The following is a 54,394-nucleotide window of genomic DNA, read 5'->3' as shown; positions in this document are numbered from 1 at the left end:
CATAGAACAGGAGAGAAGCACTTCTCATGCCACCACTGAGCTGGCCACAGCAGCAAGCAGAGAAAACCCACAGGGCCATCCCCATTGCATTAGACAAGGGCACTTCTGTAGAAGCCCTGGGGGTTTCTGAGGTGGGAATCTGTGTGGGCTCAGACTTTCGTGCCTCTGTTTCTGAGGTGGTCTGTTTCCATCATGATCATCAGAACAATTGTTAAACAGCTATTACAGAAAAGGCCACAAGGGGGAGGTAGAGAGGACTCCTTCCTTGGGACTCACAAGACACGAAGCCAACTCTAAGTCAACAGTAAGCGGTAGAAAGTACATTAAGGCAACAGGTGATCATTTGTCCTGCCGCTGCCCCATGTCACCTTGGCAGTCCCTCTAAGGAAGGAAGGAAAGGAAGATAGAAGAAAGGGAGGGAAGTCAGTCTTGTACTGAAGAAGTGGCCAATGATGACCCTAAAAGCCACTCAGATCCCAACATCCCCCAGCTCCACTGGGACTGAGCTATTGGCAAATATCCCCTCCCTTGAGCAACTCACATGCAAATGTGTCTAAACACAGATACACACCTGTCCCAGGGTCACCTCTCCAACTCATGCTCAAAAATGGAAAGGGTATCGAGGGGGAAGGCTGCCATCATAGATTCCCTGAGTCTCGGGTGTGGCACATCCCTCCTCCAGCTCTACTGAAAACCTCCCCGCGGCCTCCGGTTTCCGAGCACATTCGGAAAGGACTGGGTTTTTCTTTGAGGACCATCTTAAGAGCCACAGCCCAGGGATTCCTTTCCTGTCTCCCTGTGGGGAGTAAAGGATGCTCTGTAGAAGTGTTCTCTGGTGGAACCCAGTGGGCACTACCCAATGAATGGCACTGGGACAAGGGAACCTCTGTTCAGAGCAATCAAGATCTCTCAAGGTACTTAAAAGCAGACACAGAAAGTGGCCCCCCTCACCCTGGAGGGTTCGAATCCCTGCTGTTTCATTATGGTTGGCAGTTTCTCCATTTGTCTTCTGGTATGTGTTCTTCACTAGACTGAGTCTCGTGAGGGATTGTTTGGAAAGGGTATCCCTTGCACTTAGACTCATTCATGTTGAATGATGGGTGGATGAATGAATGGAAGATGGCTCTTCTGAGGCTACAGAAATAGGGGCCAAGTGGAAGCATCCACATTAGAAAGGGCAGGGAGAAAAAGAGAGACCCTCTAGTGTAGTCGGGGAGGAGACTGACCAGCCCGCCTTCCAGGCATAGGCTGGTGGCCTGGGGGTGGAGCACAAGTGTCCCAGATATAAGCAGCTGTGGAAGCCAAGATGTGGCTGGCAGTGGGGCCCCCTCATTGTGATGAGACTGGTGACATTCGCAAGGTGCCTTTGCTCCCCCAGCTCTAGGGCTGACCCCTGGCTTTAGTGCATTTAGCATATTGCAGGGAGCTCATGAGAAATTCGGACACCCAGGCCCACCACCCCCTTGATAAAGGATTCTGAGGGTCTTGGAAGTAGACTTGTGAGCCTACATGTAATAGATGCCCTGAGGAACTACCTATGGACCTTCAGTGCCTAAACATGACAACTGGGTTAAGGGGTCACTATCCTTAAGGCAAACATGAGCAAACCTCAACAAATTTGTGTGATGACCTAATTCACGGCAGGGGGGTTGGGAAACTCTGGGTTCCTTACAGACAAACCAGGGCTAGTCTTTGCCCACTTCTTACATGAACTTAGGTTTAATATCTGAGCATAGATATCCCAAATTTGGACCTTATCATCCCACTGTGGCTGTCAGAATGGAGTGGGCAGGGGAAGGGGGCAGGGCAGACACCTACAAAGAGTCTGCTCCCAAAGACTGGCTTTCCCCACCGTTGGCCACACCCACAGCGCAGAGCCACCCGTGAGAGGCATCCTGTAGATTTCTACATTGCTGATCTTGCTGGGCCTTGCTGAGACTTTCGGTAGGCAAGCATTCTGAATGCCAGCCTCCATGGTCTGCTCTGTGATCCCAAGAACGCAGAAACTCCTCTTCTCTGCCTCTGTCTTCTCTTCTTCTTCTATAAAAGCTTTTAAAGGAAACAATGTTTGCTAGAAAAACCACAAAAAAATGATTATATACAAAATGGTTATGTGACTGGACGCCATAGTGTGGGAGAGTGGCCGGGCTTCCGACACCTATTTGCGCTTCCTCAGGATCATGTACATGAGGCCGCTGATGAAAGTGAAGGCAAAAGCCACCCAGGCCAGGATGAAGGAGTAGCCGTAGCTGCCTTCTTGCAGTAGGTAATAGAGCTGGCTGTTCTGATGGTGAAGGTCTTGCCGCCGGTCTGTATAGATGGAAGCCCCGATCATGACACACAGACCTGACAGGAACAAAGCCGGGGTTCAGAAATATTGCAGACTGTGCTATAATCTGGACCTAGCCTAGCATTGGTTAATGGCTTCCCACCAGCTTAGGATACAGACCTCAAGTCCCTTCCATGGCTTACGAGTCATGGTCTAGTCCTCCTCAATGCGGCTCTCACAGCTCTGGCTTCTTCATCCCAGCACTCCTGCCTGCCATATTGTTTCTTCTACTCCACACCCAGACACCACATGGTACACTGCAGTTGCTATCCTCACAGACCCAAGCTCAGGCTTCAAGCTTTGGGGACACCTTCCCTTTCCCCCTAAATCCAAACCCCTCCATAATGAGTGTTCTCCGGCTTCTCCTTCCTGGGTGTTCCCCCACTCCCCTCTCCCAGTGATTTTGGTGGGGTACGATGCAGAGGCTCTGCAAGCTACAGGAGGAGAGCTTCATTTTGCCAGAAAGCGGCCGTGTGTGCACCCAATGGTCTGTTTGTTCTGAGTTAACCTTACATTTACATGTCATCCAAAGTGGTGACTGAGAAGGAACACAAGACCTTAGTTCGTGACCTTAGTGTGTGCAAGAGAGATGAGCAGGAATAGTGGATCCAAGAGACCAGCACTACCCGGCCAGGCCTGAACTTGGGATTTATTGTTTGCCCTAGCTCTCCACTAGAGGGAGCCCAGGAAAAGGATGAGGACAGCAGGCTTTGATCGGGCAGACTGTTGAATAGTGTATGCTCTAAAGAGTCACTTCCTGGCCTGTGTGGGGGCGGGGTGGGGCGCAGGGGGTGGTCTCATGTGTGTACAGGCTGTCTCATGTGTGTACAGGCTGTCTCATGTGTGTACAGGCTGTCTCATGTGTGTACAGGCTGCACAGGCTGTCTCATGTGTGTACAGGCTGTCTCATGTGTGTACAGGCTGTCTCATGTGTGTACAGGCTGTCTCATGTGTGTATAGGCTGTCTCATGTGTGTACAGGCTGTCTCATGTGTGTACAGGCTGCACAGGCTGTCTCATGTGTGTACAGGCTGTCTCATGTGTGTACAGGCTGCACAGGCAGTCTCATGTGTGTACAGGCTGTCCATGTGTGTACAGGCAGCACAGGTGGTCTCATATGTGTACAGGCAGCACAGGCTGTCTCATGTGTGTGTACAGGGTTATCTCATGTGTGTACAGAGTACATGCTGTCTCATGTGTGTACAGGCTGTCTCATGTGTGTAGAGGCAGCACAGGCTGTCTTGTGTGTGTAAAGGGTGCACAGGATGTCTCGGGTGTGTACAGGCTGTCTCATGTGTGGAGAGGCAGCACAGGCTGTCTCATGTGTGTACAGGCAGCACAAGATGTCTCGTGTGTGTACAGGCTGTCTCATGTGTGTACAGGCAGCACAGGCAGTCTCATGTATACAGGCAGCACAAGATGTCTCGTGTGTGTACAGGCAACATAGGCGGTCTCATGTGTGTACAGACTGTCTCATGTGTGTACAGGCTGTCTCATGTGTGTACAGGCTGTCTCATGTGTGTACAGGCTGTCTCATGTGTGTACAGGCTGTCTCATGTGTGTACAGGCTGCACAGGCTGTCTCATGTGTGTACAGGCTGTCTCATGTGTGTACAGGCTGCACAGGCAGTCTCATGTGTGTACAGGCTGTCTCATGTGTGTACAGGCAGCACAGGTGGTCTCATATGTGTACAGGCAGCACAGGCTGTCTCATGTGTGTACAGGGTTATCTCATGTGTGTACACGCAGTACATGCTGTCTCATGTGTGTACAGGCTGTCTCATGTGTGTAGAGGCAGCACAGGCTGTCTCATTTGTGTACAGGCAGCACAAGATGTCTCGTGTGTGTACAGGCTGTCTCATGTGTGTAGAGGCAGCACAGGCTGTCTCATTTGTGTACAGGCAGCACAAGATGTCTCGTGTGTGTACAGGCTGTCTCATGTGTGTAGAGGCAGCACAGGCTGTCTCATTTGTGTACAGGCAGCACAAGATGTCTCGTGTGTGTACAGGCTGTCTCATGTGTGTACAGGCAGCACAGGCAGTCTCATGTGTACATGCAGCACAAGATGTCTCGTGTGTGTACAGGCAACATAGGCAGTCTCATGTGTGTACAGACTGTCTCATGTGTGTACAGGCTGTCTCATGTGTGTACAGGCTGTCTCATGTGTGTACAGGCAGTACATGCCGCTTCTAGGTTCACTTACAGGACATGAGCTGGATGATGGCCGTCAGGACGAACCTCTCTCCCTGCTTGAGGCGGAAGAGCTGGAGCAGAAAGATGAGGAAGGAGATGCAGGAGAGGATGGTGGAGAGGATCATGGTGGCCTGCACCGCCTGCATCACAGAGTAACCTGTGGGCAGAAGATGAAGGCTTCAGACAGAGGGTCATAGGTCTGTCTGCAGCCAAGCGTGTCCATCCATACTGAGGCCTGCACAGCCAAGGTAAGCTCATGTCTTAAGTGACTCCACTGCATGGTGTTTCACCCCATTCCTAGTCACTATGCTCTGTGGGCCACAGACTGGATACACCTGAGCAGTGGGAACGCCGGTGCTGCCTGGCGGTGTTCCTGCCCACCTCCCTCTCCTCCAGCTAGACAGTTGACCAGAGACCAACCTGAACAGAGGATGGTGCTAGAACTCTGGCTTCTCCCTGCTCTGGACTGCAGCTCCTACCCATTTGGCTCGGGAAAAGGAGACAACAGAAAAAGAGCAACAGCCAGGGCTCAACCTCTTAGTTTGCCTGAAACTGGCTGGAGGGAGCTTAGATTGCAAAGGCTCCACGAGGCATTGGCAGCAACGGATCTTACTGTGATTCAGCTGCACGTCGTGTCCCACAGAAAGCACCTGGTCCTGCGTCCTATTTCCTTATGTCAGACACACACACTCTCCAGCACAAACATCGCCTGCCCCTGCCCCTCAATGTCCAAGATCAGGGGGAAATAAGCTAGCAGGAAAAGGGAGTGCTCCCTGGGTAGGAATGGAGGGGAATGGGCCAAAGGAACTAACGTGTGTGGTGTTAGGAATGCTCTCTGCTTTGCTTTCAATGGTGGCCTGCTAGGATTATAAACAATTGTCAAAACCCATTGCACGAGGAGCCCTGAAGAAGCATTCATTTTCATGTTGGTAAATGATAGCTCTATTCTAAAAAAATATTACCAGACTTCCCTGAGACAAAATGAACCGGAACACCAGGCACTGAGAACACTTCTAAAGTCTCCTAGGGAATTTCAAAGTGGGCCTGTGACCCCGTGACTTTGAACATTACTTATTAAATTTTCCAAGGAACCATCTAGGATGGCTTTATTTAAAATGCAGATTCCTCATTCAGCCACCATTACTCTGGGTGGGTGCCAAGAGGATACATTTTTAGCAAGTAGCCCAGGTGATTCATATCCTGTGACGAAGCAAATTGTTTTGTGAGGAAAACTGGCTCTGTGCTTTTAGAAGAGAGTTCCTTGGTGATGAGCTGTGGAGTAGGCCCCTGGTGGCCCATGATTTGGGTGAAGCCCAGCGAGGGCACCTAAAGCAGAAAGTCAGTCAGGGGGAGGGCTGTGACCCTGCTGTGGTTTCAGCGTCCCTGGAGGCCTCAGGAATGGTCTCGCTTGCAGTGTTAGCGCCTCATAATCCCCGCTAAGATAGTCAGGCCTCCATAGCAGCAGCCTCTGTGTTCTTGGACTCAACAACCATTTTTGAGGAGTGTCAGTTGAAGGGAGAGCCCAGAAAGTTCCAGAAATCAAAATCTAAATTTGCCATGTATCGTACCGGATCCACACAGTGAAACACGGCGTGGAGATTGTATTTGGCGTCGTAAGTCATGTAGAAACTACAGTATGGAGGAGGCATGCGAGGTTCCAAGTGCATTTGCCCCATCTCACACATCCTTTTGGACCCTCGTGGGGTTTCAGGACTAGTCCATGCCCAGCTACAGGAACAGCAACTGCACTTGGGTTTTATTTAGAACAAAAGAGGGTAGGGAGAGGGTGGGCTGGAGAGAGCTCACTGGCTAAGGCGTCCGCCACCGCGCTGGACAACCTGAGTTGGAGCCACAGAGAACTGACTCCCACAGGCTTTCTCTGGTGGCCTCGTTAGTGCCATGGCCTCTAACGAACAGAGACAGAGGGAGTCAGTTGGGTCAGACTTCACTGAGGGTCTCTGGCTTTTAGTTAACGTTTCCTCCTGTTTCCAGGGCTCATGACACCTGTTTACCACTGATGATACAGTACAGCTCAGATACATTTGTTTAACATAGGAAATAAGTTTACATGTGGAAGAAGTCAGAGCTGGCACGATTAATTTTTTTCCACGAAAGAGCCAGGCAATAAATTGCTTCAGGTTTCTGGTCACATTACTCCTCCTCCTCCTCCTCCTCCTCCTCCTCCTCCTCCTCCTCCTCCTCCTCCTCCTCCTCCTCCTCCTCTTCTCCTCCTCCTCCTCCTCTTCTTCCTCCTCTCCTTCTTCATTTTTGGGATTTTGTTCTTTTTATATCTCTTTTATTTTTTAAATTTTATTCTTGGATATTTTATGTATTTACATTTCAAATGTATCCCGTTCCCCCAACTCACATCCCCCCTTCCCCTCCCCCTTCATCTATGAGGATGCTCCCATTCCTACCCACCCACTCCAACCTCAATGCCCTGGCATTACCCTGGGGAAAGAAGCCTTCATGGGACCAAGGGCTTTTCCTCCTATTGATGCTCACCAATGCCATCCTCTGCTACATATGCGGCTGGAGCCATGGGTCCCTCCATGTGTACTCATTGGTTGGTGGTTTAGTCCCTGGGAGCTCTGGTGGGGTCTGGTTGGTTTACATCTCATTTAAAATGTCAAAGCCATTCTTACTTAGCCCATGGGCCACACCAAAGCAGGTCTTGGGCTGCATTTGGTCGTTCACTGACCCCTGATTTGAAAAGCAATAATACAGAAATTCCCACACGGAGGCACACCAAGAACAGAGGCTCCAAAACACAGCTTCTGGGCACAGTTTACAACCACAGCTGCTGTTGCTGGGGCTCAGCAGGCCTACAGGGACAGCAGCAAGCGGGTAGGCCAGATCTGCTGCCTTGGGCCTGACTGGGTCTCCTCTGAGTCAGGTGGGGAGGGGAGATGGGGATGGTGAAGCCCCAGCCACCCACACTTACCTGAAAACTCCTCGGTACCGCTCAGGTCATTGATCTCTGTACAGTTTGTGCTGTTGGTGCACACTCTCCAGATGTCAGCTGAGAAGCCGTCTCCTACCCACCAGGCCTGCAAAGCGAATGGAAGCTGCTGGTTAAGGAAACAGATCCCGAGTCCCGCTGGGCCAAGAAGTAAATGTGGGCCCATCTCAGGACTCACTGCTTCCCAAAGGGCAGAGCGTGAGTGAGTCCCCAGGGGACTTTGTTCAAATGCACACTGGTGAGTCAAGAAGCCTCAGATCGGTTCTGGGTCTCTGCTGAGTCCCATGGGATGCCCAGCTGCAGGTCTTCACAGCTGCAGGTCTTCACAGCTGCAGGTCTTCACAGCTGCAGGTCTTCACAGCTGCAGGTCTTCACAGCTGCAGGTCTTCACAGCTGCAGGTCTTCACAGCTGCAGTCTTCAGAAGGATCTGAGGTGGCTCATGTTCTCATGGCCCAGGGGAAAATACACTGAGGATAAATGGAGGCCAGTTCTACCAGAACGGCTGGGAGAATGTGGAGAAGAAAGGGTAACATCAAGGGGCCAGGAGACGAACCAGCCTAGACGGCTGTCTGATGGGTAGATAAGAAAACATGGCACGTGTACACATAAGAAAAAAATAAAATCATAATGTTTGGAGGAAAGTGGGTGAGCACAGCAGGCTCAGGGAGACAAACACTCGAGTTTCTCTTACATGAAGAACTGATTCAGGGCTGTGTGTGTGTGTGTGTGTGTGTGTGTGTGTGTGTGTGTGTGTGTGTGTGTATTTATGTGTATGTGTGTGTACTCATGTGTGTGGTTATAGGCCATGGGACTAGGGCTGGATCAGTACCCAGAAGAGGTGGGAAATAGAATGTAACTGAATTCACGTGATGAACAGAAGTGGAGTGCTAACTGTGAAAGGAGAAGGGAGGGCAGAGGGAGGGGAGGGGAGAAGGAAGGGCAGAGGGGAGGGGAGAAGGAAGGGCAGAGGGAGGGAGAGCCATGAGAACAAAGTCCAACATCACACAGGTATGAAGATGCCACCATTAAACCCACTACTCTGTAAACCTAAAAATTAATTTCAAAAATGTTTCCCTGGGCTGGGGAGGTGTCTGAGGAATGAAGAGAGGTCCTCCACGCTGAGCCCAGTGACCTGAATTTGGTCCCAGGATTCACATGGTGGATGGAAAGAACCAACTTCAGAAAGTTTTCCCTGGCCTCCGCCCATGTGCCACGGCGCGTGCCCCCCTCAAGAGGGATGAAAAATATAAACAAATGCTTAAATGTTAAAGTATTCAAACAAAAAGAATTAAAATGAAAACTAGAAGTGGAACATCCTGTGTCCAGTGGATAGATTCTCTCTGCCTTAGCCCAGCCCTCTCCTTTCCCTCCCTTAAAGGCTGGGCACTGGGTCCACAGGGTCCACAGGGCAAGCACGATTTCAAGACTGAAGTCGGTCGGGCTGTCTCACGGCTGTCACACTTCCGCCCGTCCTCTCAGTTAACATATGTCATGCTAAGATAAACACCTGGGTGTGGGGGCACATTCCTGCCCCAAGACCTGTCCAGCCCTTTCACTAACCCAACCTTGCTGGAATCCCAAAGGACTTGATGCAGGAAACAAACAAAAACAAAAATTCTAGAACAAAAAGTTCAGTACCATTTTCCTTACACTGTGGGCCCTTTCCTTGGCAGCTCCAAGACAACGCATCTACGTGACCACAGCCTGGGCCAGTCAGCAGTTCGGAAAGACCCTCCAACAGACGCACTGTGTTCATATGCCCTGGCAGTGTCCCGAACCAGGAGTCTCTGGGATGGTTTGAGTCCTGGCTCTACCGCCTACTACAGTGTCACAAGGGCCAGGACCGACTGGGGGTTCTCTGGGAACCATCAGAGGCAAGTCCCTACCCCCCAGACACCCCAGGATGATGCACTTCAGTGGGCTGAGTGCTGCCAAGGGTGTCATCGGATGGACAGGTGTAATGATTAATGTTGCTGCTGTTATGATTACATGGGGTGGATATGTGGGCAGCATTGGGAGCCATATGCACCGTGCACTTTAACCCCTGGGATGTATAACTATGGCTGTCCACTTGGTTAAACAAAGAGATACTAGGAGAGTCTAAACACACTTCTATGTAGCTATGGAGGTTTTTCCAAAGAAGGCTGGCATGGGAGGGTAACACAAGAAAATAAGGCTTGCCCTGAATATGGGCAGAGCTATCTACCCAGTGAGCTGGTGGCCTAAATGGGAGGAAGCTGAAGGAAAGCAGTGTGTGTGTGTGTGTGTGTGTGTGTGTGTGTGTGTGTGTGTGTGTGTGTGAGAGAGAGAGAGTGTTTGTGTGTAAGTGTATAAGTGTGTATGAGTGTGTGCATGTGTATGGATGTATGTATGTTTTGTGAGTGTATTTGAGTGTGTGAGTGTATGTGAGTGTGTGTGAGTGAATGTGAGAATGAGAGTTTGTGTATAAGTATGTATGTGTGAGTATGTGCACGTGTAGGATGTGTGTATGTGTGAATGTGTGTGAGTGTGTGAGAGTGTGAGTGTGTGAGAGTGTGTAAGAGTGTGTGTGTGCATGTGTGTGAGTGTGTGCATGTGTATGGATGTGTGTGTGTGTGTGAGTGTGTACATGTGTGTGAGTTTGTACATATATGTATATGTATGTGTATGTGAGTGCATGTGTGGATGAGGGTGTGTGTGTGTGATGGTGTGGGGGTGTGTGTGTGTGTGTGGATGTGTGTGTGTGTGTGTGTGTGTGTGTGTGTGTGTGTGTGTGTGTGTGTGTGTGTGTGTGTGTGCATGTGTATGTGTGTGTGTGTGTGTGTGCAGTGTGTGCATGTGTATGGATGTGTGTGTGTGTGTGAGTGTGTGCATGTGTATAGGTGCACACACATGTGCAAGCCCTTTTCTTCCTGAGTGCTGGTGTCTACCACTGCTACCACCCTTTGCTGACATGGGAATGCTGTGTGTGGCCATCCACCAGGGACTGAATACCAACAGCTCTCCAGGAGTCCTCCGAATTCATTGTCAGACTGGGGCTGCTGAGGCATCCAGCCTTGTGGTCTGAGCGACTATGAGGTCCTTAACCTCTCCAGTGTAAGACAGCTGCTGTTGGCCCACTCAACTCATGTCAGCCAATCTAAATTTCACACACTCAACACTCACGCACACATGTACATACACTCACACACATGACACATACACATACCACACAAATACACATGCATATTTATCGTACACAAACACCACAAACACATACACACACACAAATATCAGACAATCTCACACACACACACACTCCTAGAGATCCCAACTGACTTGGCCTTCTGCAGTTTTCTTCCCTTAAACAGTCTGTGCTGTTTGAAATGGTGAGATGAAGCCCGACCTTTGGGACAGGACCAGGTCTGTGAGAAGCATCACTTCCTGCCAGGGGCCGAGAGGGTATCAAATACTCTCTTGCTATTATAATACAGCTGCCAGGTGGACTCTGAAGGAACAAGATACATGTGAGGGGCCTATGGGGAGTCTAGAAAGTTCCACTCCTGAGATCTACTGGGGAGTCCATAAGGACTGCCTGGGGGATGACCTGTGTAGGTCATACAGGCGAATATTGCTCCCTGTAAGACAGCTATCAACATCTAGAGAAAGCCTTCCTTTAACTCTGAGTGGAAGGGAGCCTGACACCCAGTGACAAAAGCCAGGGGTGTTGCTAGGCCTTCACATGAATACAACGGCAATAAGCACGGTGTGTGGGCATCTCCGTGGTAGGGTCCAGGGCCTTTGGGAATTCACCCTCCTGGGTGTATAGCATAGCTGGGCTCGTGGCAGTTCTATTTTTACCTTACTTAAAAAATAATCAAGACACACAGTATTAGGTTTCACTCGGCCACTTGTCAAAGTAAATCTGTCCTGATGGCTTCTGCTCCTGTCTTCCCTCCTCCCAACCTGCCCTTGACCGTCCCCTACACCGTACCTCCCCCTACATCCACCTCACATGTGTCCTAGCATCCTTCCCCCTTCCCCCACCCCTCCTCAAATCCTTAGGAGGTGTTGTTGTTTTCTATAACTTCTGTGACTGTGACTGCTTCATACATACATGACGCCCTCTCCTCCCTCTCAGCCCTCCTCCCTCCTCCCTACAGAACCCCTCCTCTTTCCATCAAACCATTTCTTCTTACTTTCAGGTCTTGCCTGGTGGTTGTGTGACTGATGGAGTTTAATTGGGCGAGTCTGCATGAGTGTGGGTGGGGTTATTCACTGGAACCCGGGCAACTTACCAGTGGCTACACCACTGAACAGAACGTTGTCATTTGTTTTCCTGAGGAGAGAGAGACATTCTGACAAGGGTGAGGTAGAATCTCACAGTTGTTTTGATTTGCATTACCCTGACGGCTAAGGATGTTGAACACTTTAAAAAAGATTTATTTGCTACATGTATTTATTTTGAGAACTATCTGTTCAGTTTGTTGGTCCACTTATTATCTCTCTCTCTCTCTCTCTCTCTCTCCCTCTGTGTGTGTGTGTGTGTGTGCGTGTGTGTGTGCGTGCGTGTGTGTGTGTGTGCGTGTGCGTGTGTGTAGGCTGAGGACCACAGGAGAGCTGAATTCGCTGAATTCACCCTTGTGTGTAAGTGTATGTGTCTGTGTGGTGTGTACACCTGAGTGTGTGTGTGAGTGTAAGTTTTACAGTTCTGTATGTATTTTAGATATTAGCTCTTCATCTGAAGTATAACAGGCGAAGCTCTGAAGACCTTATTTTGTATTCTAATTTAAAAAGTAAAATAGGAGCTGGAGAGATGGTTCAGAGATGGTCCAGCCAAGAGCACTGGCTGCTCTTGTAGAGGACCCAAGTTCAATTTCCAGCATGGTGGCTCACAAGCACCTGTAACTTCATTTCCAGAGCATCAAGAGCCTTTTTGGAGCTCTCTGAGCACCAAGCAAGCAGAGGTGGTGAACACAAAGTGCACAGGAAAAATGCCCATAAACATAAAATAAAATAAATAAATTTAAAGAATATATAAAAACATTCAATAGAAAAACAGAAGCGTTAACTAAGTACACATGACAATGGTATGGAGACTGAGAACTGCAGGAGAGCTGTGCCCACCCTCAGGGGCTTCTGGGAGCCGAGCACCTCATCAACTACGCCATCAGGACCTCATCCAGACCTGAGCACGGATGCTCAGGGCAAGAAGCCTTGGCAGAGAAGACAGCCCAGATCCCAGTCACTCACTCCCTGATATCCACCCTGACCTATGGACTCCTCAGTGGCAGGCGGGACAGGAACTTACATTGTCAATGGTTGAAATGAACAAGAGTGCCGTAGACACGATGTGGAAGACGATGATGAAGGCAAGAATCACCAACATGTTCACAGGGCAGCGAAGGCAGCAGGAAGTTCAGAGAGGAATGAGGAGACAAAGATGGCGCGACGATTCCAAACCTGTCAACAAGACAAAGCTCAAATCAACAACCATTAACAGGAGCTTTACGACAGCTCTTCCCACCTTCCCGCTTGGAGCCTCTGCAGTGCTGGATCCAGGTGGAGCCCAGGCCTGAAGGGCGATTCAAATCTCTAATTCAGAGATGAGACTTGTAGAGTTCTTGCTTTGCATGCAGGAGGCCCAGGATTTGATTCCCCACCACTGCACAAGCTTGAGGCGCATGCCTATAATCCCGGCATTTGGGAAGTGGGGGAGGGAGGGTTATATTTTCAAATCCTTACAATACGGTGAGTTTGTGGCCAAGAGGCCAACCTAAGTTGCACAAGGCCCTATCTCAAAGGCAACAGAGGCCAGATGCATGGATCTACAAAAACTTGTCACATCAACAATGGAAACCTGACGACCTGAATTCAATCCTGAACCCTACTTCCAAGTGGGCAGAGAGAACCGACTCCACAAAGTTGTCCTCTGACCACCACATGTGTGCTATGGAACATGTACACACATACCACACACCATACATGCACATATATACATTTTGGGGGGACTTTTTGCTTCTTGTTCTTTGAGACAGGCCTTACTATGTAGTCCTGGCTGGTCTAGAACTCACCAAGTAGACCAGGCTATCCTGGAACTCACAAAGATCCACCTACCTGTCTTCCAAGTGTTGGAATTAAAGGTATGTGCCACTAAGTTCAGCTCACATATACATTTGAACAATGTTGGCTCCTGAAATATACTTATAATGCATGGTATGATTTCATTTTCTTCTCTGATCCCATAGGAAAACGACACTTCCCAGAATCCCTTGCACTTAGGGCGGGCCAGTACAGGGAAGTGACATTCAAGCCACACACCTTGGACTGAGATTATGATTGACAAGACTAGATATTCAGCCCCTGAGATTTCTGGGTAATTTTTTTAAACTCTGATAGGACAATCTGAATAATACAGAACAGGAAGCAACCGTGAAGTCAGGACCTATACCATGCTCAGGAAAGATGATCCTGCTCAAGGGCATGGAAGGCACTCAATGTGTGAGGAAAGAAGCAAAAAGGAATGGATGTCTGTGGTCAGCTCTTCTTTTTGTGCAGCGAAGAATCCATCTTAGGGAATGGTGCCACCCAGAGTGGATGTGTCTTCCCACCTCAAGTAACCTAGAGAAGATAATCTCCACAGGCACAGCCACAGATCTGTCTCCCCAGTGATTCTAGATCTCATTGAGTTGATAGCTAAGACTCACCACACCCATGATTCGGTGCAGGCTGTTTCCTTAGCAGGAGTGCTCCCTAAGGAATGTGGCTTCAGTACATCCCACCTGCAGTCAGAGTGTCCGCCTGTCACATGGTTGGTGGGGCCGGCTGGTCAGCTGGTGATGGTCTGCCTATTTACTTACGTTTCCTTTATAATCACAAAGCACTCTGGAGGCTGGATGGAGGTCTAGCTCAGTGGCAGAGGGCTGGCCTAGATATGCCAGATCCTGGAGCCTGAGCCTAGAACTCTGTGTGTGTGTGTGTGTGTGTGTGTGTGTGTGTGTGTGACAGACAGAGAGAAAGAGATATAGAGGGGCAGAAAGAAACTGGAGAGATAAGAAGAAAAGGGAACCATTCCCAGAGTCATCTGTAGGCCAGGAGCTGCACAGCAGGACAACCTGAGTCTAGATCCTCATGAAAAGTGACACGGTGTACCTGTTAACTCTCACCCCCACCCCACACAGAAGAGAGGAGGTGGCCAGAGGCTGGAGTTCCTGGCCAGTCAGTCTAGCAAAAATGATGAACTCTAGGTTCATGAGAAAGCCTGTCTTGAAAAATAAGGTGGAGACTGATGGGGAAAGACAACGGACACTGACCTCTGGCCATGTACAAGTGCACAAGGACCAGTGAGGGGGTCCACACACGGACACACACACACACACACACACACACACACTCACACACCAGTGAGGGCATCCACACACAGACATGCACACATGCATAACACACACAGGAAATGATGTGTCATTATATGTATAACATTTTCAGGGAAAGATGCTTTATTGTGGTAAAATATGAATAAAATAAAATTCGCCCCTTGTGGTACTATGTTCAAATACTATATTCTATTACCACTCCCCAGTTCTAGAACCTGTCACCCTAACACGAAACAAGTAACCACTATGGTGTCATTCCTCCCCACCCAGCTGAGTAGTCCAGAGATTGGTCTACTCAGGCACCCGACAATGGACTGGAACAGTTTGTGAACTTTTGTGTCTGGCTTCTCCACTCAGCTTCATACTTTCCACACAGTCACGGGGACATTCCCAGGTAAAGTAAGGACCCAGCTTGCATGAAGCTCCCACCTCAATAGTTTGAGTGCCCACAGGTATGAAATGGAATTGCCCAAGGCTGAACGTTTCTGGTACCAACCGCCCTGCCACCTCTGACGGACTCGCCCTGGACACAGACTCTACCCCTCTGCCAGATCTCTCTCCTAGATGTGCTTCCTGTCCCTCCATTTTTCCCTCTAGAACTGACTGAGGCTTGGGGGCTCACGCAGGGACTCGTCTCTGAGGCTAGAAATCATCACACGACCCAGGAGATGTGAAGCTACAGAAGATATTCAGGGAGGTCCGGGCAGCCATCCCTGAAGCAGCTGGCTCACCAACTCAGAGATTCCTCCAATTCTCCACTAAGGGACAAGTTCCCCTTTGTTGATGCTGCATTACGCCCAGTGCCACCACACGCTGCCTCCAAATAACTGGACTCCTGACCTTCCAATAAAAGCTTGCCAGCCAGCCAGGCTGAATGCCACAGCACTGCCTAAAGGCCCAGTCACCAGGACAAACGCCAGAGCTGTAACGGTGTTCTTCAGAGTCCTGCTCACACACCACAAACACGCACACGTACAAGACTGCAAACCCCCAGAAGACGAATAGAAGCTTTAACTGCTGTTCCAAAGGATGGTATTCAGACAAAACCCAGTTTCTTTATTATTTTGGATGTGTGTGTGAATTAGTGGGAGGGCACACGTACCACACAATGTATTTAGAAATCAGATGTCAACCCTTGGGAGTTGGTTCTCTTCTTCAGCTGTGGGCTTAGCGGTCATCCCCAGGTCATTAGGCTTGGTAGCTTTTACTCAGTGAACCATCCTGCCAGCCCAAGGCCTGATTTTGGATGTGCACCAACATGGCGTTAGCTAACACTAATTCCTCACGGTGTGGAAGAGCACATTCTAACCCTTCTGAATACCCCATGGAAAATGACATAGCTGGCTGTCAACCTCGTCTCCATTGCTGTCTCCCCATTCCCGCCCGCCCTACTTATAGCTAGAATTTAATAGCATCTTTTAGTTGAAGATGCTTTCTCATTAATACCACTTAGTAGTGATACACAGCATCCTTTCAAACAAACCCATTCAAGTTTTAAAGCAATTAATTGGAGGACATTACTATGTTAAGCTTTGTGTTCAGGTAGATGTGGGAAGACCAGGAGCTCAAAACCAGCTTTGGTGGCATAGATAGTGAGTCTGGGGCCAGTCTGGACTACAGGAAGGCCTGTCCCCCCAAAAAGAAAAGGAGGACTGGGGAAGTAAAGAGACAAGAGAGGAAATGAGGGAGGGGAGTATAGGGAGAGGATAGAGGGAGGGAGGGAGGGAGGGAGGGAAGGAAGAGTTGGGGAGGGAAGGGGAGGGAAAGGGGGAGAGGAGGAAGGGGAGGAGGGGGGGGAGAAGGAAGGAGGGGGAAGGGAGGGGGAGGGGAGGGGAGGAGGGAGGGGAGGGGAGGAGGTAGATGTTGAACACTGTGATTACCATTCCTGACTGCTTTTCACATGAATCCCAGGGATCTGAACTCTGGTCCTCTTGCTTGCAAGGCAAGCACTTTACCACTGAGCTGTCTCCTCAGCCCCTTATTAACTTCCTTTTAAAATGCTTACTACGTTTATTTATGTTATGTGTGACCGTGGGCATGGGCACACCACTGCATGCTTGTGGCGATGAGAGGCTAGCTGCAGAGCTGGTTCTCTCTCTCTTTCCAGAAGTCCAACAAGGGCAGTCCGGCCAGAGGTAGTCACCTTTACCGGCTGAGCCGTCTTGGCCGCCTGTTAACGTCTTTGTTTATTTAGTGCGCTGGGGCGCACTGCGCTGAGGAGGACAACTTTCAGGAGTTTCTCTCCCTCCCTGGGCTGAGGTAGCTCTGCCTCATTGCTGCACTCAAAGTTCCTCCTCTTACACACAACACCCTCCCTCCCTCCTGTTACCGGAGCGTCTCTGTGTAGCTAACCGCCATCCCTGTCTGGTCATCAGGCAAACGTTTTGCCTTCTTTTCTCTCCTGCTACTCCATCCCTCTTTGTCTTCGTTCCTTCTATCTCCACACTTCTTTGTGCTCTCCTGCCACCTTTCCTTTTAATAACCCAAGCCGGTTGTAGCGCCCTAGATACAAGTCCGCCTCTCGCCGAGGGCATTCCCACTCTCCCTGTCCCTCTCCTGGCTCTGCCCTTCCCATGTGCAGCCTCAGCAGCTGCTGCTGCCCCAGGCTGAGCCATCTACACATGGCATTCCTCAGGGATGACCAGCAAATCCCACTGTGGGCAGCTAGAACTCCAAGCCCTGTAGGAGCTAGGATGGACCCAGGAGGGTGCCCAGAGGATCCCCCAGACTCGCCGTGTGAAGGGCAGAGTTGGGTTTATACAGCCTTAGTGTCAAGACCCAAGAAGCTGAGCAAGGGCTCATTAGCCCCACTCCACACACGGCAAACTGAGGCTTCTGAAGGCTTCAGAGCAGACCCTAACCCCTTGTCCTCCTCTCTCCTGCTCCTTCACAGATTCAGAGACTAAGGAAAGCATAGAAAGGCTGCTGACTCACTGGCTCTCCAATACCACACTCTCCAGACACCACTCTCACCTTGCTAAGAATTGTGGGGCACTGTTAGCAGGGTGCTGTTGATGGGAAGGGCTCAGGACGGGCCTACAGGCAGTCCGGGGTCCCCTCCTGTCCTTCCTTCACATAATCTCCAAGGCAGGAGCCTGGGACCTCAACTTTTGCCAAGAGGAAGTAGCTTTGGCACAAGCCACATCTGTATAGAGGAACCAAGCGTCTAGGGAGGATTTACTGTTTGGATGGCTGCTCTGTCCCTCCAGCTCCTTCCGCCACATCTCCCTGTAACTGACCCAAGGCCTGAGCTAAAACAGTCCCAGAAGGACAGACACAAGGGCAGGCTGGGGTTGCGGGGCTTTCCAAGGCAGACTTAAGTTAGTTGGAGAGATCTGGGCAGTCTCTAGTCCAACCCCTCCGCCCACAACCTTGTTCCCTGGGTACTGGCCTAGCACTGGGACGGGTGAGCCAGGGAAATGCTGGGCCATACTGACTGAGGAAATCTGGTACCCACCCTGGAGCTGGTGCCTCCACCCCAGGCGCCTAGAGTCCAGGCTTTCCCACTCCCTTAGCATTGCCAGCCAAAAGTGGCTCTGGCCTCTGATTTCAGGAAGACAGAGGCCAATACAGCCTGCTGGGCTGGTGTCTGGACACCAGCCAGATGGGAATGTCGAGGCTTCTGGGAGGCCTTGGGGACAGTGGAAGCCCACAGGCCCTGGATGGTCCAGCTTCATGCTCACTTCAGGCTTCACTCTGGGGCTCTGGGCTAAAGGCCAGCACTTGGCTCTGTCCGGAAATGGACAAAGGCGGGACACGGAATTTGGCAGAGCCCCAGTGCAGAAGCCACAGAGAATGAATGACTTGTCTACACCCCTGTAGGTCTTCCAACCCAGTGGCATAATAACCATGACATCAGCAATAAAGGCAGCGATGCGTATTGCGGGAGTATACCAGACTCTCCCAAAGGAGCCATTATTCACGACATGAACACTGATTGAGCACCTGCTGTATACCAGGTACCCCAGTGACATGGGGATACCTGAAACAGTGGGTTGTATACACCCTAGGAGCTTTTGGGCCCAGGAAGCCCAAAGGTAAACAGAGGTGGCTTGCCAGTGTGTGTAGTGGTCCTGGGTGAAGTAAATAATACCCAAGCTTGGTTTCCAGGGCGGGCGCCAGAGAGGATGATGCGGAGATGTGCCCATGCGAGGGGAGCACGTGCCCAACAGAAGCTGAACCTCCTGCTGTCAGAAGCGTGACAGACCTGAAGAGCCGTGGGGCAGCCGTGGGGAAAAAGCTCCAGGCCCAGACAGACTCACTGGTTAATGCAGCCAAACATTTAAAGGGAACTCCGGAGAACCAAAGAGAGGTCAACAACCATCCCTACCACTGGTCAGTCTGCGAGGCCAACATGACTGGACAACATTACACGACTGGCCAGCCCTGAAAACACATATAAGTAAAACCGCAGGGGCTGAACAGGAATAAATATGTGTACGCATGCAGTAACAATCAGTGGGAAAAGAGGCCATGGAGAGCAAGGAGAGGTACGTGGGAGCCTCTAGAGGGAGAAAGGGAAGCAAAAAGATTGTAATTCAATTATAATCTCAAAAAAAAAAAAAAAAAGTGACAGACCAGAGTCCCTGATGTGCATGAAGGAAAAAGGTTAACAGTTTCAGCAAATTAGAGCTAGTAACATTGTTGAGATAAGCTGTGGAGGGGAGGGGGTGGGGGGGAGGGTGCAAGGATAACTTTTGAGAGCGAATTCTCTCTTTAAATTGTGTGAGAGGCCTGAGGCTCAAACTCAGGTCATCGGGCTTGGAGGGCTGGGCCTTTGAAGATAAGAGCCTGCCTCCCAGTCCATTAAACCTGAGGAGTCTGGGTCACTCACTCCTACTGCCACACCCTCCCCATCCCCACAGCTTGAAATCCCTCTAACATCAGAAGCCACACAGACCTTTTCCCCCTTCGATTGTTCCTGTCAGGGATGTAAAAGCAACAGTGACGGAATCCCAGCTCAGGGATGTAAAAGCAACAGCGACGGAATCCCAGCTGACCTCGTTACTTGTTTTATCTACAAAAGGTGGCAGAAAGGAAGCTGCCCAGATTCTGAATGACAGCTTCAGAGGTGCCCTCTGTCCTGAGGGCATGGACAGGGCCAGACTGGCTAGCCACATGGTTCACAGACAGGCTACTGTGGAAAAGACATCCCCACCCTAGCTGAACAGAGAGACTCAGACCCCACCCCTGACTTTTCTCTCCTTCTCAGAGCCCAACTGAACACAGCCCAGAGTGCCCACCTGGAGAGTCATAAACCAAAGCCGTGTTTTCTGTTGAAGCTGTCACCTTCTAGGAAGACTTGTATATAGCGTGAGCTGACTAATACCCGGAGATAACACTGCTAAATCGTAGAGTTCCTCAGGGACAGAAACCACTCCACATCTCCCCGAGTGGCAAAGCTGCTCAGCAAATACTTGTTGAGCTCACGTGGAGTTTCTAGCCGGGAGCAGGGCTACTCTAAACCCTTGAGTGTGGAGGTCAGCCCTCCTCTAGCATAGAAAAATACCCTTTCTAATGCTCATGGCACGGAGCATGAGGGGCCCTCAACAATCCAGAATGACAAGTATCACAGCCAGATGACCTCACATGCAACACTTGTTGAATGTTGAGTAATTACTGTTATTCTACCAGTGACTACTTCCTGCCCAGACAATGACAGTGCTCACCCCTGGCTGTCATCATCCAAGGGGTTCCCTGTAATTAACACTATTCAGTACACTCAACAGGCATCCTAGAGAGGGTGCTTACAGCACAAGCATGTGTGTGTGTGTGTGTGTGTGTGTGTGTGTGTGTGTGTGTGTGTGTGGTGGGGGCTGGCTTGGAAGGTGTTACTAGGGGTGAGGAGGGTTCCAGATTCAGGGTGCTCCCAGTCCACACACCCATTATCAACAGTCTCTTCATCCTAGAGCACTCTGTATTAGTGACTTGGAAGTAATCCCAGATGAAGTCCTTCTCATGGCCACTTCCTCTTTCCTAAGGGACAGAGCTGTCACTTCTGGAGATGGATTTTGCAGGCAGCTCCTCTAGGAAACCAGCCATCTATCTGATTAACTAGGAAGTCAATAGAGGAAGAAGCCATAAATCAGTTCAGGGGCAGGAAGTAATTCCTGCGAAAGGAGGCACAGACACACGCTAGGCTGGAGATGTGGCTGGGGTGGTAGAGTGCTTGCCTAGCACATGCAGAGCTCTGGGTTTGACCCCCAACACCACATAAGACTGGACATGGTGGCACATGTCCGAGAACCCAATATGTGGAAAGTCGAGGCAGGAAGATCAATAATTCAATGTCATTCTTGGCTATATAACAAGATTGACACCAGCTGAGGTTTATGAAGATTTGTCGAAGGAGGAGGAAGAGGAGGAGGAGGAGGAGGAGGAGGAGGAGGAGGAGGAGGAGGAGGAGGAGGAAAAAAAAAAAAGGGGGGGCAGCCACAGACTGGAGCCAGGTAGACTGGATGCGTCTATCCTGTAACTGCTGTGCCTTGGTTTCTCCATCCAAAAAAAGTGTGGGTGACATGTACCCACCTCTGGGGCTGCTGGGATAGTTAAATGAAAGTGCTTTTTATCAGACCTGGCACACGGCAGATGCTATGGGCCTGCGGTCATCGCCAGTCGGGAAGTAGACCCTTGTGAGCAGAGGTACCCAAAACGAGGCCACGCCTATGGTGCACATCCTACCAGCCTGACTAAGAGCACCTTGGTTGTAGAGAGTTGGAATGGGGCGAGTCCAGATTACCCTGCTTTATCTTAAGTCCTCCCAAGAGCAATTCACTGATGGTAGACCTGACATCTTGTGACCGTCACATGAATCCTTTTGGTACACTCAAGCTTACCAGAGCAGCAACCACGTAAGCGAATGTCAGCAGACAGCATCTGAGTCTTCTAGCAGAGATCGCCTCCAATCCCTGCCTGCTGCCTTCACCAGTGTATCTGGGAAATGCCTTGATTTGTGACCTTCTGTTGTACTGTGACTATGAAGAGCTCGTGTAACCACTTCCCCTGGGACATTCAGGACTTAGGCCCCATGGGCCACCACGCTCACTCACTTTGGAACTAGAGTTGTGTTTTGCATAAACTCCTTGGAATCCCTTCCCCCATCTGTCTTTCCCCACTGCCAATTTTCTCTCCCCAACATCCTTGCAGGGCAGGCACCAAGAGACATAAACCACCTGGGCTGTCTTTCTGGGGACAACAGGGATGCTTAGGAATTACCACAGGGCATCTTGTCCCTAATGTCCGAGTACCCTGAAATGAGCAGGCAGTCATTTGCTCACGCTTGAAGCCTGTAGCTTTATAAGAGGGAGCATCCACTCACTAAGGAAAGCCTTCAACGGTGCGCTGGGAGAGTCACATGGAAGCAAGGCCACCTATGGGCATCCCAACCCCTCGCGGCTGAAGGTCCAAGTGCCAGGCCAGCTAGTTCTCTGCTAAAACAGGATGCCACGTGTGGATGGGACATTCTCAAATGTGTCAGCACAAAGCCAAGATTGCCTCTCGAAGGGTCGGAGGGGAATTAAAAACGGATTTTGCTTTATTTAATGCCATGTGTCTGGTCCCACTAAAGAATTGGGGGCAGGGAGGTGGTGAAGTGGCTGGGCAGTAAAGACACTTGCTCTATCCCTGACCATTCTGGTTCAATCCTCAGAACCCATACAGGAGAAGGAAAAAACTGACTCTTACAAGTAGTCTCTGTCCTTTATACATGTGCTTTGGCAAACACCCTACCGCTGAGCCACACCCCCAGTTTCCCTGCCTTCTGCTTTAAAAACCAAGTGCTGAGATCGGGCCTTCGCAGCTACCCATGCTAGTCTTGAACAAAACTAGTGTTGCTCCCCCTTCAGCCTCCTGAGTAGGAGAATGTCAGGCCAGACCTACCAGCTCCAGTGGGAGTGTGTTATGGGTCAGTTTATCTGGTGTTGCTAGGAAGGTACTTGGGATAAGATCCACATTTGAACCCCTGGGCTTCAGAGCAAACAGATAGGCTTTCCAGATGTGGATGGGTCTTGTCTGATCCGCTGAAGGCCCGAGTAGCTCAAAAGGCTGATCTCCTCCAAAGAATCAGGAATCTGCAGGCAAAGATGGCGAACACACAGGCCTGGAGACGGAGTTTGATCCCTAGGACCCACGTGATGAAGGAGAAAACGGACCCCTGAAGACTGTCCTCTGACCATCCTTAAGAATGTTTCTTACGCTCTCTCCTCCAGCCAAGCAAGATGCCCAAAGGAAAGAAGGCCAAGGGGAAGAAGGTGACCCCAAACCCCGCCGTCGTTAAGAAACAGGAGGCCAAAAAGGTGGTCAATCCTTTGTTTGAGAGAAGACCCAAGAACTTCGGCACTGGGCAGGACATCCAGCCCAAAAGAGATCTCACGCGCTTCGTCAAATGGCCCCGCTACATCAGGCTGCAGCAGCAAAGAGCCATCCTCTATAAGGGCTCAAGTACCTCCTGCCATCAACCAGTTCACCCAGGCCCTGGACAGACAAACAGCGACTCAGCTGCTTAAGCTCACCCACAAGTACAGGCCAGAGACAAAGCAGAAGAAGCAAAGACTGCTGGCCTGTGCTGAGAAGAAAACTGCTTGCACAGGGGACGTCCCAACTAAGAGGCTATCTGTCCTCCGAGCAGGGGTCAATACAACCACCACCTCAGTGGAGAACCAGAAGGCTCAGCTGGTGGTGATTGCCCATGATGTAGACCCCATTGAGCTGCTGGTTTTCCTGCCTGCCCTGTGTCGAAGGATGGGGGTGCCCTACTGCATCATCAAAGGAAAGGCCAGGCTGGACGCCTGGTCCACAGGAAGACGTGCACCACTGTTGCCTTCACACAGGTTAACTCGGAAGACAAGGGTCCTCTGGCTAAGCTGGTGGAAGCTATCAAGACCAATTACAATGACAGATATGACGAGATCCGCCGCCACTGGGGAGGCAACGTCCTGGGTCCTAAGTCTGTGGCTCGAATTGCCAAGCTGGAAAAGGCAAAGGCTAAAGAACTCACCACTAAGTTGGGTTAAATGTACACTAAGTTTTCTGTACATAAATATAATGACAAAATTAAAAAAGAATTTTATTATATCAATTAATGTGTGTGTGTGTGTGTGTGTGTGTGTGTGTGTGTGTAAGCACCACACAGCACACATGTGGAGGTCAGAGGTCAACTGTATGGGGTCTGCTCTCTCCTTCCACCTTTATGTGGGTTCCAGGGATTGAACTCAGGTCACCAGGCTTGCTCAGCAGGTGTCTTGACCCACTGGTCCTTAAGTAATAATATTTTACATTATTTTACATTGTGACTTGGGGTTGAGTTTAGAATATTCATACTATCCATAAACAGTTTTTATTTTTATATACTATATATAAAAAGAAATCGAACCCCGCAGGCACAGTGTTATTTTTGAGACTCAGGAAGGAATGCTGCCTTCTAGGAGATTTTTTTCATTGCAGCGGATAGAATTCCGGGCCTTCCTATGCCAGGCGGGTCCTTGCCTGCTGCCCCCATGCCAGGCCGGTCTTTGCCCGCTGTCCTACATGCATCTGCAGCTTTATTCTTGCTGTCTTACTACATCATCCAGGCTGACCAGGAATTTTCTCTGTAGCCCAGACTGGCCTTGAACAGTGGGAATTACAAGTCTGTACCCCCCAGCTTGGCTTGGTTTATGTTTACCAAGAGCCCATTGGTGTACACCGGACCATTAACATTGTCAAGGAAGGCAAGCTCTTTCTCTCCCACAAACTCTCCAGGCATCCTGGGGCAGGCAAGCATCTGCTAAGCTAAGTGGGCCCGGACTCCTCAGCAGACTGAGGGACTGGAAGCAGACGGTATGTCCACATGTCCGTCCCTGAGTGACGACAAAGACTGGGGGCAGCCTGTGAGATTCTTCTGGTAACAGAAAGTGAGGGAAGCAGGCTGGGCTTGCTGAAGACCTGCCTTTGCCAACTCTGCAGAGGGTTCCAGAAGGTAAGCAGTGCCACAGGTTTGCCCAGTGCCCAGCCCTGACTCCTCTGTCCAGCAGCCATGTGTGGAGGATAGACCTGGGACAGGAGGTGACAGCACAGCTTCCCAGAGGATGGATGGTGGGAAGACAGGTCCTCCTCAACCAGTGATGGACCTAGGGTAGACACTGTGAGTGTCAAACCTACCCTATACCACTTACTGCTCAGATTTCCCTTTAAAACCGATTAAGTTTACAGGTGTTCTTTTTTTCCCTTCCCCGGGAGAATCCCACATAGCCCAGGCTGGCCTCGAACTGGCTATATATATTCAAAAACCCCTTGAACTGGCTTTCACTGGTGTACCCCTCTACTGTGCCAGTCTCATGGCATTTAAGAAACATTCAAGAGTAAATATGACAGGCCACTTTTGTTTGTTTTTGAACATTTCTTATATACTACAGAAATCATCTCTAAGTGGCTTCAGGCACTTGGACCTCACCATTCTTTCTCCATGGTTAAGCCCCTTTAGGCCCTAGCTTGGCAGAGTGACATCATGTCTCCAGAATAAATAGGTATCACTTGGTCTGCTGTGACCCCAGCAGAGCCAAGTGTGTATATGAGGTGGGGGCGGTTAACAACCCTGATCCTAGCTGTCATCTCTGGTATCTTCCATGCCCTGTCCTGTTCCCCCCTCCCCTCTCATCCCTGTCTCCCCCTCCCCTCTTACCAGTTCCCCCTCCACTCTCACCCCTGTCCCCCCTCCACCTCTTACCTCTGTTCCCTGCTCCCATCTCACCCCTATTCCCCACCCCCACCCCTCCCCTCGGACCCATCCCCCCCACCCCAACCCTCTTCCACCCCCCCCCTGTTTCCCCCATCTCACCCCTGTTCTCCCCTCCCCTTTCACCCCTGCAGCTTCCACCTCACCTTCACCTAGCTCACAGACCCTCCCTTCTAAGACTCCTCCCCAGGGGCCCAGGAAGGCTGAAGTACCTGTGGGATGCAACCATGAACTCTGTGGACACAGAAGCAAGGTCCCTGTGCCTGCCATCCCTAGCCACTGTTAACACAATGCCACTGAAGTGACCAGGAAGGAAATGTGCCTTAAGGACTGTGCTCCTGGGAAAGGAAGGAACACACACTGCTCACCAGGAAGGAAAGGAAAGCTAGCAGCAGTGGAAACAACTGTAAAGCGGGGATTAAGAGTTGGCACCTGCTGGTGGTGCACACCTTTAATCCTTAGGAGGCAGACAGGTGGATCCTTGAGGCCAGCCTGGTCTACAGCGTGAGTTCAGGACAGCAAGGATGACACAGTGAAACCCTGTCTCAAAACAAAACAATACAAAAACAAAAAACAAACAGGCAAACAACTCCTAACAAAATGGGAGTTGGATTCTGCAGCGACCTGTAGGGCCTGGGGGTGTGGCTCAGTGGTAGACTGCTTGCCTGCTTAGCATATCCCAGTATGGTGGTATATGCTTGTAATCTTACTGCTCCAGAGGTAGAGGCAGAAAGATGACCAGTTCAAGGCCATCTTCCCTCTATATTAGAATTGAGGTCAGTCTGCTCTCCAGCTGAGTTCCAGGATACCACAGGCTACATGACACCCTAAGAGGAGCCCACAATCTCAGCTCTGGAGGCTGAGGCAGGAGACCATCAGTTCAAAGCCAGCCTGGGCAGATCCAGTGTCAATTTTTTTAAAGAAGAAAGAGGGCTGGGATGTAGTTCAGCGACAGAGCTCTTGTGTAGGAGCACTGAGTTCAATCCACAGTACCACCAAAGAGTCAGGAGCACTGGGTTCAATCCACAGTACCACCAAAGAGTCAGGAGCACTGAGTTCAATCCACAGTACCACCAAAGAGTGAGAGGAACTAAGTAAAACGCCATGAGCAGAGCAGAAGGGGCCAAGGGCTGAATATCACCAGAAGCAGATGAGTTCAGGGAAGGAGGCAGTCTGTGCCCAGCACTCTTGGGGGACCTGAAAAACCACCTGTGAATGGCCCCACCCTCCCAAGGGGCTGATGTCACTCCCACCAGTGGGGACTGGGAATTGCATTTTATCACAGCTCCCTGGGTGGTTTCTGATGGGCAGCCAGCCAAAGACCTTGGAGCCAGATCATGCAAAGTCTCAGTTCTTTGTGTGTGTGTGTGTGTGTGTGTGTGTGTGTGTGTGTGTGTGTGTGTGTGTGTGTGTGTGTGTGTTTGGGGTGGGGTGGGGAGCTTTACTTTAGGAGCAATCAAAACCACTGAAGCCTCTTGGGAGGGTGAGTGAGAGCCTCTTTCTGATCCTTCTGGGCAAGTATGGAAGGTGGATCTCAGGGCCAGGGTGGTTGAGGGGAAAATCCAGCTGTGCTTACTGTGAGGATAAGAGAGAGGAGAAAGGATTCAAAAGTTTGGATAGTCTATCAATGAGAAAGACGATGGTGGTCTACGCCAAGATGGTGGCTCTGGTAAGTGAGAGGGGGAGGGGTCAGAAATAAATAGGCCTTGCCTGGAAAAGTGGGTGGGTCCAGCAGCCATAGCAAGTTGATGATGTGTTAGTGGGTTCATTAAGGGACTAGGAAACTCATTCTCAGTCTCCTCTAGGCGCTTGGGCTCATGGTCATCCGGCTGGGCTTTGGGACACAGTCTATAATGTTAACAGGATTCCCTGCCACCTTTGGACTTAAAGAGTGTATCACTGAGTGACATCAACTGTATGCACCTGAAGGAGCGGCTGGGTGGCCACTCAGCTGGTACAGCGGTTGTCTTGCGTAGGAAGACCTGAGCTCAAGCCCCAAGATTTTTGTTTTAAAGAAAGGTTTGAATGCTGGTGCCTGCTTATGATCCGAGTGTTGAGGAGGCCCCCTGGCCATCCAGTCAGGCTCCTTGTCAGGTTACAAACTAGTGAGAGACCCTGCCTCAAACACCAAGGTGGACAACACCTGAGGAGCAACAGCAGAGGTTGTCTTTTTGGCCTTGTGCGTTCACACGCAGACACACACACACACACACACACACACACACACACACACACACCAATATAAACACACATTCTCATGCAGAGTATACTAAGGAACAAAGGAAAGAGGTGACCTGTCATCTTGTCATAGAGAGCCCAGGAGGATTGAGATCACCTGTATTGACATCCAGGATGCCCATTAGGACTTCTAGACCAAAACAACATTCTGGGCCCAAAAGACCAGATTCAAGAGGAGAAAGTATACATTTCGAGTTTTGACAGGAAGAATCACAGGGGGATTGGTGTGTCTGATGGCGCCAGGAGCCCCAGCAGCAGATCCTAACTTGCAAGCTGTGAGATTGGAGCATGTTCCTTAACAGGCTCATTCATGAGAACAGAGATAATAACAGTTTCTACCTTTAAATGAGTGCAGGGAGGTTCCGCACGTGGCTGTAAAGGCGGCAGTGGTAATTACTGTCATTACTGCTGATAACACTGCTAAGTAGGGGCCATTTTCTCCTGCTCTAAATAATGCCAAGCTAATGCCTAGTGTGAGACTCAGGTCTTCACCCATCTGCTTGAGTTCTCGGCCCAGCCCTGGACACCCAGTCCCGATGCAGTCACTTGCTTGAATGATTGACGGCCACAAGCATATACTTGGTGTTTCTTCTCTAAACCATGGCTGGTCATTCACAGCAGCCAGAAAGAACTAATCTTCTTCATTGGGCGTCCACTGTGTGCCATCCCACAGAGATGCCCACGGGGCTGGATGACGGCTCAACTCACCGTCTCGTTCTTGGATGACCATGACCACCTGTGGTCCAGCTAGAGGCCCCAGAGTCATGAAACCCTGTGTAGCCCCCCAACATTCACAACTGTGAGACCCCACTGCTCCCCCAGTGCAGGAAGGACCAACTCATTGTAACTAAGATTCAGACACAGATTCCCTGTTACAGATGAGACAGGAAGCCCTTCACTCATTCATGCTATACCAGTTCCTTGGCCTCCCCTTTCCTTAGTGGCTAATCTAGCTGATGTTGGCTTCTGGGCTTTGTCCCTTAAATAAACACAATTCATATGAGGGCACAGAGCATGTGATGGGAGTTTTGGTTATCTTTATAGAAATAGTACATGTTGTGATATGTAGCTTTTTTGGTTATTGTTCGTGTGTGTGTGTGTGTGTGTGTGTGTGTGGTGCGTGTGGGCACACATGTGCTGCAGCATATATGTGAATGTCAGAGGTCAACTTCCAGGGGTTGTTTCTTTCCACCATGGATTCTGAGAATCCAATTCAGGCTGTCAGGCTTCCACAGCAAGGACTGTTTACCCAGTCAGCCATTTTACTGCCCCTCACCTAATGTTTTCATCATTTGTATGTGTGTATTCATGTATGTTCATGTGTGTGCACATGCAAGTGGCTCATGTATGTGTGAGGCCAGGGGACCTCAGCATGTTTTACTTCTTTCTTTCCCTTCCTTTTTCCTTCCTTCCTTCCTTCCTTCCTTCCTTCCTTCCTTTCGGGGCACAGTCTCTCGCTAGTCTGGACTCAGCAATAGGCTAGGTTGGCCAACCAGCAAGCCCTATGGATCCCCTATCTCTCCTGGCCAGCGTTAGGAAGGCAAAGCAAGGGCGTTCAGCCTTTTTGTTTGTTTGTTTGTTTGTTTGTTGTTGTTGTTAGTGTGAATCTTGGGAGTCAAACTCAAGCCTGCTTTGGTTCTGTTTTCTGGTGGAGCTATCGCCACATCCCAATAATTTTATTTAAAAAAATCCAATAACGCACTGGGCAACGGTGATGCACGCCTTTAGTCCCAGCACTCAGGAGGCAGAGGCAGCGGATCTCTGTGAGTTCGAGGCCAGCCTGGTCTACAGAGTTCGTTTCAGGACAGTCAGGGCTACACAGAGAGATCCTGTCTCTGAAGACAAAACAAGGCCAGTGATGCAGCCTCAAGGTAGAGCACCTTCCCTGAGTCATCTTGCAGCCAGAACCTGTTCTTCTTAATGCTGTAAAATACTCTGTAAAATGCCTGACAGATATTGCAGTTACTGTCCCCAGAAGCATGGCTATTAGAATGCTAACTATGTCCAGCCCCACAGGCTGACACACATCATATTATAAGCTCCTGGAATGGACAGGTACACCTTGACTCAGCACCCCCTGACTAGATGATAGTCACCTTGGGAGACAGGGGGTTTCCCTGCCAGCTTGCTCATAGAAGACATCTGCTTAGTAATATCCACATGGTAGCAGGACAGTACCAACTCCGAAAGGTTTCCTCTGCTACATGCGCATGATGGCCTGTATGTGACACACACACACACACACACACACATACACACACACACACACACATATACACACATACACACACATACACCCACACATACACACACACATACACACAAACACACACACACACACACACACACACACACATACACACATACACACATACACACACACACACACACACATACACACACACACACACACACACACACACACACACACACACACACACACACACACACACACACACACACACACACACACACACACACACACACACACACACACACATACACACACACACACATATACACACACACATATACACACACATATACACACACATACACACACACAAACACACACACACATACATACACATACACATACACACACATACACACACACACACACACACACACATACACACACATACACACACATACACATACACACATACACACACACACTAATAATACAATAAAGCATGAATGATGATCAAAATACATCGTATGAATGTATGAAATTCTCATAAAATTATTTAAAATATTATACTAACTATGTGTGAGATGTGTCCATTTCAGTCCCCTTAGACAAGACCTTCTGAAAAAGCAGTCAACGGGCACTAAGAATTGGGCACTACAGGTTTGGCGGAACCTGAAGATCACCTGTGCTTGCTAACTACTTTAATTTAAAAACCGTCTGGAGTTTTAAGAAGCACCAACTTTCATCTGTGAAGCTATAGATTCGTGCGCCTCTTACGATTGTTTTCAGATGCCAACCAAGGAGGATATATAAGTAGTCTTCCCTCTTTCTATGCCAGGCCATAGACCTTTTATTTTACAATTACCCTGGGCACCAGCAGAAATGCATCCACCTGGAGGAAAGTCGTCTCACGCCACATTCACCCAGTGAAATATTTAAAAATACTTTCCCTTCTAAAGAAAGATAGGGTGACAAGGTGGGTTGGTGACAGCACATCAGGAAGGAATGTTCAGGGCCAACAAGATGGCTCAGTGGGTAAAGGCGCTTGCCACCAAGCCAAACCGAAAAACCTGAATCCAATTCCCAGGGCCCACACACAGGGTGTGAGGAGAGAACCAACTTCTGCGAGCTGTCCTCTGGCCTCCACACGTGTGTGCCATGAGATGTGTACATGCTGACACTTACATATACATACAAGATAAGGGTAATAACGTTTTTAAAATGGAAGGAAAATCTTACACAAGGACTCGGTTACTGAGGAACCAGTCTTAGTGTGGGAGCGGTTTGTAATGATGTCTAAGCGGCCCCTCTGTAGCCTACGTCATAACTGCTATTTTGCATCCCAGATTTCTGAGAGTGGTATTAATACCAAATACCACACTGATGACCTCTCACTCAGCTCTGGACCCTAAGTCCTAGGAAGCTTCTAGAAGCTGGTCCAGTCAGTCCTGGCCAGAAAGGAGCAGCTCTCTGGAGGCTTCTGTCCCCATGGAAGCTTGGTTGCCAAGGTGCAGGCCCAGGAGCTCACTCCGAATCCGACAAGAACTTACTAAGCGAAGACAGTATCTCAGCTGGGAAGAGGAAGGACCATCTACTTGGTTTCTTTCCAGCCTCCCTCCTCCCTACATCCTGCCCCAAGACGAGCCAGTTTCTCCAGAGCCCAGCAGCTGAGGCTGAAAATCCCCAGATGCTCTAGGGAAAGTGACCCAGTCCTTGAGTGTTTTCTCTAACATTCCTCCACCGGAATACTAGACAAATGACTTCTGCCACAGAGGCCCTCACGGTGGGATGCTGTGATTCCACTGAGCCCTTCCTGGTCACTGAACTCCTCCCTCAGCTGGGGTCTATGCCCGGAGAGAAGCCTAGGTCTGCCACCAACGCATACCATGTGACTTGCTGTCAAAAATGGAGCGTTCTAAATTCCTGAAGTCCTGAAATTCTTCACTGTTTTGCCTGCACCAGGGAATGCAGAGATGCACCCCTTTTGCTGGTATCTGTTCTCAGGTCAGCTAGCCTGGAGGGGTTCAAGTGTCTCTAGAATCCAGAGGCCCTATGTTGTCACCACTATCTGTCACAGCCACCAGCCTTACTTGGGGTGTCAGGTTACCAGGGAGCACTCTGGCTGGGTGGCAGCCCTGCCTCTGATATTTTTAGAGCTCTCCTGGGCCTGGCCCTAACAAGAGTCAGATGTGTTCAATCCCTGATTCTGACAAAAGCTGTCTGCATCCCACCTAAATCATGGTCTTAGGGTAACATCGAGGCAATGAGACAATACCTTGCTGGTGATGGGGTAAGGTAGGGATATCTTCTCCTCCCATCCGCTCACAAGGTACCCCACCTTTCCTTAGGCTCAGACTCTGAGTCCTCGTAGCACCAAGGAGCACACTCGGGCTCTGATCTCTCTCTGCTAACCTTTAATTTACTCTTCTAAGAGAGTTCTGCTCCCCAATTCCAGAACAGGGACCCAAGCCCACCTTTGGGCTTCAGTTGACCTACCAATGGCTTTTTTTTTCTTTTCTTTTCTTTTTTTTCGGAGCTGGGGACCGAACCCAGGGCTCTACCACTGAGCTAAATCCCCAACCCCCTACCAATGGCTTTTGAAGGAGCTGCCCACCTCTGCTTTTGAAAGCTGTGTCAGAACCCCCACCTGACCACAGGCATGGGACATCAGTCACACATCGCAACATGTATGTATACAATTAGCTGCCCCCTAAAAGGTGGCTGGACTCCTGACTCCTGGCCAGCCTCAAGGTCCCAAGCCATTTCTTACACCCTGGAAAAGTATTTATATAGTTCCTGTGGTGTCCCTTTGAGTAGGTTCACTGTGACAAAGAACGGCCTTTCATTGCACCTCACTGATGAGCAGGGAGGCTCTGGGAAAAGGGAAAGAGGCCACAGGCAGTAGAGTGTCAATATGTACCTGGGCATAAACAAGGAACACTGGCAAACTGGCCCTTCATGTGGTTAGTGCCTACAGTGGAGATAAGACAAAAGAAAGGGATCTAGATGTCATTATCTGTAAGTAGGGTGTGTGTGTGTGTGTGTGTGTGTGTGTGTGTGTGTGTGTTTGGGAACTGCTAAATAGATATGCTCTGTATTTACAATTAAATTCTCCCTTGGGGCAGAGTGAGCTTGAGAGGGGGCCTCCCTTGTTGGTGGGGCAGCACCTCTCTGCCCTGCCCTTCCCTCCCCCTCCCTACTGGCTCCCTCCCCAGCTTCCCACACAAACACCCTTGCCCAGATTGCAGGCCAATCTCGGCTTCTGCATTTGAGGGACAGAGAAGGCTCCAGGCTGTGTGACCGGCTCTCTGACTCTCCATTCTTGTGGGGGTGGAGGTGGTAAAGATCCAAAACCCCTTGGAGGAAAAACAGGTTCTGCACCTTCTGGCCACCCCTAGTGCCTCCCTAGGCTGTGGGCTGGGTATCTATCTCTGCCCAATACCTTGTAGGGGACCCACACCCCTTAAAATGTCTCTCCTCATTTCCTGCAGCCCACTGAGGTATCTCCTGGTAGGAATAAGTGTTGGGGGGCACAGGGAAGGTGGGGAGAGGATGTGGCTCGAGAGCCTTGAGCAGCTAACTCTGCCAGGTCTCTAGGCCTGGTTTCTCCACCTTCAACAGGAGGGTGTGCTGTGCTGGGGACAGCCCAGAATAAGGCTCTCTGGGAGGAGGCGGGACAGGAGCCCAATGCATACACCCCCATTGTCCTTCCACATCCTCTTCCCTTGGGTCTCCCTGTAACCTGCATGGATCCGTCCTACAGAACATCTACCCTTATTTGAAAGTGACATTCCAGGGGGAGGTGGGCAGCCTCCGTGCCTGGATTTTGGGGTTTCTTTGATTCAGAATGCCCAAGCAGGGGCAGCTAAGAGGTGTCTCTTGTGCCTCTCGCCGTGGTAAAAATACACATAGCATTTATGATGTAAATCATTTAATTCTACAAGCACATGGCCAGGAATGAACCGGCAATGTTGAGTAACACCCACCACTATCTAAACTCAAAACTTCCCATCATCCCCAATCAAATCTGTACCTGTTAAATAATCCAAAATCCCAGCTATCTCCGTCAGCTGGCAAAGACCGCCTCCCACCAGATCGGCTTTGAACTTGCAGGTTCTAGGTGCCTCACAGTAGTGGGGCCCTCTTGAACCGAGCCTAGAAGCTTCAGTCCTTCTCCAAGTTTGGCATGCACTCTCAGTTATACCTCCTTTTTCTGTGGAATCATGGGTGCCATCCCGCCTTCCCTTTAAAGCCCACAGATCTGCCACAGTAGTCAAGAGCAGGTGGGAGGCCATTTTTGGAGCTTTTCCCCAGGCTTGGACACCGTTAAGACCCAAGGAAGCTGCCCCTTGCCGCTGTGCGCCACGGAGCACAGACCCGGAGGAGCTCTCAGGGAACCGCAGACCAGGTCCTATCTGATTGGTACTGCTTGGGAATCAGATGCCGAGTACCACAGGCGACAAGTGGGCTACTCTGGACTTCCAGAGCTTTGGGCCAGCGGTGGCGGAGAGGGGATCCGCCCTGACTCTTTCCCAAACTTTTCCCGCCCGCTTGGGCGCAAAAGGCGGCGAATGCCACCCAGGGGTGGCACGGTGGCCTTGGGGGCACCAAAGGGGAGGCCTGCGTCCCAGAGGTCTGGAGAAGGAGCACCAGGGCTGCTGCACGGACTGCACCCTAACCCCTCCCTGTCAGCCACGGATCCCCCGGCCTGTCCCGACTCCTAAAGAGGGCAGACCGCTCCCCTGTCATCCCGGAACCCGGCCGTCACCGCAGTCCCTGGGCGCGCCCCCAACTCACCGAGCGCGGGCGTCTGGACACAGTGGCGGGCTGCGCGTGAGGCGAGGCGCCGGCTGTTTTGAAGCTCCGGGCTGGCACTGCGCGGCGTCCTCCGCCCTCCGGGCTGCCGAGCCTCCTCCCCGCCGCCCTCTCCCGAGCCCGCCTCCCTGCCCATGATGTCAAAAGCCGCTGATCCAGGGGGCGGGACCTTGGGAGGCCGCCGGGAACCCCCCTTCCCCTGCCTGTCGGTCCAGTTCACTTCGCAAAGTTCAAGGGAGCTGAAAGTCTGCTGGGAGCATCGCTGCCTTCTCACCTTTGTCACCCCTCTTCTCTTGACTGCAGGATCAGGACCCCGAGATTTCCCCTTCTTTCCTAGTAGCCCTCTCTGCCTCTTACTAATTTAGTTGGTTGTTAATCTCTCCTGCCTCAGTTTCCTATGATAGACACGGAAGGCATGGTGGGACCTTGCCCTGAGACCTAAAGGCCACACTCACACGGTGCCTGGCTACTGGAGAGGCTGAGTATATATGAGCCAAGCCATAACTGAAAAATCAGAGTTTCTTCCGAGGTAAGGCCATCATCAGGACCAGTCTCAAGATTCTTCCAAGCCTGGCCAGGCCTGTGATCGATCTTAACTACTGAGAAGTCTGAGGTAGAGGATCCAAGTCGTGGTCTCAATTGGGCATTGTTTTCTTGCGTTCTCCTTTTCTCTTCTTTTCTGAAGCAGTTTTAAGCCCCCCTTCTCTCTCTCTCTCTCTCTCTCTCTCTCTCTCTCTCTCTCTCGCTCTCTCTCTCTCTCTCTCTCTCTCTCTCTCTCGCTCTCTCTCTCTCTCTCTCTCTCTCTCTCTCTCTCTCTCTCTCTCTCTCTCTCTCTCGCTCGCGCGCGCGTGTGTGTGTGTGCACTTTGCAGAGTTGATTTTCTCCTTCCTCCTTTGCGTTACTCCTGGGAATCACCAAGCTTGCACAGCAAGTGCCTTCTCCTGTGGAGCCATCTTGCTGCTTCAATTATTTCTGTTTTCAGTATTTTTATTACATTTGTTTATTTACTTATTCGTGTGTGTGTAGAGCACACAAGGTGATCAGAGAGAACCTTCTACGTGTAGATCCTGGGGACAGAACTCAGGTCCTCACATCTAGTGGCAAGTGTGTTTATTGTCCTCTGTTCCTGTTGCTGTGATCAACACCAGGCCCAAAAACAACGTAGAAAAGGATTGTTTGCACCTTACATACACTTCAGGGAAGTCCATCACTGAGGAAAGCAGGAGCTCAGGTGGAAACCTAGGGGCAGGACCTGGTGCAGACTATGGAGGAAGGCTGATTACTGGATTGCTTCCCTTAGCTTGCTCAACTACCTTATATAGTCCAGGCCAACCTGGACCTGAGAAAGGACCCAGGAATGGCATTGCCCACAGTGGTAGTCGAGAAAATACACCGCCAACATCCCACAGACCAGTGTGAAGAAGGCAATTGTTCAATCTCTGTTTCCTTGTCCCAGGTGTCTCTGGGTTTGTGTCAAGTTGACAGCTGAGCTAACTATGGCAGCCATCTTGCCAGCCCTTGATTTGTTTTATTTATTTACTTATTATTTTTTGAGACAAGGTCTTTTATGTAACCCAGGCTGCCCTTAAACTCTCAACCCTCCAAGTGCTAGGGTAACAGGTACACACGGCAAATACCACCACCCCTATTACCCCAAGCCAGGCACTGTGTCAATGTTCACCCGCATCATTTTAAAATCCAGTTGCAGAGCTCTCTAGAGGGAAGCTCTCACCGGGTCTAAGTTAGAGATTTCTTGGGGGACATGGCACTCCCAAATCCAAAGGGTCATTCCCCCAGGCCTCCAGTTGATGGAATTGGTCTAGGATCTCACTTGTATGGTGAAGGCAAATGAAGACTCATTCCGCAAGCACAGGGCACAGGAGACATTACTTGGAGCTAAGGCCTGTCTGTCTCATGGTCATCTGGAAAACAAAAAACCCAAAGGCTTTGCAAGAAGGGAGAGTTCAGTGGCTACGATTACTTACTAACCATTAGCCACAGTCTAACACCTGACCAGCCTTAGCTTGTTGTTGTTGCTAATGAGACAAGGTTCCATATAGCCTAAGCTGGCCACCAGCTTGTTACTAAGTAAACAAGGATGACCTTGAACTTCTGATCCCTCTGCCTTTACCTCAAAGTGCACGAAAGGCAGGCATGTACCCCATGCTGTTTTTGTGGTGCTGGGGATGGAACCCAGGGCTTAGGGATATTAGTCAAGTGGCTTGCTTGACAAACGTTAGCTGTAATGTAACACAACAGCCCTGAAAAAGGCCGCATTTTATCAGTAAAGAAGCAGAGGTGTGAACCTATGAAAGGACCCTGCACAAAGGCCTGATTAAGAATGGCATTGCGGATTTAAACCCAGACCAATTGCATCAACCCCTTTTTACTCTTTCTCAACCAAATAACACACCCTGTTTATTTGAATATATTTATTTGAAAGGAAGCCTCGTGCTGCAAACAGGAAGCCAGTGCCATCCTCCAAAAATAGAAGACAAACTTACAAATATAAACACCACCAAAATAAAAGTGTTAGCAAGCTGAAGCCAGGCGGGGTTGACTGAAGGGGCTACAAGTCCAAGGATTAAAGTCTATGGCAAGGGTCGACCGAAGCAGTGACCACAGGCGGGCCTAGCGAAGAGGGCTCTCAGAGCTCAGGCAGAATGGCTGCCAATGGACCAAGACCTCTCGCCGAGCGAGTTAGTGTTGCCTTCTCCTGTATCTTTCCTGGGGCCTCCTGCTGATGGGTGTGTCCTGAATTGGGACGAACAGGACTGAAGAGTGGAGTGGGCGGATTGAGCCTCACCCTTTTCCAGACCCTCCGAAGAGCTTCACCTGCCTTGCCGGTTATTTTCCCTTATACCGCTCTCTCCGGGGGAAAGTGGAGGAGGAGGCCGAAGCCTGCCCTATATGTGCAATACACTTACTCCTGGCACTCAGTAATGAACTTGAGACCCCAACATGGTGTTGGGGGGGGGAAGGGAAGGTGTGTTCCACGGAGCTCTCACTCCCAAAACTTTGATGAGGCACTAGGTGGGTGGGGCACATTCGCTCACAAGCTGGAGCTCGGGCTGGACCACGTGATTTACTTCAGCCAATGAGTAATTAACAATAAGGCACTTTGGGCTCCCGTCACATTTTTGCCGTTTGGAATCGGTAAAATAGCATCCTGGTACCCGAGTGAGCCCAGATAAATGAAAGCTGCTTGGATCAGAGCTACTCTAGGTAAGATGCAGGATTTCCCGCCCTGAGGCCCCAGAACTGCAGCGAGGTGGGTGAGATACACATGACCATTTCTGTATGCCACTGTGGCTTCTTGGCCATTTGTAAAGAGCTAGTTAATAACAGGATCATCTTGCTTGGACATCTGAAGACATGGAAAGCCATGGAGAAAGACTATATGAGGCTTGGCTCAGGGTTGGGAAAGAGAGAGCCTATAAACATAGTTCAAAGGTTAAGGGCACTTCATCCACAATTATGAGGATTGGTGTTTAGGTGCTAGCACCCATGTTACAAACTGGATATCCCTGGAAACACCTATAACTGCAGCTCAGGTGGGGACAGAGACAGGAGGGTTACTGGGGAGTGCTCACTTCTAACCTAGCAAAAGCCCCAAGCTCAGGGAGAGACCTTGCCTCAAAGGAATAAGAAGAGTGATGGGGGGAGGGGCATCTGATACCTTCTTCTGACCTCCATTATGTGTGCACATACATAGAATGACACACACACACACACACACACACACACACACACACACACACACCCCACATATTTTCTTCTTAAAGAGAGAGACCAGTTGGGCTTGATGGTTCATGCCTTATATCCCAGCCCTCGAGAGACAGAGGTAGACAGATCTCCATGACTTTGAGTTCAGCCTGATCGACATAACATGCTCCAGGTCGGGCAGGGATAGATGTATTAAGATCCTATCTCAGTGGAAAGAGAGAGACAGAGCTGGAGAATGCAATTGTCCCTCGCTGGCCGAGGTCCAGCAGATGCGTGCAGATTCTGTTTCTTGTCAATGTTTCTGTTGATTCCTCTTTGTTCTCCAAAGAAATGCACAGTTAGCTAAGCCTGGGGCAAATCTGGTCACAGGCTTAAGCAGCCTGCGTTTGTTACTTGTATTTGGCTGTGACAATACCTGACAAAACAACTTAAGGAAGGAAGGGGTTATTTTGATCCCAGTGTGAGGGTAAATCCATCATGGCGGGGCAGTCATGGCAACTGGAGTGTGCAGCGGCTGGTCACACTGGGAGGTGCTGTCTACAGTCAAGTGTGAGTTTTCCCACCTCAGTTGATTCAGTCTAGAAAGCCCGTGTAGACATGTCCAGAGGCTTTCACCCTCCATGATTCTAGATGGGTAATCTATAGGAATCATCACACACACAGCCTAGCAGAGTGGATCTTGAAGACAGCATAGATTCCTGTCCAAACGGATGGAGATTTTAAAGCAATTGTGATTTAGGATCACAGTGTCATTAGGGACTAATCAAAGTTGAGAGTGGTTCAAGCAGCATGGTTGGGAGTCCTCACAAATGCCACGGGGTTCATTGATGTCCATTCCAGGACCGTTTCTTTGGAGAACAGTTGGGTATCTAGGCTGCTGTGCTGACCTCTAATGCCCGAGCTGCCTGGTATTCATCATCTGTCCTCCCCAACAGCAGACTGGATATTGCGACTTTACTTCTAGGGAGCATACTACATGTAATGCGTGTCACTTGGCTAAGTTGCAAAACACTGTAACCACCAGCCAAGTCCCCCTGCTGCCTTCTAGGCTTGCACCTTTTTGTGCGGTGAGCCGGCTTATTAATGCTCCCACTTGGTAAAGACTGGCTTTGGCCAACACCTAAGCAAGAAGTGAAAACTTCAACCTGCCCCACACCAGGCCCCTTTTGGGTTTGTTTTTCAAGACAGGATTTCTCTGTGTGGCCCTGGCTGTCCTAGAACTTGCTGTAGACCAGGCTGGCCTCAAACTCAGAGATCCTTCTGCCTCTCCCTCTGCCTCTGCCTCTGAAGTGCTGGGTTTAAAAGTGTGTGCCACCGCCACCCAGCCTCTCATTGGCCATGGTCCAGCAGATGCATTTCAGATTCCTGTCAGTTTCTTGTCAACGTTTCTGTTGGCTCTTCTTTGTTCTCAGAAGGAACTCACTGAGTTAGCTAAGCCTGGGACAAATCTGGCCACAGATCCCCAACATTCACATGAGCTTTGAAGTGAATCCTTCCCCAGCTGAAACTCCAGAGAAGGCCCCAGCTGTGGCCAACATCTTGATGGAACCCTCATGAGGAACCGAGGTAGAGGGGTTAGCTAAGCCCTGCTCACAACCAAGATCCACTCAAACTGTGACGTAATGAACACCTGCTGCTTGGGGCTGCTAAGTTGTGGGGCAGCTTGTCACACAGCAGCAGATCACACAAAGAATGGAGAAAACTTTGGACCACTCAGATCTGAAGGCTGAGTTCCAGTTGTTGCCGTTGCACCCATTAGCATCTCAGATCCCAATCCCAGTGGCTTACAAGTGTCCATACCTCTTACATGTGTCAGGAGTCCATCATGGATTGACTGACAGACATGGTCCCTGGCATCTGGACTCGGAAACAAAGGCTGGTTGTATCCATTACTTTGCAGTTTGCTGTAACAAGGCATCTGGCAGAGCAACTTAAGGGAGGAAGGGCTTATTTGGCTCGAAGCTTGAGGCCAGAGTCCACCATGGCTGGAACACGAGCTGGCTGCCCTGCCGGTCACCCTGACCCCACAGTCAGGACCAAGAGAAATGACGCTGGTGCTCAGTTCCCGTTCTCCTTTTTAATCACCCTTGGGACAGTGCCACCTACTTTAGGGTGACTCTTTTCACTTCAATTAACTCAATCCAGAAAGTTCCTCACAGGCATCTCCAGAGATTTGCTGTAGACGATTCTAGAGGCTGTCAAGTTGACAACTGATATCAATTATCGCCTCCCTCTGAAAGCCACCCAGTCTCAGGGAAGAGCAGGACTGAGCTGGGGAGCCACCTTCTGCAGACTAGCATTTCCTCAGCCACGCTGCACAAATCTCCCGCTAGCCGCGGCACCATGGCACCTTGCTTTATGTAACATTAGCTTTACGTCGGCTTACAGCTCTCTGTGCCTCTGGTTACAGGAGGAGAACAACGGCCTTCCACGTTCCCTATGCAGTCCCACCTCTTGGCTACTCTCTCAGAGATGGAGAAGGCTCCTCAGGTGAGGAGTTCACAGAAAAATCCGGAGTGGGATCGACACTTAGGTGGAGACAGGTGGATCAGAAACTCAAAGTTATCTTCGTCTATGTAGTAAGTCTGAGGTTAGCCTGGGCTACATGAGGTGCTACTTCAAAACAGCATAAAACACCAAGGCCCAGTCTTGTCAGTGTGGTTCGTTTAGCTGCCCTTGGCACATGAAAGACGGTTAGGCAGGACCACAGGCTCCCCAGGTCCTGATGTACAGAGGCTTGAGACCTCTGCTACGTTGTCTTTATCACCCTCCTATGAGGGACAGGTTGCAGACAGACAGTGGCTTCCAGCAGACACAAGCCCTTCAAGGCCCTGGCTTCAAGCTGTGAGCTCTGAGTCTCGTGGATTCTGCCTGTGAGTTGCAAGATGTGATTTTTCTGTCTGTAATAGAATGGCAGAGATACCTGTACCCCCTCTCCACGAACCTTCCTGCAGATAAGTGAACTAATTCAGCAGATGGGTGCCACCCTTCCACTCCAGCCCCATTCCACCTGCTCATTATAGAATTCTATGCCAGAAGATCCTAAAGAAAATGCCTTCCTGTGACCCCTTCAGAACACAGCACCCTTGGTCATCAGGACTTTGCTTTTTGTTTGCTTGCTTTTGTCGTTGGTATTGTTTGTTTTGTTTTGTTTTGTTTTGTTTTGGTAGGGACCCATGTAGCCCAGACTGGCTTCTAGCTCCCTGAATAACTGAGGTCGATGCTAAGCTTCTGGTCATCATGCCTCTACCCACTGAGTGCTGGACTTGCAGGCGTTCACCATTGTCCCCACTGTCTGTGGTGCTGGTTATGGAGCCAGAGTCTCTTCCATGCTAGGAAAGCACCGTACCAATCATCAGCACTAAAATAACCGTGTTGGGATGGATTCTAGAGCTGTAGTTGGGACGAGGGGGGGCATCCATGGTTATGCTGTGACTGTTCAGGTGTGGTTCTGACAGACTGTCTTGTGATATTTTTTCCCATAAAGTTCAGAGGTCAAACTAGAAAGATTAATCTTATGGTATTGTCCGCTTGCTTATGACAAAGAGGTCTGATAATTTTCAAAGACAATGACCTCAGAAGTCCCCATCCCCTGGAGTCATAGCCTTAAAGCATGCTGCCTTGGGCTGGCTTGTGTGTACTAAAGCTACAACGGTAACAAATCCAGGACCCACATCTAAAGTGAAATGCAAAAGGTGTATCCAGGGCTTTCCCCTGTCATTCCTTGTGCCCAAAATGGAGTTGCTCTGACTCCAGCTACCACGTCTATCAGGATCTTTGGCACCATAGGACCAGAGCTTAGCTCTCTGACTTCGAGTTCTCTGAAGTAGAGAAGAGAAAAGCAGGGATGAAGGAGGGGCCTCTGGGATCCGATCCTCCACCACCAACCTCACCATGCCCCAAGTATCTGGAGACCAGGGTGGCTTAGAGAAGAGAGCCTGTGAAAGAGCAGGGTGCAGTGTGGTACTGAAAGGCCAAGAAAAAGAGAAGTGGAAAAAAGCCTATGGGATGTGGATCATTAGCAGAGTCTTCGACAAGGACAAAACCGTGGTTTGAGCCCTGCATCCCATTAGCTGTGTGTGGTGGTGCATGCCTTAGGGCACAGAAATGGAGACAGTAGGATCAGAAATCCGTGAACGTTTTAAGTTACATAGTTAGCTTGAATCCAGTCTAGGATCTGGGATACATGAGACCCTGTCAGAGAGAGAGAGAGAGAGAGAGAGAGAGAGAGAGAGAGAGAGAGAGAGAGAGAGAGAGAGAGACAGAGACAGAGAGAAGAAGGAGGAGGAGGAGGAGAAGGAGAAGGAGGAGAGAGAGAAGAAAGAAAGAAAGATGAAAGAAAAATGAAAGAAAGAAGAAAGAAAGAAAAAAGAGAGAGAGAAAGAAGAGAAAAAGCAATTGTTTGTCACTACTGTTCGCTAATGTCTCAGGGGTGGGCAGTTCCATGTAGACATCTTTGGAACCATCATGAATGTACTTCCTTCAGCCCGTGAAAGCATCCTTGTGTTCTCTAAATATTTCCAATTTTTCAAAACAAAACCCTTTCCTTCTGTCAAACAATGTCTCAAAGAAACAATATTTCCTCCCAGTCATTCATTAAACTTATCTCTGCTTTGACTCCTCCGTGTGCCCGACCGACACTGAGGCACTGAGGCTACAGCAGTGAACAAATGCGTCCTCACATCTCTTACAGGATTCAGTAACTGATGCCGGAAAGCTCCATTTGTTACCCTTTTTCTCGCCACACGTGTTTTCTTTCCAAGATCCCTGGAGAGCTTTGTGTGAACATTATCTCTCAGACTGCAAGACCATGGAAGTACCCATCAAATGACTGACCCCAGGACCCCACTGGACACATCTAACTGTGAGATCTGGGCTGGAGTCATGAATCCTCATGAAGCTCTAGGTATGGGCAGTGTGCTGGTGAGGTTTTCCTTGTCAACTTGACACAGACTAGAGTCATTTGGGAAGAGGGGACCTCAACTGAAGGATTGTCACAATCAGATTGGCCCAGGGGCACATCTGTGAGAGATTGTCTTACTGGTGATTGATGTGGGTGGGTCAGCCCATGCTGCTGCCCTAGGAAGGTGGGCCTGAGATTTATAAGACCGCTAACTGAGCATGAGCCAGAGAGCTCGGTGAGCAGCCTGTCTCTATACTTCCTGCTCCTACCCTGAGTTCACACTCTAACTTCCCTTAACGATGGTCTGTGACCTGGAAGTGTAAACCGAAATAACCCTTCCCCATCAGCTGCTTGTATCACAGCATTGATACATCTAACTAAAACAGGCCAGAAGGGAAGCCCCTCCCTTTTAACAGGAGTCACTCTCCCAACCCAGTCAAGAGGTCAAAGGTCACAGCTTTTCAGGGCTGGATGAGCCCGATACTGTCAGTGAAGCTGTTCCTATCCTCTAGGCAGACAGCTACTGAAACCTATGGCAAACTAAACTCTCGATCTGCAAAGCCTTGTGTCCAGGCAGCCCCACCCAAAGGTTAGATAGCCAGGATTAGGTAGCCTCGGTCTCCAGACCCAGGCTTCTATCTCTAGCAGCCAGAACATGCAGTGTGCCCATTCAAAAGACTTCTTTCATAGCAAGTGTATTCCTTCACTTTTCACAACTGCAGCAAAATGCCTGAGGTTGGGTAACACACACACACACACACATATTTACGTATATATTGTATATAATATATTATCACATATATTATATATTATAGGTTTATTTGTCTTGATGTTCCATCAACAACATTTGCATTCATGACTTCATGACATATCTGAGGTTGGGTAATGTCTTAGTTTGGGTTTTACTGCTGTGAAGAGACACCATGACCACAGCAACTCTTACATAGGAACAGTTAACTGGGGCTGGCTTACAGTTTCAGAAGTTTAGTCCATTACCATCATGGTAGAGAGCATGGCAGTGTGAAAGTGCTGGAGAAGGAGCTGAGAGTTCTGCATCTTGATTCAGAGCCAGCAGAAGGAGACTGTCTTAATGCTTGGGCATATAATATCCAAAGCCCACTACCACAGTGGCACACTTCCTCCAACAAGGCCACACCTCCTAATAGTGCCACTCCCTGTGGGCCTATAGGGGATAATGACATTCAAATCACCACAGGTAACTTGGTAAAGAGGTGGTATTTTTAGCTCACAGTTCTGGAAGCTCATGTAGGTATCACCCAAGCTCTGGTGAAGTCTTTCTAGGCTGATGGCATTACAATATGGGAGCCTGTACAAGAGGGTGAGACATGTGAATGGGAGTCTGGCAAGAGGGGAGGAGCCAGGGAGAGGGGAGGGGCCAGAGAGAGGGGAGGAGCCAGGTATATTCCCAGTCAGAGTTCCCAGGAGAAAAAAACCAATTTCTGCTAAAGGCAGAGCCCCAGAGACATTTTCTAAGCCCTGCCTCTTAAAGGTCCCACCAACTTCTCACAATGCCACACTGGGGTTAGAACATGTAATGTTTTCTTCCCTTGAGGAGACATCTGAACCTGAATCTGAGGGGACAGATTTGCATCTGAACCTATAATCATGGCAATACTGTTCACGGCCTGTAATTATGTATATGATGTTTTACAGACATATACACTTACACACACATACTGACACACACACTAACTCACACGACACTCACATACTCATACACATACATATATACACACATAAACATACTCATACACTCACACACACACTCACTTATACACATACACACAGACATGCATACATTCAGTCACACACATATACAAACACACTCACATGCACACACACTCACACACACACACACTTTCGTGTGTATCATCTTCACTCCCAACAGGAATACACTTCTTGAGAGCAGAGGCCTTCTTTATCTCTCACCCCTTTTCACCAGTTTGATGCAGAGTGTGCATCAAGGTCCCATTCAGCTTTGGGTAGAAGGATGATGGATGGATAGACAGACAGACAGATACATTGAGAATCAATTTAACTGTCAATCTCCAGCCCCACAAGATATCAGCGAGGGGCTTCCTCAAGGACGCTGGGTCAGAAGTTAGGTCTGACATCTGGAGTTAACTCAGTAGACTCTGTGGGTGCAAAGGCCCATGGGAAGGGGTGTGGTCGAGGTCAGAGAGGGCAAAGCCAAAATGGTGCCAGAGAGATGATCGAGAGAAAGGAAGGTGGGCAGCTTGTGCCGAGGAGGCAGGGAGGAGTCACATCCGGTTCCCTGGATACTTCCACACAAACCTGCCATCCAATGAAGGGTCCAGCTATGGAGGCAGGAGAGGGACCCCTGTCTGAGTCCCAGGCCTGCCTTGGTATCAGAAGGTAGGTGCCCAGTAAGAAGCCCTCCAGAGAATCAGAGTGGCCTGCGTCACCTCCTGTGATTCAGTCCCGGAGAGCCCTATGGTCACAACCATCATATTCTATTGGTGGGGCGGATGCCAACTGATGGCATGTCTCTCAAAAGGCCGAGTGTCGGGGAACGAGGCAAGGGAGCCTGGGCTCAGATGGGACCACGCGAGTGCATGAGCAACCCAAGCCAGATTAAGCAGTTCATTCATACGTCACTCAGCTTACTTTAGGTTTGGCTTGGTTAGGCTTGGTCTGGTTCGTTTTGTTTAAGATTGGCTGGTTTCCTTTGGTTAGGTTAGGTTTAAGTCAGAGTATCATCATGTATTCCAGGCTGGCCTCACTAAGTAGCTGACGACAACATTGAACTTCCGATCTTGCTGTCTCTACCCAGATGCTGGGGTTATAGAAAACACCACCACCCCAGGTTTATGTGGTACTAGGGATTGAACCCAGGACCTCCTGCACAGGAAGTAAACACTGTAGCAGCTGAGATAGGCCGCTAGCCTCCATTCACACTTGGGCATGATTCTGGGTCTGGAAAATGAATAACACAAAGAGACTCAAAGTTTCCAATAATGGGAGGTCTAGAGAAAAAGCATACTATTTACAGGGGCAGATGCAATGGACACTTCTCTGGGACCAAATGTGAAGGCCTGGCCCTCCACTGGGCATGGCTGATAGGGTGGGCTGCTTCCTGGATGCATGTCTGGATCCTGGCTGAGGCTGTACGGATAGATCCTCCGGACGCTTTGATAGTGGGTTAGACGGCAAGAGTGTCCAGGGTGCACGGTGTGTCCCTTCACACCTGATCATGTGAGAAGCTCATGGATTCACTCCTCCTACCTATATCCCAAAGGGAAGCTTAAGGCAGCTTGTGCTCAAATCACTGATACAATAGGGTGGACACGAAGAGAACCCACCCTGAGCAGAAGGAACCGGAGGGAAGGACGGAAGCCATCTACACCCACAAATGCTCCTGAGTCATTGGCCGTGCGAATTCTCCACGCCGTTTCCAGGGACGCGGGCGGAACTTCCAAGAGTCTGGGCAGAGCTCTGGAGTCTGCATCTCTAACAGCTGTGCAGAGAGACTGTGATGCTGTGATGGACGGAATGTGTGTGTGTGTGGCCGTGGGTGAACAAGTGTGCATGTGAAGGCCAGGCGTGAAGATCCGGAGTCTCCCTCGGTCACTCTCCACCCTACGTTTTGAAACAGGGTCTCTTGCTTAACCTGCGCTCACTGATTGAGCTGGACTGGCTAGAAAGCAACCCAGGGACCCTCCTGTCTCTCTGTACCAGCACCTGGATTGCAGCTACATGACACCTCCCGGCTTTTTCTGGGGTGCTGGCTCATGCACTCACTCCTCCTACCTGGACTTCAAAGGGAAGCTTAAGGCAGATCCAAACGCCAGTTCTTACGCTTGCAAACCAAGCATTTTACCCACCGAGCCATCTTCCCAACCCCTCAGAACCACATTTGGAGAAATCTTGGCTTTAGTCCTTCAATCAAATATGGGCACGGTGACTGAGCATCCAAGGGGACATGAAGGGGTTACTGCTGGAGCTAGAATTCTGTGCAGAAGGGGTTTCTAGGGGGAAGAGGAGCATCATTTGCTCAATCCAGCTAACTTTGACTTCAGTTGGATTTCATAGCTGCTGTATGTATATGGCAGGGGGAGAGGGAGGGAGGAAGAAAAAAAGGACAAAGGGAGAGAAGGCAGCAGGGTGGACGGGAGGGAGAGACAGAGAGATAGACAGCCAGAGACAGAGAGACAGACGGGGGTACTGTGTAAAGCAGCTGCTGGACTGTGCACAGTGAACCTGGCAGGGGAATAAAAATGAACTGCTAACTGAGAGAAACGCAGACTTTCCAGCCCTGAGAACAGCTCATTTTCCTCCAGGAGAGGTTCTTAACGCACGCAGTGGGACCATCTGAACACACACAGTGGGACCATCTTTCGTTAACTCCTGGAACCAGACAAACTGGGGCATGCGGGACCAGGACAGCTCTGGAAGGTTTTTGGGCTTTGTGTGCTGCAGCCTTGGTTGCCACTTGGCTAACTCCACTGGGGTTTCAGTAGCCCACCCTTCACTTCTGGAAATCCCAAGCCTTCTCCTGAGCTATGAGAAGGGAGAAAGGAGGTGGTGCGATGGAGAGCCAGCTAAGAGAAACTTCATGCAGGTCGCTGCCACATGTCCTGCCTCCGCAGGACTCACCGTGGGAGCAGCAGCAGTGTTCCCAGCCCCGTTATGTTCAATCAGAACCTGCATCTTAATAAGATCTTCTGGTGACTAGTGTGCACGCAAAAGCTTGAGACGCGCTGCAAGCATTCCAGCCAGAGATTCTAACCCTCTGAGAAGGCCCATCCTAGGGACCTGCTCCCAGTGGGCCGCACAGTCTGGAAACCAATCACGAGCCTGTGGGGGACACTCCATACTCAAACAATAATACAGGGCACCTGCCACACCTCCGCACCCAGAGGGGATCAACCCCATCTCTACTTACTTCAAATTCCCCTGCCCGGAGTGTCAAGGCATCGGGCAGAGGTGAGGCTCCTCCTCCTCTGAGAGGAGGCGGTAAGGCTGGAGGACGGAGAGATTCATCTGGGTAAGGTCGAGAACAGGAGTGGTCAACAGTTCACCCCTCATACAATCGCTAAAGTCAGGCACCACTACTTGCCATGTTTTACAACCAGCGCGTGGAGCCCCCGGGGACCCTGGGACCAAGTGAACTGGATAAATATTAACGTGGAGGGATGAAGCCCAAGGAGAGACAGGGCTTTACTTGCCCAAGGTTGCAGGGCAGGGGTGGCGTGAGAGGCAAGCGCTCCCGGCATGCCCTGGCCACGTTGTGGGGTTTTCTCTGAGGACCCACCAGCCTCGGCTGTGAAGCTGGCTGGCTAGCAGCCTCCGTTCAGAATCGCAGCTCATTGTTTAGCTCTGGCTGTATTTACTTTTCCCATTTCCTCCCATTCAGGCTGGACTTGTATTGGAACCGTGAGGAAGGGTTCCCATTGGGGCTGGCAAGACTCAGCACCTTCTCTGTAAAGAACAGAAAACAGTTCACTTTAGAGTAAAGTGGGTTTTATTTTTTCTTTGTTTTTTGTCTTTTGGTTTTTTGGTTGTTGTTGTTGTTGTTGTTGTTTTTCATTAAAAACATAACCTGGGCTGGAGAGAGGGCTCTGTGGTTAGGAGCCCTTGCTGCTCTTCCACCTGTGGGCACTGCACCCGATACAAGTACGTGAGATGTAAGTACACACACACACACACACACACTCACACACACAAACACACACACACAGACACACACATAAGACACACACACAGACACACACACAGACACACACACAAACAGACACACAGACACACACACACAAAAAAGACACACACAAACAACAAAAACACACACACACACACACAAACAAAAACACACACACACAAACACACACACACACACACACACACACACACATACACACACTCACACACAGACATACACACACATACATACACATACACACACATACATACACATACACACACACAGACATACACACAGATACACACACAGACATATACACACATACACAGACACACAGACACACAAACACACAGACACACACAACTAAAAACAAAATACTTTTAAATTATATAAATTCTATCTCAGGGAAAGGGCTGCTTTGCTTTGGTTCCCCTTGGTTCAGGGTGATATTCTGAGAGTTCATCTTATGTAGTTAGTCCAGGCTGGCCCTGAAGTTGTGTCTCAGGATGACCTTGACTCCTGATTATTCTGCCTCCACCTCCCCAGTGCTAGGGTTTTCGTTTACACTCGACTACCTTGTTTTGTTTTGAGACAAGGGCTGGCTATGTAGTCCAGGCTGTCTTTGAACTCTCAGCCTCCTGAGTTTGGGGATTACAGAGGTAGCTTTGTTTTGTTGATGAAGTGAAAACAAGAATCAGCTTTTTTTTTTTTTTTTTTTTTTTTTTTTCCGTAAAGGGCCCAGAGCTAAACCCTTGCTTGAAGGATGTGCAGCTGCAATCCACAGCAAGCCATGCAGGAGCAGGTGTTTATGGTCTAGCAAAGCTACAGGGCCTCAGGAGAGTTCATTTGGTGGAGAGTCGCAGGTTCAATCCTCAGCCCTGTGTAAAGCAGGGGTGGTGCACATCTGACAGCGCCATGTCTTAGTCGTTTCCCTATTGCTGGGACACCATCACAAGGCAATTTATAAAAGAAAGAATTCAATTGTGGTCATAGTCCTAGAGGTTTAGAATCCATGATGGTTGAGTGAAATCCTGGCAGCAGGAAGAACTGAGAACTCACATCTTGATCTATGAGCAGGAGGCAGAGAGCACACTGGGAATGGCTCAAATCTTTTGAAACCTGCCTGACCCCAGATCAGAGAGAGCCCCAAAGCAGGCAACCAGAGACAGAGAGAGATCCCCCACGTCCCAAGCAACTGGTAGTCCAGCCAGTCAGAGAGACCTGGGTTCAGCTGAAAGCCCATCTCAATATACAGGATAGAAAGTGGTCAGGTCTAGCCTCTGGACATATGAGTGCACACATGTACATGCACCTGTACACACACACATGGGCTCACACACATGCACATGAGCCCTTCACACAGAAGCATAGACAGTGACCTTGAAGATGATTCCAAAATGGGCATATTCAATGGTCTTTAGAAAAGTAAGACTCAAGGTGAAAACCGCAGAGGAATGAGTAGGGAACCATGGGGCCTCTTCCCATGCAGAGCCTCTCTTGACCCTGTTCTTCTGCAGAAGTCAAGGAGGTGGGGAGTCTAAGAATCTCCAAGGGGATGTTAGGGCTTTAATTCCCACCTCCCCTCTTTCAGTGTGTCTCATAGTGGTCCATCTAATATAACCAAGGCTGAGTGGAATGGTCACTGGGAGACATAGGGGAGTCAGGAGACCCCCAAAGCTCAAACTTCCTTCCCATACTGTACCCCTTTCCCCTTTTACACTTTACAAAGAATGTTCCTTTGGCTTCTCAGGCTGTTGACTGTTCTGTTAGCTGTTAGGCAGCCATTAATACCTTAGAAACATTCTTACAGCTTGACTTACTTATTTTGAAACAGGATCTCACTATGTAGCCTTGGCTGGCCTGGAACACACTATGTAGATGAGGCTGGCCTTAAGCTCACAGGTGGCCTCTGCTTCCCAGGTGCAGGTTTGGAAGCGCGGGCCATCACACTTGGCCTACTAAGGTCATTCATTCTCAATCAGGTTTTAAAGTAACAAACCATTGGTCTAGAGAAGACCAGCCCAGCTGCAATTTCCCCTTTAGTCTTTTTCGTTTCTTCTCTTATTTTCTGGATTTGCTTATGAGGGAGATCAGAGAACAACTTGAAGAACTAGGTTCAATCCTCCACCACTTTGTGGGGTCCTGGGAATTGAACTCAGGTCTTCAGGCTTGTTGGCAAGTGCTTTTATCCACTGAGGCATCTTGCCGCTCCACCATCTTGTGGATTTTCTAGGAAAGTGAAACTTGACAAGCACATGAGGAAGCAAGGCAGTCCTCACACTGCCCCTAAGCTCTTTCCCCTCATGAAGAAATTCTGAACACCTACTAGATACTAAGTACCTACAGACCCAGGTTCTTGCAACCTCATAATAGCACTAGGAAGTAGATCACCATGATCTAAGGGAACCAGACCTCTTACAGGATAATCAAATGGACAGGAAGAGCCAGGCAAAGACCGTGGTCCCCACTCTCCTAAGGACCATACCCAGCTCTCATCGCCTGCTGGGGATGGTCTCCTCATCAGCTCCAGGCCCATTTCTCTTGACCAAGCTACCCAGAGCACAACATTGTTGGGAAATCATCAAGGAGTGACCCTGTTCCTGGCACCTCCTGGGGGCTTGGAAGGATGCCGGGGTTCTGTGGGGGCCCGGGAGTGGATGATCCCGATCCCAGGGTCAGCACTGACAAGAACAGAAACAGGGCAGGAGGCAGTGTCAGCACTGAGCCCCACCCCCACTCCCCCACCCCAGTCTGCAGAGTGTGAGTGTCACAGATCACTGGCTTCTACTCTCACTGGCCACACCCTACACTCACCCAACCAGTCAGGCCACACCACCCACATGTCAGCCTGATCCATTTAGACGAGCACAAGGCATGACCCAGCTTGTCCAATACCTGGGCTGGTTGCCACTCCCTGCCCTCCTCCTCCCAGGGCCTCCAGATTCAGAACTGCAAAGAAGGGCTCATTTGCCCGCTCATGAGGATCCACTCACGCAAGTTCCACTCACGGGGGTGCTCTGTGCAGCTCAGAAAGACAAGCACAGGCTCCATTCTGAAAGCACTGGGCAGGACAAAGTGTGGCTGATCAGGGGTTTCCCTGGCTCAGAACTGAGAGAGTCACCCCAGAGCCCAAGCACACTTGGGGCATCAGTGAAGAGTCCCAGAAAGAAGGCAGATTGCCAGGCCTGTCTCTCCGCTGCAGAGTAGGACAGTGAGCTCCCTCGCTGTCACTATGACAAACTCTGTTGGAAGATTCTCTGCACACTCCACAGTCCCTTCACTCACTAATACAAATGCCCTGCCCCTATCAGCCAAATGCCAGGAACTCCGCCCAGCCCTAGGAGGCAACAGAAGGCAAAACTCTCACAGAAGGACTCTCAGGGGTCTGTGTCCGTGCTGGACAACTTTATGTCAACTTGAAGAGGGAGCGTCAACTGAGGAAGTGCCTATAAGATGGAACTGTAGGCAAGCTTGTAGGGCATTTTCTTTATTAGTGACTGATGGGGAGAGCCCAGCCCACTGTGGGTGGGGCCATCCCTGGGTTGGTGGTCCTGGGTTCTATATGAGAGCAGGCTGAGCCATGCAGAGCAAGCCAGTGAGCAGCTCTCCACGGCCTCTGCCTCGGTTCCTGCTTCCGGGTTCCTGTCCTGCTTAATTTGAGTTCTTGTCCTGACTTCCTTGTTGATGAACAGTGATACAGGCCAAATAAAGCCTTTCTTCCCCAGGTTACTTTGGTCATGGAGTTTCACCACAGCAACAGTAACCCTAACTAGGACAATGTCAAACAAGAGGGGTCAGTGGGTAAAGGTTCTTGCCGCCAAGCCTGACACCCCGAATTTGATCCCCCCCAGGACCCACATGGTGGAAAGAGAGAACTGAGTCCTATAAATTGTCCTCTGACCTTCACATAGGCCATTACGTACATACCTACAACATACAGGAGACAGGATCTCTCTGTGTAGACTAGACTGGCTTAGTGCTCACAGAAATCCTCCTGCCTCTATCCCCTGTGTGTGCCACCACACCCAGCCCGGCAGCAAAGTTTGAAATCAGTCAACAACATAAGCTAAGCTGACTTAAATGAGATGCAGCCGAGGCTGCGGTTGTCCTGATTACAGGGGCATTCTAGGTCACCTTCAAACTGCAAGGTCAAGAAGCAACCACAGCACGGGACTTCTGCCTGCTCCAACTGGTCAGAGCAGCATGTGCACATGTCCTGGGGTAAGAAATGTTCTACCTTGTACAGAACAAAACCGGAGAATGGCAGAAAAGGTTAGTAATGGGGAGGAAGGAGAAACAGTCCAGAAGGAACACCCTCCATAGTCAGTCACACAGCACAGTGAGCTCCCAGCTGTGCCAGCTACAGTGCCTTGCAGGCCTCGGGTGAGGTGAGGATGGGGAGCAGGGGGTGGAGGTGGGGGTGGCAGAGGTCAAGATACGTTCTTCCCTCTCTGTTAGTTTCTTGGGACTGTTTGGAGACCCCATCTGTTTTGGGAGATAACAGAGCCCACTGGACGGACTCCCAGATCTTCAAAGGGTAGTGCCCAAATGAAACTGGGCCCCAGAGAAAAAAGGGCTGGACAGGACGACGGCAAGTCCACAGACGGTTTCGATGCACCCCGGTCTCCTGAGTCCAGTCTCCATTCGAACTCCATCCTGATGTCAGAGCCCACTCTCGGCCATTGCCACAAACTTCCGGGACATTTGTCCTTTTTGTTTTTTGTTTTCTTTTTTTCGGAGCTGGGGACTGAACCCAGGGCCTTGCATTTGCTAGGCAAGTGCTCTACCACTGAGCTAAATCCCCAACCCCTTTCTGGGACATTTGTTAATGTTACTCATTGTCCCTTGGAAGAATCAGAACCCATTCCTATTACACTAGGACATGGGGAAACTGAAATGGGTTAGGAACCTACAATTCCTGAGGTATACTTTGTCTCTCCCCAGCCTCACTGGCTCATATGGGTGTGGCCACACTTAACGAAACATCCTTCATTTTCTCTTCCCACTAAACTAAACAGTGAGCCTAAGACCCCCATGGACAGCTGTGGATGGAATGTGCGCCCTCGCACCAGTGGTTTAACCTCTCTGTGCCTTCATTTGCTCACCTGTAAAATGGGAATGTTCCTAACTAGCTCACCATTAGGTCCACAGCCATGAAGCATTAGAATAGAATAGAAGCATTTAGAAGAAACTAGAATTGTCAAATAGCATGTTCAGAACAGTGACACATAATTTCAGAAACCCTACAGTTCATGCATTTCTGTTGTTAAAGTGATCTGTCTGTTTCATTTGTTCATTCATTCATTCAAT

General features: G+C 49.9%; 1 protein-coding gene and 1 pseudogene across 1 annotated transcript; one reads left to right on the top strand and one right to left on the bottom strand.

Annotated features, from left to right (window-relative positions):
* Nucleotides 1-1,695: 1,695 nt before the first annotated feature.
* On the bottom strand, nt 1,696-34,825 carry Emp2 (epithelial membrane protein 2). Its single transcript, XM_032913917.1, has 5 exons — nt 34,755-34,825; nt 12,753-12,904; nt 7,465-7,570; nt 4,531-4,677; nt 1,696-2,346 (listed from the first exon to the last, which is right to left on the bottom strand). The coding sequence occupies exons 2-5, from the start codon at nt 12,828-12,830 to the stop codon at nt 2,159-2,161; spliced, it is 519 nt and encodes a 172-aa protein (XP_032769808.1). The 5' UTR covers nt 12,831-12,904; nt 34,755-34,825; the 3' UTR covers nt 1,696-2,158.
* On the top strand, nt 23,031-23,825 carry LOC116910092 (annotated as a pseudogene).
* Nucleotides 34,826-54,394: the final 19,569 nt, after the last annotated feature.

This window comes from Rattus rattus, chromosome 9 (genome assembly GCF_011064425.1).
Source record: "Rattus rattus isolate New Zealand chromosome 9, Rrattus_CSIRO_v1, whole genome shotgun sequence".
Lineage (NCBI taxonomy): Eukaryota > Metazoa > Chordata > Mammalia > Rodentia > Muridae > Rattus > Rattus rattus.
This window is presented reverse-complemented; position numbering and strand designations above follow the sequence as displayed.

Coding starts and splice junctions, on each gene's coding strand:
- Emp2 (XM_032913917.1), bottom strand. CDS start 12,830: ATGTTGGTGATTCTTGCCTTCATCATCGTCTTCCACATCGTGTCTACG. Junction 7,571..12,752: donor TCATTTCAACCATTGACAAT/GTAAGTTCCTGT, acceptor TTCGCTTTGCAG/GCCTGGTGGGTAGGAGACGG. Junction 2,347..4,530: donor CATCATCCAGCTCATGTCCT/GTAAGTGAACCT, acceptor TGTTCCTGTCAG/GTCTGTGTGTCATGATCGGG.